Source organism: Apodemus sylvaticus, chromosome 9 (assembly GCF_947179515.1).
Source record: "Apodemus sylvaticus chromosome 9, mApoSyl1.1, whole genome shotgun sequence".
In the NCBI taxonomy this organism is placed as follows: Eukaryota; Metazoa; Chordata; class Mammalia; order Rodentia; family Muridae; genus Apodemus; species Apodemus sylvaticus.
Genome location: NC_067480.1, coordinates 108,539,960 through 108,612,048, shown reverse-complemented (window position 1 = coordinate 108,612,048; position 72,089 = coordinate 108,539,960). Strand labels below are relative to the sequence as shown.

The following is a 72,089-nucleotide window of genomic DNA, read 5'->3' as shown; positions in this document are numbered from 1 at the left end:
CCGGGTTCCTTGGCTCACGCTATGAGCCTACAGTCCATCACAGTAGGACATCATGATGGCAGGGGATTGAGCATCTGGCCACAGTTAGAAAGCAGAGAGAGAAGAATGCTGGGCTTCAGTCCGCTTTCTCCTGTTTTTGAAGTCAGGTACCCAGCCCACAGAATGGTGGTATCACCCACAATTGGGATAATCCTCTCACTTCAATTAACCTAGACTAGGAAACCTCTCAGATACTCCCAGAGGTTTGGCATTTCTGGTGATTCTAGATTCTGACAAGTTACCACTCAATCATTCCATCTAGAATGTCCATTCCAGAAGCTACTGCCATTAATGGCTGCTAAACACTTGAAATGCAACCAGCGTATCTAAATGTTTTGTTTTATTTAAGTTAAACATGGCGTTAGATAACTGCATTCAGTTGATGGGTCTGGAATCAGATTGCACACTGTAAAAGCCATGCTACAGCTGTAAGAAGAGGATGGAGGTCTTCCCTTCTTGAGCCGTAGAGCTTATGTAAGCCAAAATTGGGAGGTATGTCTTGACAACTTAGAGGGTGTGTCTGTTGGTCAGGAGAAGAGTCCTAATAAACACTTAGAAACTCAAGGCTTTTGCTGTCAGTCAGAGTTCCCAGCATGTGTTTCTCTCACAGTCCAAGAGACTACGGCATCCTATTTAACACACAAAGAACACCTCAGAGCATCAAGTCCCCAAAACAGCGTTATGTGGGAAGAGATAGTCTCTAGGACAAGCTCTTTCAAAGCTTATCAAGATTACCAAGACCTTCCTTTCCTATGTCAACCCCCAACTCGGTGAGTGAAGAATGATGTATAGGAACAGTGGAGTCAGAAGAGGTCTGTCAGAACCTCCCCTGGCTCAAGGCCCCATCCAGAGTAGCTCCATTCAAAGATACAATAGTTCTAAAGCCTTCGTCCTCACTTTTGCCTCAAAGGGAGCAGCGTGCCCCTGCCCAGCCCCTTCTGCCCTGTCCTTGTGTCTAATAAAGTGGGTCTTTCCTGATGCTGGCTTCCTATTGAATGCTCAGAGCAACTCTGTACACTTCCAGCAGGAGAGATACGTGAACGTTCTGCTCAGCATTTCTCGGTAATGCTTCAAGCTGATTATTCACCCTGAATAATAAGTGAGAGTCGGATGAAGGGGAAATAATGTTCGATGTTCAGTCCCGATGAGAATCCCAGAGGAGGTGGTGATCTTGATGGCTGGCCTCCCTGGGGTATCGCCCCATTTGCTAACTTTTGTGTGAAACAGATTAGGGGGTGTACTTAAAAGCTGGTATTGCTGCACATTCCCTGCCACCTAGAGGAACAGATCTAGCATGAGAAACCAAGCTTAAAAAACAAACAAACAAAAAACAAAAAACAAAAAAAACAAAAAAAAAACTAGAACCTTGCTCTTGGTGATGACCTGAGGAGCCACTTAGAGGAGAATCAGCAAGGTCCCAGTTGGAGGGCCCATGGAAGGATAGGTTGTAGGAGACAAGGATGTACTGGCACCTGTTTCTTACAAGAACCAGCAGGGTTCTCCCATCTTCCTCCTTGTAGCTGCAGGGTTAAGCAACATCCATCTCTTTGTGCCTCCCCTTGGCGAGGCAGCCCCTTGGAGGCAGGTTATCTACCATTACATCCACAGTAATCTCAAGTATTTGTGGAAGGAGAACTGCTTGATTTAATCTGCTCTTCTCTAGTCATTTGTCTACAGGGTGTGCCTTTTGATGTCCAGAAGGATCTAGGAGCCAAAAGGAAGGAAGGAAGTCTTCCACATATCCTTGTATTCCTCCCCCTGTGATAGTCATAGCTACTCAACAAGGGGCATCTATACTCAAGAAGCAGACTTAGAGGTAGCTACCAAGCTTTGGTGCATCATGGCTGAAGTGCAGGTTAAGAATGAGGCTCTGCCAGCCAAGAAGAGGAGAGTGATTGTACCCAAATGTCTTCGATTGGGTCACTATTGCTGTGACAAAACAACATGACCAAAGAGGCCATGGAGAGGTGCTGCCTACTGGCTTGCCCATCATAGCTTGTTGATTTCTTATAGAATCCAAGCCCACTAGTTTGGTGTGGCCACACCCACAATAGGCCACACCCCATCATTCACCATTAAAAAATGCCCTACAGGCCAGGCAATGGTGGCGCACATCATTAATACCAGCACTTGGGATGCAGAGGCAGGCGGATTTCTGAGTTCAAGGCCAGCCTGGTCTACAGACTGAGTTCCAGGACAGCCAGGGCTATACGGAGAAATCCTGTCTCGAAAATACCAAATCCCAAAAAAAAAAAAAAAAGAAAAAAAGAAAGAAAGAAAGAAAGAAAGAAATGCTGGCCTATAACCTAATCTTATGGAACCATTTTCTCAATTGAGGGTCCCTCCTCTCAGATGACTTTAATTTGTGTCAAGTTGATATAAAACCATCCAGCACACAAAAATAAAGACCTGTCCAGTCATCTTGGCCATGCCCAACAATGGGGTACTCAACAGGTTATACTTACCTGTAGCCATATTAAACACTCTTCTAGGTCCATTCAATTTTCTGTGACTAGAACTGACACTTGGTATAATAAGCATGTAAAGACCTAAACTTTAGGTCAAAGTGCTAGAAATTCTATCTAAGATCAAGTGAATCCATTGCTTTTGTCTTCTGCTTGAGTATGGCAGATGACATATCTTCAATATCCTAGAAACCTCTCACTTGTAACTATTTCTTAATGGTCCTATAGCATTCAAGAACACCTCTACCTTGAGAGAAAGTCTTTTTCACATATACCTTTAGGGTAGCATTTCTCAACCTGTGGATTGTGACCCTTCTGGGAGTCAAAAGACCTTTTCACAGGGGTTGCCTGAGACCATTGGACATATATGATATTTATATTACAATTAATAACAGTAGCAAAATTATAGTTATGAAGTAGTAACAAAAATAATTTTATGGTTGGGGGTCACCTCAGAACGAGGAAGTGTATTATAGGGTTGCAGCATTAGGAAGGCTGGGAACCACTGTGCTACAAGATACCTAAGAGCCAAACTTTCACATCTCTAAAGCTCATGTCCAGCATCACAGTAGTGAAACCCAAGACTCCAATGAAGTCCTGAGAGGGCTCAGGTTCCAGGCCATGTGCAGTGCTGCACAGGTTCTGTCTGAATATAGGTTATATGTCATGCCATTAATGAGCATTACCAGATTTTAGAATGTGTTTGAATTGTTGACATTTTAGCTTTGATCCTAAGGCAGTATTTAGAAGGTGCCTGTGAAGCATCAAGTTGGAAGCTTTCTCTTATGCATCTCTTTCTTTCAAGTAACTGAAGGCCACTTGAGATATACAGGAAGACCCAAAAATACACACACACCTTGACCTATGAAGTCATGGTGATTCATGCTGGGTACTCAAGCTGCCTGCCCACAAAGTCCCACTAGAGGATGCTGCCGTCACAGGCCTCCTGGAATTAGGCTCTAGAATGAGGACTTTTTGAGAGTCTGGAATCTATTTTTATAGCAATGATCATAGGAACCTTTTTCACATCAATTGGTTCTAAAAGCCCCTGGAAAGCTTCGCCATCCACTGCTGAGCCCGAGGAGTGGGCGTGGAGGCCCTGTGAGTCTGTGAAGTGCCGAGATGAGTCAAGGCAGAATTGAAGGGACGGGTGAATCAGAAATTGCTACAGTAAGTCAGCCTCACACTCTGCTTTTGAGGTACAATGCGGATCTGACAGTATTCAACTGCCCACGCCCAGCCTGATTTCTTTCTAATCAACCCCCGGCCTCCTGAGGGCCCCTGTTCTCACATTGAAAGTAAGCAGTTCCAGACTGCTGTGAATATTTGAGGGTAATGGGAAGGGTTCGGCTTTTCCTATTGCCTAGGGGTTTTGTTCTCAAAGTCTAAAGATCACAGGGAAAATTAAAGTCCAGTCAGGAAGCAGGAGCCCAAAATACCTGTACCCAGCCATATTCTCCTTTTTCTCACTCCAGGATCTAGCCACATCCAACCTCAGTCCATCTAACCCTTTTTTTTTAACTTTCTATATTCATTGTTTACATTCCAAAAGCTTTCCCCTTTCCCAGTCCCCCCCCCCCCATATGTCCCATAAATCCTCTTCTCTCCATCCATTCTCCTATCTTTCCTCCTCCCTTTTCTCTATCCTGGTACTCCCCTACAATGCTGGATCAAGCCTTTCCAGGATTAGGGCCCTCTTCTTCCTTCTTCATGGGAATCATTTGATATGCTAATTGTATCTTCAGTATTCAGAGCTTCAGGGCGAATTAATATCCACTTATCAATGATTGCATTCCATGTGTATTCTTTTGTGATTGTGTTACCTCGCTTAGGATGATATTTTCCAGTTCCAACCATTTGCCTAAAAAGTTCATGAATTCATTGTTTTTAATTGCTGAATAGTATTCCATTGTGTATACCACATTTTCTGTATCCATTCCTCCATTGAGGGATATCTGGGTTCTCTCCAGCTTCTGGCTATTATAAATAAGGCTGCTATGAACATAGTGGAGCATGTGTCCTTATTGCATGCTGGGGAATCCTCTGGGTATATGCCTAGGAGAGGTATAGCAGGGTCCTCCGGAAGTGTCATGTCTAGTTTTTTTAGGAACCGCCAGACTGATTTCCAAAGTGATTGTACCATCTTACAATCCCACCAGTAGTGAAGGAGTGTTTCTTTTTCTCCACATCCTCGCCAACACCTGCTGTCTTCTGAGTTTTTAACCTTAGCCATTCTGACTGGTGTGAGGTGAAATCTCAGGGTTGTTTTGATTTGCATTTCCCTAATGACTAACGATGTTGAGCATTTCTTAAGGTGCTTCTCGGCCATCCAAATTTCTTCAGGTGAAAATTCTTTGTTTAGGTCTGTACCCCATTTTTTAATAGGGTTATTTGGTTCCCTGGGGTCTAACTTCTTGAGTTCTTTGTATATATTGGATATTAGCCCTCTATTGGATGTAGGGTTGGTGAAGATCTTTTCCCAATTTGTTGGTTGCCATTTTGTCCTTTGACAGTGTCCTTTGCCTTACAGAAACTTTGTAATTTTATGAGATCCCATTTGTCAATTCTTGATGTTATAGCATAAGCTATTGGTGTTCTGTTCGGGAACTTTTCCCCTGTGAGCATGTCCTCAAGGATTTTCCCCAGTTTCTTTTCTATTAGTTTCAGTGTGTCTGATTTTATGTGGAGGTCCTTGATCCACTTGGAGTTGAGCTTAGTACAAGGAGATAAGAATGGTTCAATTCGCATTCTCCTGCATGCTGACCTTCAGTTGAACCAGCACCATTTGTTGAAAAGGCTATCTTTTTTCCACAGGATGTTTTCAGCTCCTTTGTCAAAGATCAAGTGACCATAGGTGTGGGGATTCATTTCTGGGTCTTCAATTCTATTCCATTGGTCCACTTGCCTGTCCCTGTGCCAATACCATGCAGTTTTTAACACTATTGCTCTGTAGTATTGCTTGAGGTCTGGGATACTAATTCCCCCAGAAGTTCTTTTACTATTGAGAACAGTTTTAGCTATTCTGGGTTTTTGTTATTCCAGATAAATTTGAGAATTGCTTTTTCTAACTCTGTGAAGAACTGAGTTGGGATTTTATGGAGATTGCATTGAATCTGTATATTGCTTTTGGCAAGATGGCCATTTTAACTATATTAATCCTGCCAATCCATGAGCATGGAAGATTTTTCCGTTTTCTGAGGTCTTCGATTTCCTTCTTCAGAGACCTGAAGTTCTTGTCGTATAGATCTTTCACTTGTTTTGTTAGAGTCACACCAAAATACTTTATATTGTTTGTGGCTATTGTGAAGGGTGTCATTTCCCTAACTTCTTTCTCAGCCTGCTTATCCTTTGAGTATAGGAAGGCAACTGATTTGCTTGAGTTGATTTTATAACCTGCCACTTTGCTGAAGTTGTTTATCAGCTGTAAGAGTTCTCTGGTAGAGTTTTTTGGGTCACTTAAGTATACTATCATGTCATCTGCAAATAGTGATAATTTTACTTCTTCCTTTCCAATTTGTATCCCTTTGACCTCCTTATGTTGTCTAATTGCTCTAGCTAGAACTTCAAGTACTATATTGAAAAGATATGGAGAGAGAGGGCAGCCTTGTCTAGTCCCTGATTTTAGTGGGATTCCTTCAAGTTTCTCTCCATTTAGTTTGATATTGGCTACCGGTTTGCTGTATATTGCTTTAACTATGTTTAGGTATGGGCCTTGAATTCCTGTTCTTTCCAAGGCTTTTAGCATGAAAGGATGCTGAATTTTGTCAAATGCCTTTTCAGCATCTAATGAAATGATCATATGGTTTCTTTCTTTGAGTTTGTTCATGTAGTGGATTGCATGGATGGATTTCCTTATATTGAACCATCCCTGCATCCCTGGGATGAAGCCCACTTGATCATTTTGATATGTTCTTGGATTCAGTTGGCAAGAATTTTATTGAGTATTTTTGCATTGATATTCATAAGGGAAATTGGCCTGAAGTTCTCTTTCTTTGTTGGATCTTTGTGTGGTTTTGGTATCAGTGTAATTGTGGCTTTGTAGAATGAGTTGGGTAGTGTTCCTTCTGTTTCTATTTTGTGGAACAGTTTGAAGAGTATTGGTGTTAGGTCTTCTTTGAAGGTCTGATAGAATTCTGCACTGAAGCCATCTGGTCCCATGCTTTTTTTGGTTGGGAGACTTTCTATGACCCCTTTTATTTCTTTAGGGCTTATGGGACTGTTTAGATGATCTATTTGATCCTGATTTAATTTTGGTGTTTGGTATCTGTCTAGGAAATTGTCCATTTCCTCCAGATTCTTCAGTTGAGTATAGGCTTTTGTAGTAAGATCTAATGATTTTTTGAATTTCCTCAGTTTCTATTGTTATATCTCCCTTTTCATTTCTAATTTTGTTAATTTGGATACTGTCTCTGTGCCCTTTGGTTAGTCTGGCTAATGGTTTATCTGTCTTATTGATTTTCTCAAAGAACCAGCTCCTGGTTTTGTTGATTCTTTGTATGGTTCTCTTTGTTTCTACTTGACTGATTTCAGCCCTGATTTGATGATTTCCTGCCTTCTACTCTTCCTGGGTGAAATAACTTCTTTTTGGTCCAGGGCTTTCAGGTGTGTCATTAAGCTGTTAGTGTATGCTCTCTACATTTTCTTTTTGGAGGCACTCAGGGCTATGAGTTTTCCTCTTAGCACTGCTTTCATTGTGTCTCATAGATTTGGGTATGTTGTGTCTTCATTTTCATTAAATTCTAAAAAGTCTTTGATTTCTTTCTTTATTTCTTCCTTGACCAAGGTATCATTGAGTAGAGTATTGTTCAATTTCCATGTGTATGTGGGATTTCTGTTGTTTTTATTGCTATTGAAGACCACTTTTACTCCATAGTGATCTGATAGGAGGCATGGGGTTATTTCAATCTTATATTTGTTGAGGTCTGTCTTGTGACCAATTATATGGTCGATTTTGGAGAAGGTACCATAGGTGTTGAGAAAAAGTATATTCTTTTGCTTTAGGGTGAAATGTTCTATATATATCTGTTAAATCTAATTGGTCCAAAGCTTCAATTAGTTTCTCTGTGTCCCTGTTTAGTTTCTGTTTTCCTGATTGGTCCATTGAGGAAAGTGCAGTGTTGAAGTCACCCACAATTATTGTGTTAGGTGCAATGTGTGCTTTGAGCTTTAGTAAAGTTTCTTTTATGAATGAGGGTGCCTTTGCATTTGGAGCATAGATGTTCAGGATTGAGAGTTCTTCTTGGTGTGTTTTTTCTATGGCCAGCAAGAAGTGTCCCTCAGTGTCTCTTTTGATGACTTTAGGTTGAAAGTCAATTTTATCTGATATTAGAATGGCTACTCCGGCTTGTTTCCTGAGACCATTTGCTTGTAAAATTGTCTTCCAGCCTTTTACTCTAAGGTAGTGTTTATCTTTGACACTGAGGTATGTTTCCTGTATGCAGCAAAATGTAGGATCCTGTTTACATATCCAGTCTGTTAGTCTATGTCTTTTTATTGGGGAATTAAGTCCATTGATGTTAAGAGATACTGAGGAATAGTGATTATTACTTCCAGTCATTTTTGATGTTATCTTTTATATTTGATTGGTTATCTTCTTTTGGGTTTGGTGAAAGAAGATTACTATCTTGCATTTTCCAGAGTGAAGTTTCCCACCTTGTATTGGTGTTTTTCCTCCTATTATCCTTTTTAGGGCTGGGTTCATGGTAAGATATTGGGCAAACTTGGTTTTGTCATAGAATATCTTGGTTTCTCCATCTATGGTGATTGAGAGTTTTGCTGGGTATAGTAGTTTTGGCTGGCATTTGTGTTCTCTTAGAGTCTGCATGAGATCTGCCCAGGATCTTCTAGATTTCATAGTTTCTGGTGGGAAGTCTGGTGTGATTCTGATAGGTCTTCCTTTATATGTTACTTGGCCTCTTTCTCTTACTGCCTTTAATACTCTTTCTTTGTGTAGTACATTTGGGGTTTTGATTATTATGTGATGGGATGTATTTCTGTTCTGGTCCAGTCTGTTTGGGGTTCTGTAGGCATCTTGTATATTCATGGGCATCTCTCTCTTTAGATTAGGGAAGTTTTCTTCCATAATTTTATTGAAGATATTTGCTGGCCCTTTAAGTTGTAAATCTTCTCTCTCATCTATGCCTATAATCCTTAGGTTTGGCCTTCTCATTGTGTCCTGGATTTCGTGGATGTTTTGGGTTACAAGCTTTTTGCATTTTGCATTTTCTTTGACTGTTGAGTCCATGGTTTCTATGGTATCTTTGGCATCTGAGATTCTTTCTTCTATCTCTTGCATTCTGTTGTTGATATTTACATCTATGGCCCCTGATTTCTTCCCAAGGTTTTCTATCTCCAAAGTTGTCTCCCTTTGTGATTTCTTAGTTGTTTCTACTTCTATTTTTAGATCCTGGATGTTTTTGCTCAGTTCCTTAACTAGCTTGTTTGTGTTTTCCTGTAATTCTTTAAGAGATTTTTGTGTTTCCTCTTTCATAACTTCTGCCTGTTGATCAAAGTTCTCCTGTATTTCTTTAAGTTATTTTTGCATTTCCTCATTATTGGCTACTATCTTTTTACCCATATTCTCCTGAATTTCTTTAAGTGATTTTTGTGTTTCCCTTGTAAGGGCTTTTAGCTTTTGATCATTTTTCTCCTGAATTTCTTTAAGAGATTTATTTATGTCCTTCATGTGTTCTTGTAACAGCATCATGACCAGTGATTTAAAATCCAAATCTTGTTCTTCTGGTGTGTTGGGGTGTCCAGGACTTGCTGTTAACGGAGAATTGGGTTCAGATGCTGCCATATTGCCTTGATTTCTGTTAGTAACATTCCTATATTTGCCTTTTGCCATCTAGATCTCACTGGTGTTAGTTGGTCTTGTTGTCAATGCAGGACTCACCTGTGCAAGCTGCCTCCCTGCAGCTGGCCTCTGGATGCACCGCTGGCCCTCTGCACTGCCTGGAGAAGGGGCGTGTCACCCAGGCTGCTCCTGATCCAGAGGTGGAGTCTGGAAGGCTCCGAGTGCACCGCTGGCCCTCTGCACTGCCTGTAGACTGGGCACGTGGCCCAGGCTGCTCCCAATCCAGAGGTGGAAACAGGAATGTTCTCGCCAGAGGCCTCCGGACTGCATCCTCCACTCTGCTGGGTCAGATGGACTCACCAGTGCAAGCTGCCTCCCTGCAGCCAGCCTCCGGATCCCATCTAACCCTTTTAACCTATATAACCCGTCACAGACCCACCCAGAGTTTGTTTCTATGGTGATTCATCTATGTTTCCTGTTTGCTTTTTAACATATAGATTCTATATATAACATTTCATTATATTAACATTATATATTACTGTCTTTTGTTTATTTCTCTATTTCAAGTGAGTTACTTTGATGATTTTAAATTCTAATTATTCACTAGTGATAATCAGAGAACAGAGTCACTTTGATACGTTAGCCATTTATCCTACAACCTTGCATATTCACTTATAATTGTTTGTGTCAATTTGGGGGATTATAGTTTTAACAAAGACAGACTACCTGCAACTAAAGATAACTTAGCTTTGTCTCTATCCTTATTCTGTTTTATTTTTTGACAGTAATTACTATGTCCCGTGTGCCATCTAATAAGAGCAACATACATATATGTATATATGTATACATATATGCATATATATGTATATTCTTGATGAGGTATGTATGAGCAAATTTATGTATATATATATGTATGCATGTATGTATATGTATACATATCTATAAATATAAATGTATACATATATGTGTGTGTATATATATATGTATATATATTACGAGATGCTATTTTTCTAACTGACTGTGATTTGGGACTTGTATTAGCTTGAGAAGCTACATGAAGAAGCATTCCATAGGCTTTGGTAGCTGGATGATATTTTGGAGAATCATCACCTTTCCTCTTCAAATGTTTGGTCTAACACATCAATGAAACCATATGTGCCTTCTCCTTTTGGAAATGTTTTTAGCTGTTGACTCAGCTCTGTTAACAGACATTAACCTACCAGTTTGTGTGTGTCTCCTTGGGAATTCTGACTGTTCTTATCATTTAAGAAAGCATCTCATTTAATCAGAATTAGCAAATTTGTAGTAGAGTTCTTCATGATGTCCCCATTATCATTGGGGACTAAAGGAACCAATCATGGCAGCCCAACTATCCATCTCTAATATTGGCAATGAGTGTTCTTGCTCTCTTCCTTGGCTAGTTTGACTAGAAGTTTAACAAGCTCCTAGGTAGTTAGAGGACATCGGAAAACATAGGCAGACTCCCCACAGTTCTAATTTCGTCTTTAATGTCATTGATTTCTAGTCTGATTATCTGTCTGTCTATCTATCTATCTATCTATCTATCTATCTATCTATCTATCTATCTATCTATTCTCTTCATCCTCTGTCTCTATCTGTTTTCCTCCTCCTCCTCTTACTCCTCCTCCTCTTTCTGTTCACTTCAGGTTTATACTGCTTTTGTTTCCTTCACTCCCAAAGGCAAAAATTCAGGTAACTGATTATAGATCTCATTGTAAATATAAGAATATTTAAGGATCTAGGTTTTTCTTGCTGTATTTTAATCTATAATATCTCCCAAAGGCTCACATGTTACAGCATTGTCCTCAGCTCCTGGTGCTTGTGGGAGGTGGGGGAATCTTAGGAGGGGGCCTACTGGGAGGAGCCTTGTTATGTCACAGGAGGCATTGTCTTAGGGCTCACTGCTGTGAACAGGCACCATGATCCAGGCAATTTGTAGGACAACATTTAATTGGAGCTGACTTACAGGTTCAAAGGTCCAGTCCATTATCAAGGTGGGAACATGGCAGCATCCAGGCAGGCATGGTGCAGGAGGAGTTGAGAATTCTACATCTTCATCTGAAGGCTGCTAAGAAGACTGGCTTCTGGGCAGCTAGGATGAGGGTCTTAAAGCTCACACCCACGGTGGCACTCGTACTCCAACAAGGGCACACCTACTCCAACAAGGCCATGCCCACTCCAACAAGGTCACACCTATTCCAGCAAGGTCACACCTACTCCAGCAAGGCTACACCCACTCCAGCAAGGCCACACCCACTCCAACAAGGCCACACTTTCTAAAAGTGCCAATCCCTGGGCTGAGCATATATAAACCATCATAGGTGCTCTTCGGGACTTCAAGTTCTCCTCTCTTTGTGCCACGAGAGGTGAGGACTTGTTTGTCCTCTGTGTGCTCCCACCATGATGAGCTGGGCTTCCACAGGCTCAGAGCAACAGGATGGAGTCTCCACGAGCCAACATATACACACTTCCCTTTTTAAGTTGTTTATCTCGGACATTTAGTCACAGGGATGGAAAGCTGACTAACATATCTCCCAAGCTCTGCTTTAGTTGTGTGATATAAACCTTTGCAATTACTTCCTTGACTCAGCTACATCTTTGCAGATTTTTTTTAACCTACTCTGTTACTTTTTGCTTATTTATGTATTTATTGTCGGTGGGCATGTGTGTGAGCATATATGGAGGCCAGAGGTCAACCTCAGGTGTCTGCCTCAGTTGCTCCCCACCTTCTTTGCTGAGACAGAGCCTCAAATTTTTACCTGGACTGGGCTGGTTAGGCAGCAAGCTCCTGGGAGCCTCTTGTCTCAACCTTTTCAATACAAACACATGCTAGCACACCCAGGGTTTACCCAGGGGTTGTAGAGTGGTCATGCTTCCATCCACAGCAAGGATGATGTGAGCCAGCCCCAGCTCCTGCACTGACCAACTATGTAACATAGATGTTAGAATCTTCAACAATAGGGCTGGAGAGATGGCTCAGCGGTTAAGAGCACTGACTGTTCTTTCAGAGGTCCTGAGTTCAATTCCCAGCAATCAGGTCATTGATTATAGATATCATTGTAAATATAAGAATATAAGGATCTAGGTTTTTCTTGCTGTATTTTAATCTATCCCCCAAAGGCTCACATATTACAGCGTTGTCCTCAGCCCTGGGTGCTTGTGGGAGGTGGGGGAATCTTAGGAGGGGGCCTAGTGGGAGGAGCCTTGTTATGTCACAGGAGGCATTGTCTTAGTTAGGGCTCACTGTTGTGAACAGGCAATTTGTAGGACAACATTTAATTGGAGCTGGCTTACAGGATCAGAGGTCCAGTCCATTATCATCAAGGCGGGAACATGGCAGCATCCAGGCAAGATGGTTATGGTAGCTCATAACCATCTGTAAAGAGATCTGATACATTCTTCTGGTGTGTGTCTGAAGATAGCTACAGTGTACTCACATAAATATAAATAAATAAATTTAAAAAAGAAAATAGAAGGATAAGGATCATTTATTTAAAAAAAAAGTCTTCAACTGTAAAAGTGGATAGATAGATTCCCTGCAATTCTCACAATTGTTACTTTCTGTATGCCATGATTAGGTTCCTTGTCAGCAAAGTTGTCTGATTGGAATGTCTACCATGATGAAATCCTTAGGTCGTACCTTCTTTATCATTCTTATTGTGACTTTCTATGACATCTGCTTTGTTTGAAGTAAATATAACACACTGTCTTTTATTTGACTTTCTCTGTCTTCTCAGCTACTTGAATTTACATATTTAAAGTAGACGCCCTATAGAGAACATATAGTTTGGTCTTGTTTTTTACTCCATAGGACAATCTGCCTTTTAATTGTCTTCTATATGACTCACACCGACAGGATTATTAGTGCAGCTAGATAAATAACTTCTATGTTTGTGATTGTTTTCTAGTCAATGCCCAATTCTACCAGTGAACTCTTTGATAATAAACTTGGTTACAAGAGATGGCTGGTTCCTGCTCCATATCCCCCATTGCTAGGAGTCTTAGCTACGTTTACTCTAATAGATTTAATAGATTCCTGGGAAATCTCTGCTGTCCTGGGTTTCTAACTTGTCCCAGAGACACCACCCCCAAATCCAGTTGTTTCATTCAGTGCTCTCTCCCTCCATCCTCCCCCAACCCCATCCTTCCTGTTCCTATGCCCATCCCTTTGACCCCAAGTCCCCCTCCCCACAATGTCTAATCTATTTCCCTTTCTCAGTGGGAATCAAGGTTCCTTTTGGGGGGTCTCCTGCTACTTAGCTTCTTTGGGTCTGTGGACTGTAACATGGTTATTCTTTATAGCAAATGTCCACTTATAAGTGAGTACATACCATGTGTGAATTTCTAGGTCTGTTTTACCTCACTCGGGATGATCTTTTCTAGTCTTATCTATTGGCCTGCAAATTTCATGTTGTCATTGATTTTAATGGCTAAGAAGTAAATTGTACCATTGGGTAAATGTACTACATTTCCTTTATCTATTCAATTGAGGGACATCTAGATTGTAACCAGACAAGACTTCCAATGGAGGGATTGGGACGCCAACACAGCCACAAAACCTTAGACCCACAGTTTGTCCTGCCTACAAAATATGCGGGGATAGAGGATGGAGCAGAGACTGAGGGAAAGGCTAACCAATGGCTGACTGGCTCAGCCTGAGACTCATGCCCCGAGAGGGAGCCCCACTGACGCTGTTAGTGATTCTGCTATCCTTGCAGACAGGAGCCTAGTATAACTCTCATTGGAGAGGCTACATCCAGCAACTGATAGAAACTGATTCAGGGACACACAGCCAGACATAAAGTGGAGCTTGGGGAATCCTGTGGAAGAGAGGAGGAAGGACTGAAGGAGCCAGAGAGGTGAAGAACACCACAAGAAAACTTGCAGGATCAACTAACCCAGGCCCATAGAGGCTGATAGGGACTCAACTGCCAACCAGAGAGCATATGTAGTAAGGACCTAGCCCCCCGGCACATATGTAACAGTTGTGCTGCTGCACCTGGGTCTTCATGTGGGACTCCTAACAGCAGGAGCAGGAGCTGTTTCTGATTCTGTTGTCTGCCTTTGGATTTCTGTGCCCTAACTGCAAGGTTAGGGCTCTACCTCATCTCACCTCAGTAGAAGAAGATATGTCTAATCTAACTGCAGCTTGATCGCCAAGGCGGGATGGCTGGATGATATCCATGGGGGCCTCTTTGTTGAGGTGAGGCGGGGTGTTTGCAGAGGGAGGAAGTAAGGGTGTCTCCGGTGTCACTGAACAAGAGTGAGCTCATAACTGAATTCTCTACTTCCAGCTCCCTGTGTCTTCTGTTCTCTGTCAATTTTACGAGTCTGAGTCTGTGCCTGGCTGAAGGCTGTCTTGGGGATCTGTCTCTGTCCTTATGTCTGTCCTTGACAAAGGGCTCTGCTCTGTAATTGTTGAGTAATTACACAGAAGGCAGCCAGCCCCTGGAGAAAGAGTGGAGGATAGCTTACAGAAAGCTTTAAGGCTTACCAAGGGATTAAGTCACAAATGACCCTTACAAGAGCACAAATGACCCCAACTTACCTCGAAAACAAACATTATTACAAATATCATTGCTTATCAAGCAATGTCCAGATGTTACATTCATAATTTATGATGGATTCAATAAATAATACACATACTTCATTGCGGGTCCAGGGCGCGGTGGAAGACATAATTTAAGGCTATCGCCTGTGGATCAGCTTTGGGCTATAAAAGTTGATGGCATAGACAAATCAAAAGCAAATCAATGGGTCTTTACAGGTTAAGCCAACAGGCTCGGTACACAGTGGAAGGGCAGTCTTGTGTAACCTCAAAGGCGTGTTATTAACTCTGGTTATGAGGTCCAGCAAGTGTTCCTGTCTCTTAGAATGTAAGAAATATTTTTGAAATATTGCATTGTCACAGTTGCCTGTGTTTTGTACCTCTTCTTTCTTCTCTTTCTCTGTTTTAAAAAATATATATTGTGATCAAATATATAGCATATAGGAATATACTGTTGTAATTTCTTTTACTATCTTAAAGTCTTGCCTTAGGGTTTCTATTGCTGTGACAAAGTACCAAGAGTGAGGAGATTTATGGAAGAAAGAGTTTATGGTTCTAGGAAGTTTGGGTCTGCAATGACATGGAGAGTGGGTTCAGGCATGGTGGCAGCAGCTGGAGGCTGGGGGCTGGGGGCTGGGGGCTGGGGGCTGACATCTCAAGCACTTGTGGGAATCTGGGAGCTCACTGGGAATGGGACATGGATCTTAAAAGCTTGAAGCAGATTTGCACCAGGGAGCTGGGAGTCTCCACAGACTTCTGTGCATAGCCCACCAGGAGAGAGAGAGAGAGAGAGAGAGAGAGAGAGAGAGAGAGAGAGAGAGATTAAGAGATTAAGATTGAGGGAAAAGCTGTGCTTTCACTTTTGAACTCAGAGGAGTAAGGACACAGGCTTACAGGCCCACAGGAGGAACAAACTCCAGTCAGAGACAACAATACCAACTATCATCAGAGATAATAAGATGACGAAAGGCAAGCACAAGTACCCTACCAACAGAAACCAAGGCCACATGGCAACATCAGAACCCAGTTCTTCCACCACAGCAAGTCCCGGATACCCAACACACCGGAAAAGCAAGAGTTGGATTTAAAATCATATCTCATGATGCTGATAGAGGGCTTCAAGAAAGACTTAAACAACTCCCTTAAAAAAAATACAGGAGAATGTCAGTCAACAGGTAAAAGCCCTTAAAGAGGAAACACAAAAATCCCTTAAAGAAATACAGATCATGGGTCAACAGGCAGAAGCCCTTAAAGAAGAAACACAAAAATCTCTTAAAGAATTACAGGAAAACACAAACAAACTGAACAAAACCATCCAGGATTTAAAAGTGGAAGTAGAAACAATAAAGAAAGCACAAAGTGAGACATCTCTGGAGATAGAAAATCTTGGAAAGAATTCAGGAGTCATAGATGCAAGCATCAACAACAGAATACAAGAGATAGAAGAAAGAACCTCAGGTGCTGAAGATACCATAGACAACATTGACTCAACAGTCAAAGAAAATGCAAAATGCATAAAGCTGGTAACCCAAAACATCTAGGAACTCCGGGACACAATGAGAAGGCCAAACCTAAGGATTTTAGGTATAGAGAGCAAGGATTTACATCTTAAAGGCCCAGTAAATATATTCAACAAAATTATAGAAGAAAACTTTCCTAACCTAGAGAAAGAGATGCCCACAAACATACAAGAAGCCTTCAGAACTACAAACAGACTGGACCAGAACAGAAAGTCCTCCTGGCACATAATAATCAAAACACCAAATTCACTAAACAAAGAAAGAATATTAAAAGCAGTAAGGGAAAAAGGGCAAGCAAATTATAAAGGCAGACCTATCAGAATCACACCAGACTTCACACCAGAGATGACGAAAGCTAAAAGATCCTGGGCAGACCTCATACAGACCCTAAGAGAACACAAATGCCAGCCCAGGCTACTACACCCAGCAAAACTCTCAATCATCATAGATGGAGAAATGAAGATATTCCATGATAAAACCAAATTTACACAATATCTGTCCACAAATCCAGCCTTACAAAGGATAATAGATGGAAAATGCCAACACAAGGAGGGAAACTACACCCTAGAAAAAGCAAGAAAGTAATCTTCTTTCAACAAACCCAAAAGAAGATACCCACACAAACATAAAAATAACATCAAAAATAACAGGAAGCAACAATCACTATTCCTTAATATTTCTTAACAACAATGGACTTAACTCACCAATAAAAAGACACAGACTAATGAAATATTTCTCATGTAAACCTTCAATTTTATCAGAAAATGTTTGTAATTATCCTTTTAGTTAATTTAGTAATGTTTTTATGTATACCATTTTATCTACATTATTTTTCATGATCTTCAATTTTAATATGTCTTTCTATATACTTCTCTATTTTATCAGAAATGTTTTCAATGTAAATCTTTGATTTTATCACAAATGTTTTTCATTCTACCCTCAGTTAATTTAGAAAGAGTTTTGTTTTGTTTTGTTTTGGGTTTTGGGGTTTTTTTTGTTTTGTTTTGTTTTGTTTTGTTTTGTTTTGTTTTGTTTTGTTTTGTTTTTGAGACAAGGTTTCTCTGTATAGCCCTGGCTGTCCTGGAACTCACTCTGTAGACCATGCTGGCCTCGAACTCAGAAATCCGCCTGCCTCTGCCTCCCATGGTGTTGGGATTACAGGCGTGCACCGCTGCTACCACCTGGCTAGAAAGAGTTTTTATATCTACTATTTTATATCTACCATCAAAATTTTCCATGAAATAGTCAATTTTAACATGTTTGTCTATATTTCTTGAATTTTACTAGAAATATTTTCCATGTAAATCTTCAGTTTTATCTGAATGTTTATTTTCCACCTTCAATCAACTTAGAATTATCTTTACGCCTATCATTTTATCTATATAATTGCCATGATAATCTTTAATTTTAACATGTTTTTCTATATATTTCTTCAATTATCAGAAATATTTTCCATGTAAATCTTCAAGTTTATCAGAAAATGCTTATAATTCCACTTTCAATCAACTTAGGAAAACTTTTATGCCTACCATTATTATATCTATATAAAATTTTCCATGATAATCTGCAATTCTAACATGTTTTTCTACATTTTTCTTTAATTTTATCAGAAATATTTTCCACGTAAATCTTTAATTCTATCATAAAATGTTTCTATTCCATATTTCAATTTAACAATGTTTTACATGCCTACCACTTTACTCTTTAATTTTCCATGAAAATTGTCAATTTTAACATGTTTATCTGGAATATTTTCCATGTAAATCTTTAATTTTATCATAAAGTGTTTTTACTTCCCTTTTCTTTTTTTCTCTTTCTTTCTTTCTTTTTTTGTTTTTTTGTTTTTTTGGATGTTTGGTTTTTTCAAGACAGGGTTTCTCTGTGTATCCCTGGCTGTCCTGGAACTCACTCTGTAGACCAGTCTGGCCTTGAACTCAGAAATCCGCCTGCTTCTGCCTCTGGCTTCCCTTTTCAATTAACAAAAGAAAAAAAGCTTAAAGCCTGCCCCAATGACACACTTACTCCAGTAAGGCCACACACCCTAAGCCAAATGGGGCCACGGGTGAGGGAACAAGTCCTCAAACCACATGCCTCTTGTTCTTCCGACCCTCTCGACTTGCAAGTCTGCCTTTCTGAATCCCACAGAACAAGTCCAGCAAGGCAACCAGTCCCTCAGCCTGTGTCACTTAGACCCCACAGGGTGGTCACAGGGCTCGAGAGACATACGAGTCAACTATGCCACCTTCCAGGCCCCATGACGATGACAGTCAGCCAAAGCTCTGCCTTTCTGGAGTCTCTGACCCCTTCACAGTGACATATCTCATAGGTTCTTTATATTTTTCTGCCCGTGCCCTAACACAAATAAAATCCCTTTACCAAATCATACGTGTAATGATTAATATTCAGGGCATATTTCTCTGGGGGGAATTTGTCTCCCCAGCAAGCCTTTGAGTGGTGCTAATGTATCATTTATCTCGAAGTGAATATCCTGGAGGTATTCACCAGCTAAGAGTTTTATATGGAGAGTCTGCTCCTGGTATCCTGGGCTACGTGCACTTGAATCAGAAAGACATCATAAAGGGGAACTGTTGAGCCAGTCCCCTCTGAGTCTTCTTCAGGGAAATAAGCTCCTTCCCAGAGGGAAATGGCGTGGCTTTAAGTACCTGCTCCCAGGAAGACAGACAGCTTGTGTAAGTTGTTGAGCAACTGGACAAATACACTCATTGTCTTCATGTCATCTCAGAGGCCCGAGATCATTCTGTTCTCTAAGTCAACTGAGATGTAGTAAGTCGTGTTTGTCTTAGGGTACAGACAGCATGAATGAATACCTTGGAATGAATACAGAGTAGACAGTCCGTTGGGTGGTATTTCAAAGGTCATTCCGTACATTAAATATGTAGGGATGCAATTGGAACTGAGAAATCTGCTGCCCCTGTGTAGGAACGGGCCCCTGGAAAATATTACTCCTTATTTTATAACCTTCTCAGACATTACACTTAGTCTAAAGACTGGGTGACAGCACCCCTTCTTGGCCTCTGAAGGAACAAAGGCAGTGTCAAATGACACGTCTCAAGCCACATTGTGGTGAAGCCAGCCTGTGTTTCCCTCTGAGTCTGAGACTCTTGCTACTGTGTCCTCCATGTTTGCTTTCAGATTTACTGGTGTGAGGAACCGAGGAACACACTAATTTGTGTTAATCATGTAGGGCCCCTCTCACGGTTTTTCAGTTACAGAATGTTGGATGTTTAAACTCTAATCACACGTTTTGATTTTATTTCTGTCTCCTTTGCTCAGATCTTTACTGTGTCAAATGTTTTCTGAGAGTCTCAGCATATTCTAACCTCCAATTTGTATTGTAGGGAAAAGAAATTTCAATTTTACAGGATTGACTTAACCTCTAGTGTGAAGCATCTTTTTTTTTCCAACCAAAATCACTATTGAAAACAAGGTCTCTACAGTCACCGTTTCTAACACCTGGTAAGAAGTTGCTGGAGCGTTGATTCATCAAATCCACTTCTCTGCATCTCGGTTCTACAGCTGCACCAGTGTTAATGCCTGACTTGATTTGAACTAAGGAAACGGCTTTAAAAGGTGGTACTGTTGCTTATAAACATGGCTAGAGTAAAAAACGTCTCTCCCCCCTCCACCAGATTTATCCACAGAAATGCCTAAAATTACCTCTGTAATGTGAGTGGAAGGATAAAAAGAGCAATACATGTAGAAAACTGAGAGATCCGCCACGTTACTTGGGGATTCTCAACAGCAGAGGCCAGAGAGGAAACTAGAGGCTTGTGTCCTGATGTCTTGTGTGGTCAGAACCCTCCCCAAGGTTCAACTCTATCCGCCTAACCAGACCACAATCACCTCAGCCACCTCACCTACAAATCAGCATCAGATGTGGCTAAACTTTACACAAGTACAGACCTGAGAATCTCTTCCTCTTGATTGAAAACAAACCAGAGATGGTCCCTTCTTGGGTTGTGTGGGTTGGTTTGTTTGAGTGTTGTTGACATGTTCTCATTCTCTGTATTTTTGTTTCATGATGTTCATTTTTTTGTCTGTCTGTCCCCCATCCCCACCCTGACATCTAGTAATTAAACTTCTCTGATGTTTTGGCATGCATAGGAATGTGTGATGTGTATGCATGCAAGTCAGGCGTCTTCCTGGATTATTCTCCACCTTGCTTACAGAGCCGTGGTCACTCACTAAGCCCACAGCTAACTGATCTCACTAGTCTAGACAGCCAGCTTGTCCTAGAGACAGACACCTTGCCTCTGTGTCCTGGCAGCTGGGGTGGCATGTAGGCCACATAGCCTCCGACTTTACATTGGGTGCTGGAGTTCAAACTTCCAGTGTCACTCTCAGGGTGAGCTCTTGATCCACCTAGCCACCTCCTGTTGCGGGAAATATTTAAATAAAAAAAAAATGACCCACCAGTAAAGTCAAGACACAGCCAGGTGCAGAACTATAGTCTTTTAAGTTAGGATAGAGGGCAGTGTTCAATTTTATTGGCAAAAATGTTGGACTGGGTGTTAGGTCTATGTTATATCATATAATTTACAAAATGGTAATAGTTGTGCTCAAATTTTATTTTGAGAGAACATTTATTTAAACAGAAAGGGTGATATGTCACAGGATTTTCCCTGTGCAGAAAAGATCTGTGATTGGACAGGGAAAAGGGGGGAACAGAACTAGGAGTTGGAGAGAGAGGGAGCAAGTCAGAGAGGAAGAAGAAAGACCGGTGGCCGTGGACATGAACCTACGTGGCGAGTTCCAGCCACAAGTAGCTATGATTTCACAACAAGATTAAAAATATTGGGATAAAGCTTTTATCATTACTGATTAGCTCTAAAATTATTGTATTGACATCTTGTAAACTGTGATATTATTGATACATAAATCTGATTGGTAAACTAAGCATTAAGAGTCTTGATTCTACCAGGTAATTAGGTGGTGAGGTGGCAGGTCATGGGGTGTGTGGGGTGTTGCTTGGAAGTGAGAGGTATTCGGGACCCCTGACAGAGAGATGGCACAGCGGCAGCAGGGGAGGGGGAGCAAGAGAGCTGGCAGGTCGGTTTTTTTTTTTATATTTCCTGCAACAATCTCCCAGTTCCCTCACCAATTTTTATCCTAAAACTACTAATAGTTTTGTAGATTAATCCTTAACCTACTTTACTTTAGCCTTTAGTTAATTAATTGATTAATCCCTAGAATTTATCCCTATGACTGCCCCTTCTACACCTTCCAACTCAAGGTGGGAGCATGGCAGCATCAGGCAGGATGTGAGAGTTCTACATCTTCATCTGAAGGCTGCTAGCCAAATACTGCCTTCCAGGCAGCTAGGATGAGGGTCTTAAAACTCACACCCATAGTGACCCACCCACTCCAACAAGGCCACACCCACTCCAACAGGGCCACACCTCCTAATAGTGCCACTTCCTGGGCCAAACATTCAAACCATGGCAGATTCCTAATTTTCTTTGCCTTCCTTGAAGTTCATGGAGCTTCAGGTGTATTAGATTAATATCATCAAATTTGGGGATTTTGTGGACATTATTTCTGAGCACATCTTTCGGTTCTTTTTATTCTCCTCCCCCAGTGCTCTTGTCTTCTGCTTGCTGGCGTGTTTAATAGTGAGAGTGTCTCAGCTTCCTCTCAGTCCCTGCTTACCTCTCACTGTGACTTCCCCTCCTTAAATTCCTCCAGTCGTAAAGTACATCCATTCTTTCGTCACTTCACATACTGCAAGCTGGTTCCTGCTTTCTCGTGTCACACATATCTTTCAGCCATAGCATTACAATTTGTGATTTAAGAAAGTAATCCCTATCATCTAATTGATATTATTTATTTAATAAGGTATTGCTATCTTATTTCTCTTTCATCTTTAGGCATACTTTCCTTTATATCTCTCTTATCTTTAACACTTTCTGTCTGTATGTCTGTGTGTGTATGAGTGTGTGTGTGCATCTGTGTGTACATCTGTGAGTGTGTATGCCTGCATGTGTGTATGTGCACTTGCACGTGTGTATGTGTGTATGCATGCACATGTATGTTCACGAGTGTGGGTGCATGAGTGTATGTTTACACATATGTATGTGTGTGTGTGTGACATGCATATTGGGCGACATGTATGCCTACAACTGTATCCTTAAGTATTCTGTTCTATTATTCTCCATATTCCTTTGAGACAGGCTATATCTCACTGAACCCTGAGCTAAGTCAGTGTCTAGAATGCCTTGGGATTCCCCTCTTTCTGGTTACCTCCCATGCTGGGCTTACAGGTACACAACCACACGCAGATTTTTATGTGAGGTCTGTGCATTTGACCTCAGGCTCAGATTTGCTAAGCCATCTCTCTAGCCCCACCGTATGTATCTGAGGAGATCTGAAAGAGCTCCTGTGGAATCTGTGCTTACCCTCTGCATCACCTCAGTGCCTATAAAGGCTTTGGTGTGCCTCAAAGGCAAGAGTTCTTGTCGCCTGTTTTCCTTTTCTTTTCTTTCTTTCTTTTTTTTTTAATCGAATAGCGTCTTCATTTACATTGCCAATGGTAAAACCTTTCCAGATATGCCCCCCTCCCCTAAGATCCCCAACCACTTCCCCTCCTCCTTCCCCCTGCCTCCACATATATGCCTCTCCACCCAACACACTCCCACCTCCCCCCCTCGGTTTCCCTTTGTTCCGGCCTCTGTTGAGCCTTTACCTGACCAAGGACCTTTCCTCCCACTGATACCCAACAAGGCCTTCCTCTGCCACATTTTTGGCTGGAACCATGTGTGCCCCTTGGTTGATGGTTCAGTCCCTGGGAGTCTTGGGGTGTCTGGGTGGCCAAGATCATTGTTCTTCCCCTAGGGCTGTAAACCCCTTCAGCTCCTCAGGACCATCCTCTAGCTCCTCCATTGGGGACCCCACGCCCAGTCTAATAGTTGGTTGCTAGCATCTGCCTCTGTATTTGTAAGGCTCTGGCATGGCCCCTCAGGGGACGACCATGGAATGCTCCTTTTGGTAGGTATTTCTTGTCATCCATAAAAGTGTTGGGGATTGGTGACTGTTTATAGGATGAATCCCCAGGTAGGGCAGTCCCTGGGTGGCCTTTCCTTCATTCTCTGCTCACACATTGTCTCCTTTATTGCTCCTGTGAGTATTATGTTCCCTTTCTTAGAGGAACCAAAGCACCCTCATTTAAGTCGCCTGTTTTCTTTGTGTGTGTGTGTGATCACACTTTCTTATTTCTGTACTTTCCTTATAACTGTTTGAAAGCTGGACTGTAGAGAGCTGTTGTATCAAATCAAGATACTGATATCCCAAAGTTGTTTATCTGTTCGTTCAGCGACTCATTATGGCTAGCTACTCCACTGAAATCACACGTCCTTTCATGTGTCTGCTCCAGCAAAACATCCTTTCTCCTGTGTCTGCTTCAGCTAAAGATTCTTTCACATGTCTACCTCAGCAAAAACATCCTTCTGCCTGTGTGCCCTGGCAAAACATCATTTGGCATAACTGACTTTCCAAAGAACCCAGAAGTTTCCACTTCACATAGCACTGACTTACACAGTCCTCCTGATATTATTATATGTGAGATAGAAGATGACAAATTAGGAATTAAAAGAATGACGATAGAGTTGGGAGGGTAAATGCTACTAGAAGGAAAATGTCAAGAGAAACCTACCATTTCTGGGTCTCCCCAGAGAATCTCCCCCTCACTAAGCTGAAGCTGAGATGGGTAACTCAGTGCCATGCCCCTGATCACAATGGAAGGGAACAAACCAATTCACTCTTAAACAAGTCACCCATGTGTTGAAGATCCTAAATCACGTCAGAACAGGTCATTGTTGGAAGGTGTACTGGCTGGTTTTGTGTGCCAGCTTTACACAGGCTGGAATTATCACAGAGAAAGGAGTTTCAGTTGGGAACGTGCCTCCATGAGATCCAGCTGTGGGCACTTTCTCAATTAGTGATCAAGGGGGGAGGGACCCTTGTGGGTGGTGCCATCCCTGGGCTGATATTCTTGGGTTCTATAAGAGAGCAGGCTGAGCAAGCCAGGGGAAGCAAGCCAGTAAGGAACATCCCTCCATGGCCTCTGCATCAGCTCCTGCTTCCTGACCTGCTTGAGTTCCAGTCCTGACTTCCTTTGGTGATGAACAGCAGTGTGGAAGTGTAAGCTGGATAAACCCTTTCCTCCCCAACTTGCTTCTTGGTCATGATGTTTGTGCAGGAATAAGAACCCTGACTAAGACAGGCTGTAGTCAAATCCTCCTATTCCTTCAGAGATTAGTCACAGAGAGATACAGGATGAGGGGCTCTTGGCTGTTCAACTGGCCCTCTCTCACCCAGGATCTCTTCCATAGGCACAGGTCCTTTGTTCTGTCAACACTCATATGGTAAGCTACAGAGACAAGCTTATATTTCTTAAACCACAATAGTTTTGACCCTTTCAATCTTTGTAATATGAGTCTCATTGTCAGCATGTCCCTGTATTCTAGCTGAGTGGGGGCCCAACACTATGATTTTTTATAAAAGCCACAATCCTGCCTTATTGCTCAAGTGTCAACAAAAACACAAAATCACTCTCTTGTGTTCTCCCCTCCCCCAAACATGGCTCATTCTTTGTCACCTGTTTGAGGTCAAGGTTATAGAAGGTAAAACATACCATGGCCACCTCTACTTCCAGTTCTACAGCCTCATGGCTGTATGTTAGTACCATAATACTAACTAGCATCCCAAAAATCCTTATAAGTGTCATACCCCAGAAGATGCTTCTCTCCAAGGCTGAGTGGTTAGAGCATTCTCTTGCATTCCTTTGTACCAACTTCCAGAAGACAAATACTAACAACATCAAGCAGCCCCACTGTGTCCTCCATCAAAGATTCTATTGATCGTGACTTCATCTCTTGAAGTAAATGGATGGCTTTAATATTAAATGGAAACATCAAGAGTTGGCAAAGAGATCATAGATTTGAACAAAAACAAAATTGTCCGGAAATGAAAAATTCCTACTCTCCAAAGGAGTTTCTCTCTCTCTCTCTCTCTCTCTCTCTCTCTCTCTCTCTCTCTCACACACACACACACACACACACACAAACACACAAACACACACAAACACACACATTCACACACACACACAAACACACACACAAACACACACACACACACACACACACACACACACGCTTCTTACTCAAGATAAATACATCTATAAAGACCAAGGAAGCCAGAGTTACTTAAACACGTCGAGTAGAAAAGAATGTGAAACGCTAGCTCAACTGCTGACAGCTCAGCTGTCCCCATTCTTCTGCCCATCCTATGCCCTCCTGGTCTCACATCAGACATAGCCTAGCACTGCTACTTGGCATAGCCAACTCCTGCCTCATGCTCACACAGGATACATTCTATACACACAATGAATAGGGATTGTAACTGTGTGACTTCATGTCCAACACTATGCCTCATCTTATACACTGCTGTACTTAGCCCAGGGACAATACCATCTCTGTGACCGACAGTCTCAGTTGTGAGAACTAAAGACATTGGAGCCAGTAGGACCTGGATTTGGATTATACATCTGCCATATAGAGAAAGATGACATGAGAGGGCTTAACTTCCATGTCTATTTTTCTCACCCTCCCAGAGGTAATAGTCCCAACATGACAGAGACCAGTCAACTTCTCACAAAGCTCTCCAGGTCTTCCTCCAGGCCATGTGGCCAGTTTCAATTTCTAGGCTCCTTTACAGAGGCCTTGGTCATGGGACTGAGACCCTACAACTCCCTCTCATCTTCTTTTGCCATTCCCCATTGGTGGGGACATGGGAGCTATTTATCCTGTCTTGGGAAGACAGAGCCATTGCCATGGGATATATAAGAGCTGAAAGTTCTAAGTTAATTTCCTGAAGGTCTATGGTTTATGTGCTGGATAAATCGGCATGATTCAAACATGCTACTTCAAGAACTGCAGGCTTTAAATAAATGCACTCACTATGGTGCCTGGAAGAGCCTGTTCTTAGACAATAGAACTATTGCAGGTTTCCAGACTTAGAGACCCACAATCAATTTTATGATAGCAGCTTATGTGGATGTGTGGCTGTTATTATGTGCAGCATGATCTCAGACAGCTTCTGTTCATTCTTGTGCTTAATCAGAACAGCAGCTGTATGACAGGCATCATGTTCCGAGTCCCATGAGTGAGAAAATGAGGCTCAGGAACATTAGATAAGTTTTGCAAAGGTCTCTCAGCTAATGGCTGATGACACAGCTGAGCCCCGGTTTGGATCTGAACCACTATATTAAAAAAAAGTCAACAAAACAGAAAACTATAGTGTGCCTGAAGACTGATTACTAACTTGGTGCCAGAGAAGAAGATATTTCAAAGCCCAGACATGGGGCCCCGTCAGCATGGCCTCGGACTCTCCTGAGCTAGTGGACTCAAAATTAAACAGCGATGAGGATAACTAACAAACACTGAGTGCACAGGAGGGGTCAGCAAATGGTCAAATTCTTCACAAGGATTCACACATCGGGCAATGTGGAGATAGTGAAGTATCTGCTGTGAGTCCAAGGACCTGAGGCAGATTCCCCAGAACCAAGGTAGGAAAGGTCTATGTGGTGACTCCTGCTTTTAAAATGGGGTGGGGTGGTAAAGACAACTGGGTGCTCGGGCTTGCGGCCATCTGTCTTAGCAGAGCTGGCAAATTCCAGGCCTGTGAGAGGGGCTGTCTCAAAAACCAGAGCAGGAAGCATCTTGAGGAAGGTTGCTCCAGCTTAATCACTGGTTTTCACATGCGCATGCGTGCATGTGCATGTGTGTGTGTGTGTGCATGTGTGTGTATGTGTGTGTGTGTGTGTGTACACGTGCATGCACACACACCCACACACGCCACGCACATGTGAATGATAAAGCATTTAGTTCTCAGAACAGTCCACTCAGGTAGTTTCTACTGTTGGGTTCATGGTAATGATAAGGAAACAGAAGCAAAAAAAAAAATGTGTACATTTTTTCATGACACAATAGTAAGGTATAAAGGAATTTGGACACAGCTGTTTGGTGTGTGTGAGAGAGAGAGGTAGGGAGGGAGAGAGGAAGGCAGACAGAGACAGACAGGGAGAGACAAAGGCAGAAAGAGACACAGAGAGACATGGAGAGACAGACAGAGAGACAGAGATGGGGCACATGAGTATATTGAGTGGGTGGGGTGAAGGAGGCTAGGCCAAAGGAAGGTTTGAAGACATAGTCATGCCGTCCCCTCTATTGGAACTTTCCCCGCACGGTTCCACTTTCCTGTTTTTCTTGCATTAATCTCTCTGTTGTGGCTGGAGAGATGGCTCAATGGTTAAGAGCACTTGCTGCTCTTCTAGAGGACCCCGGTTTGATTCCCAGCACCCACACAGTAGCTCCAAGCCATATGTAACCCCAGTTCCAGGAGATTTGATGCCATCTAGTGACCTCTATGAGCACTGTACAAACATGATACCCAGCTACACATGCAGGCAAAACATCCATACACATACAGTAATAAAAAAATAAAAGAAAGTAAAAACTCCATACCTTAGTCATGTTGGGCAGCACAGAAGTTCTATTAAGAAGGGATGGTTTAGACATTATTACTATCTCATTTGTCTCTAGCTAATATTTACTCATTACTATGTGCTCAAACCCTTTGCATACATTTCCTTATTTAAATTACAGAAAGCAGGCACTAAATGAGTGTTGGTATTATTGCTAGCCCCATTCCAAAGGTGAGATTAAGCTAGGGACAGTGAAGAGAGAGGTTAAGTTACTTGCACAAGATCTCAAATCAGACTTCAAACTTAGACATCCGACTTGGGGGCAGGTGGTCATGCCCTTTCACTGCAAACACTTGTGCATCAGGAACTTAAGGCAGCTGGTTAGTTACAACACATCCTCAGTCATAAGAAAAGAACATCGAGTACATACATCCTGGTGCTGAGCACACTACCCTTACACAGTCAGGATGCCCTTCCCGGGCAAGAGTGCCTCCCACAGTGGGTGGATCTTTCCACTTGATTCATTATGTTGATTTCAACATAATCAAGATAGTCCAACACAGACATGCTCAGAGGCCAGTCACTGTTGGAAGTATTTAAATCTTGGCCTGAAGCTTTTACCCCTACTTAGACTATTTAAGTTCTAGGATAAAAGGCACATACACACAACCTTTATATTTACTATAAGCCCTAAACAGTGCAATACCTGGGCCGATATGTCCCCTCCATGCTGTTAGAATCTACTTTCCCACTGATAACTGTTTTAGTCAGGGTTTTTATTCCTGCACAAACATCACGACCAAGAAGCAAGTTGGGGAAGAAAGGGTTTCTTCAGCTTACACTTCCACGTTGCAGTTCATCACTAAAGGAAGTCAAGACTGAAACTCATGCAGGTCAGGAAGCAGGAGCTGATGCAGAGGCCATGGAGGGATGTTTCTTACTGGCTTGCTTCCCCTGCCTTACTCAGCTTGCTCTCTTATAGAAGAACCCAGGACTACCAGCCCAGGGATGGCACCACCCACAAGGAGCCCTCCCTGGTTGATCACTAATTGAGAAAATGCCTTACAGCTGGATCTCATGGAGGCACTTCCTCACCTGAAGCGCCTTTCTCTGTGATAACTCCAGCCTGTGTCACGTTGACACACGAAACCAGCCGGTACAATAACCCTGAGTAATTACTTCCTATTTACTGTGTGCCACCTGGGCTGCTCTACTCCAATCGGCCAGCCCTCGCGGCCATGTTTTTATGGCTCACACAACCCAGGGCAGCTTCTCCCCCCTCACCACCCATGGCCATCTGTCTCCCTCTCCTCCTTCCATCTTCTTCCCTTCTTCATTTTCCTCTGACCTCAAGCCCACAAAACCTATGTCTCTTCTGTCCAGCTACTGGTTGTTGGCATCTTTATTTACCAATCAGAAATACCTTGGAGACAGGGTCACTTGGGTCTACAGGCAGACTCTCTTGTCTCTGGGATGACCAGTCTTGGGGGCCCAAAAATTAACATTAGATTACAAGCAGCATTAGGCCAACCCACTACATACCTCCCTGTTGATTATGGACCTTGTCAAGCTGACAACTGAAATTAAGCATCACAGATAAAAGAGTTCAGTGACCCTAAGTTCATCCTCGGGATACTGATGATGAGATTTAGTCTTAAATAGAAGAGTGTGGGCAGGGAACTAGAGACATCTGTTTAAATGGTGCTGCCCACAGTGTGTCCGTTGATCATTGTCTCAGGTCTGGATCTTCAAGGTGGCTTGAAGAAGTTATTGATGCTTGAGGTGACAAGTTGATTCTCATGAGATGATTACTCCTCTTTGTGTGATATCATCGTAGGAATGACCTCATTATAAAGCTCTGCCATTTCTTGGACTTGAGGGTTTAATATAATGATTGATGTGATTGATTGGGTGAGAATGGTCTCCACAGACTCAAATGTTTGGATGTGTGATCCCGAGTTGGTTGAACTGTTTAGGAAGGATTAGGAGGCATGCCGCTGAAGGAGGAGATGTGTCACTGGGGTTTGGAACCTTTGAGGTTCTGAAAGCTCTCACAATCCCCTTTCTTTGCTCACAAAGTTCTTTCTTTGCTCCCAGCATTGACTCCTCACTTGAGCCCACCCAGGAGCTGAAGGTGGCCTTCCTTCCATTTTGTGGAGAGCTGCAGTCGATGACTATCTGGATATTATCCATGTAGAGACTTTATCTGGGCCTAGCACTCAAACTAATTAGAAGGGGCACTTTCTTAAAGTGACTTCATAAGGAATCATTCCTCGGGGAGCAGGACAAAGATCCCTCCTTAAAGAGAAGAAGTTGCTGATTGATCTAGTTTTAAGACCGTTTGGGTGGGAGGATGCCCACTGGTGGGTAATTGCTGGACTGCTGTGGACAAAAGACTGTGTGTGGAGGCCAAGTCTGTTAGAGACACCCCACATTAAGTTCGAGATGCCTGGGACCCCTGATGACAAGGAAGAAAAACCTGCTGGGTGTACCATGTTTCAGAGCACAAGGCTATGGCCTCTTGTGGACCCTGGAATGAGTACTAGAGGCCGCAAGGCCTGCCTCTTTGGCACAAGCACCTCGTGATGTCATTTCTGCAATTATTCTTAGTATCTATCATTCTCCTTATCTATTTACTGTTCCTTTTCTTTCTTTCTTCCTTGATTAAACCAGTATTTGGTGACCTGGGAAGACCTAGTAGGAGCCTGCTTTATATCCAGAAACTAGATGTTACCAATAATGTTAAAGTAAAGGCTGTTCATGAAATCAAGAGAAATGTATGTTACAGTCACTCGCTCTAGGTGGAAATGAATGTAACCTAGACCACAGGCAGAGATAAGCACATCTACAGCTCTTTCCCCAATCTTAGTTTCAGTTCAGGACTTTTGCCAGGCAGTGGTGGGGCACTCCTTTAATCCCAGCATTTGGGAGGCAGAGGCAGGCAGATTCCTGAGTTTGAGATTAGACTGGTCTACAGAGTGAGTTCCAGAACAAAGAAAGAAAGAAAGAAAGAAAGAAAGAAAGAAAGAAAGAAAGAAAGAAAGAAAGAAAGAAAGAAAAAAGAAATAGAGAACCAGGGCTTTTTAATTATAAAACTGAGAATGGAATAACATACAGATATTTCCCAGAAAGTCAGCAGTGGGTTCCTTGGGATCAGGGACGTTCTCCATACGGTTTGGATGAGGATTTTTTTGTAGACAGACAGATGGGGTCCAAAAATTACAAAGACTGAAGGGTCAGTCAGCAGTATGACCTCATGCTTGCCCTTTTATGAAACCATATGTCTCATACATGTTTGAAAGATACTGACTTTGTAACCGCAATACTGCTGTCCCCAACCTCACTGGAGACTGGTGGTCAGGAGATATAAAAGAAAATTGTGCTTGCTGTAAAACTTTTATGTTTGAGATTTTATAGTTCCTTCACCCCGCCCCCTTTTTTGTTCTAAATCTGTATAACTCTGTGTCACAAGAAAATGTTGGCACAGGAAAACAGAGAACATTTACCCTCCCCCCTATGAACTTTGTGACCCATCTTCCTTGCATGATTTCAATAAAAGACTGGGGCTGAGTCAAGTCTAGGTGAGCACCCTGAGTCCAAGGGCTCATGCGGCAAAAACAACAGCCTGACAACATTGTCTCTCAATTATGTGTTTTCTTATTTACCTACCAGGTAACCCTAGTCCTCCACGACGCCTGATTCATGTCGAGGCTGGACCCCGGCACAAGTCCACTCTACTCCACATTGCCAGAGAAGGCTTGGCAAAAGAGCTTCCAGCTCAGATGGTACACCTCATAGACATGACTGTCCCAGCACTGGTGAATACCAGACAGAGGTCGGTGTGCTCGTCTCTTCCAATCATATCATCTCATGAACTGTGATCTACTGAGGGCTTCGGAATGTAGGCCTCAAACTCAGGACAAAGGCCTAGGAATGCTAATAAGGTCATAACCCTAAGTAAGATGTTTCAAACGAAGACTTTAATACTTGAAGAGGAGCAGGAGAAGATGGTGGCTAGTACCACGGCAGCTCTTCATGGTGCATACACATCTCCTGCACCACCCCTCCTGTGCCAGGTCTACAGAGTGCTCACAGAGAAGGAGCCTGAGATGTAAAGGCCTAAGTCCCATGGTTCCCCAGCTATCTGGACTTGTTGTTCCTTAACTTCTCAATGTTAACAATAGGGAAGTGGCTGTGTGGGGGCCAGCTGCCTTGTGAGTATAGTATGGAGCAAGTTCCTTGTGTGTACTGTGGAACAAAGAGTCTTTCAAGTAAAATTAGAGTCAACACATGGATAACAACATGAGTCCAAGCCCTTGTTCTTACACAATGAATTTCGAGAAGATGTTGCTACAATAGTGGAACCTTAAGAAGTAAAGATGAGGGGCAGGCCTTGGATCATTGAAAACCTGCCCTCTAAGGAGTTATTGGGACCCCATCTCCTCCCTCTTGTTGATTCCCATATGCCATGAGGTAGGTAAATAATCCTTTCCCTTACATGCTTTCACCACGGTGTCCTCTGAGGGCCACAGAGCCAAAGCCACATGTCAAGAAGACCACAAGGAAAGAAGCCATGACCCCAGACAAATCTTCTATGCTTTTAATTAATATACATCAGATATTTACCATAGAAGTGGAAATTGACTGATACATCAAAGCCACCCAACTAGAAAGCAAACAGAGTTAGGATCTGATATCAGGATCTTAGCTTATCCCCAACCTATGGGCTCAGTCACCAACAAGTTAGTTTGATTGTTCCATGCCCAAATCAGTAAATTCTTAGAAATCTGTACATGGAATGTACCTATTCCCATAGTTTTCCAACAAAAAATAAAGATGATACATCAGCGCTGCTTTATTTTAAACAGCTAAGCATTTTAGATAGCATGGGACAACAGAAATATAGTTAAATATACACATAAAGTAGCTTGACATTTCCTCCAAAGAGACACACTGTCTTGTGACATGGGTTTCTGCAAAACAAAAGATGTGTTCAATGTATGTTCCATCTGCCCCAGGACCAGGATGAGGGCCAAATGCAAGCTATTGTGGATATATCCTACAATTATGCACTGGTGTGACGTGTCACAGATTCCTACATTGTTTCCCCTGCAGTTGGTACTTAAGATATTGATGTTTGGTGTCTAATTAGATTATTGCAGTTGTATAAATCTTTTGGCCTCTAAGAATGCCTTACTCCTGTCTTTGCTGGATAATTCCATCTGCCAGGATGATGGCAGTTTCCTCAGGCTCCCTTGACTGCTGGGGCTCTGATGCTGGCAGTAGACATTATCCTACCTTCCTGGGACTAGATCCTCAGGAGAGAAAGTGAGCTAGAGTCACTTCTATGCATGGACTTTTTTGTTTAAAAGCCTCCTTGAGGGTACCACCTCAACATACGGGGTACTGTTTTCATCACAGTAGGAGTCAAATGGCGTGGTGGGATGGTGGAAGGGTCACTGGGACCACAGGAGGCTCTATCTTCACTTCTATCACAATTCTATCTAGAAAAAACATACTTCGAAAAATCAGTGTTGGAGAACTCTGCTATTAAGGTCACAGTACACCATGTCTGGTAGCTCTCTGATCTCAGCTCAAAATAGAGGGCACCTTTTCTCAGAAGGGTTTCCCCATCTTCACTGACCTTATCTGGAGAGTGTCTCTTAGTACAGGTGCCTGACCTTTTCTAAAGGATGACCCTACACAGAGCTTCCTGAAAGTGCTGCCAGCTTCAGCACCTAAGTTCTGCTCAGCCCTTCCTACTGTATGATAATTAGGTACTGTGTTATGGCCAATCAGCCCTTCCCACTTATATGATAATTAGGTGCTGTGTTATGACCAATCAGCCCTTCTCACCAATATGTTAATTAGGTGCTGTGTTATGACCAATCAGCCCTTCCTACCCATAACCCCCAAGGACCCTTATATACCATTCCCCTGGTATATAAATTCATGACCCCATGAAACAATAAAATGAGCTGTCTCTCTGAAGCTGAGTCCTGGAAGTTCTTTCGTCAACACTCACAGCGAAACCCTGCTTCCTGCTTCTGCTTCCTTTGCCCTCAATGGCTGGTGTGAAAGTAAAGGCTTGTAACATTTCCGGAGCTGCCTGATTGGGTTGAAAGTTCTACAGTGCTATAGCGGAGCAGCATCCTTTCTTTGAACAATAGCATGCCCACCTTCTGCCTCAATACTTCCAAGTCAGACATAGACTATTTGTGTAGAATAATAAAGATGCAAAGGAGCAAACCTTGCTGTCTACTGGAATTTGTCAGTGTATCTTCCATTCCTAGGCTGAAAAACAAAACGAGAGTCTTAAAAAAAATGAGACATACTGCTTGGGCTTTCTCTCTACTAAATACAAAGACCTTGCTTCTCTTACTGAGCTTTCACTCCCATCCTTGGAGATTTAGGTGGCAAGTTCTCCTACATCCTCTGGGGGAATAATCTATGCCCTCATTGCTCCCTGGAACCTAACACCAATTCCCTCCCTCACCTTCTCCTTTAGACTCGGCTCACGGTGTGGGGATCTATTCTCTAAACTTCTCAGGTGGAGAGACACAGTGGCAGATGGCTTCTCAGAGTTCTTTCCAGAAAACAACACGTTAGCCAATCAGGAAAATGAAAAAGACAGAAACTAGGAAGAGGTGATATGTATTCCCATGGTCAAAGAACTTAGGGAAACAAAAAAGATAGGTGGTATTTTCCATGACATTCCCCAGAGCCCTCAATGAGCCAAGTGCTCTGTGGATTGTCAGGGAAGGCTGAGAGCTATGCCTTCTAATCTTGTCTTATTTATTTATCGATCGATCGATCGATTGATTGATTGATTACAAAATACTAACACCAGGGATCCACAGCATACAGCTTGGGGGTGGCCATGGATTTAGTTAGATTCTCTCACATTTTGGATGCAAACACTGAAATGCTAAGACCTGTGCAGTTCATGAATAGAGCAAAATTGAAAATGCCATGTCCTTGGCAAGGACTTCTATGTCACTTGGGAAGAAAGATGGCACCTGAACTCCTTGGGCAGTGTGGTTTGAGGTCACACATCTTGAAATGTAATGCTTAGGATTGTGGACTCTGGTTTACCTAGTATCTGTCCATCATCAGAAGTCCCTCCCCTTTGTCCTCCAAGTTCCTAGGATAAGGACATGCCCAGTCTATATCTTGTTCTGTTTTCCATACAAGTTTGTAAGAAATGTTGACTGAGCCACACCCTTCCTGGAGGAAGGCATTGCCCATTTGGTTGGGATAACAGTGAATACAATTAGAAACAGAAACAAGGAAATCTGATATACCCGGAAAAGGAAAAATGGCCGCCCCAAGCTGGTAGTAGGATCCTGCAACACAAAACCATAAACTGTTACATAGTTACATTCTAAGTCAAAGGCTCTTCAAAATGTCCAGGAGAAGGTTTCAAAAAGGATGGCTCCAGAGCAACAGTAGAAAGATATCCAGAAAGCTTGTTATTAAGGAAAATTCTCAGAACCTGCCTGAGATTTCTTAAATCTCAGTGTGGATCCCAGCTATGCTGATTTTAACTGTATTCTAATACATTCTCAAGTCTGAGAGTCACTTAGGGTGTATGGGGTTGGCACTGGCAGAAGTGCTTTTCCTCACTCTAAGATTGTACAAAGGCATGTGAGGCCCGGAACCAGAGAGCAGGTCCCTCCTAACAGATGGCTCAATCAAGGAACTCATCCAGGAGAGAAGAAATAAAATATTACCCGCACGAGGCATTGGCCATCTTTCAATAATCTCTTTGTATCTCAGGAGAAGCCCATGGAATACCCAACTTCAATCCTTAGAGATGATATTCAGGGTCTTCTGGGAAGATCTGTTCTATCCAAATAGGGTTGGAAGGGCTGCAGATTCCAGACACCTCCCTGCCCTTTTTTCTAGAGCATTCTAGGGATCAGCATCTTCGGAAGGTTCACATACCTTATTAGGGAAGCCCACAGTCGCCATCCTGGAATGCTGGGAAGGAACAAAGTTTAAATTAACTCATCAGGAACCACACTCATAACCTCAGGACTGTCGGGTGTGATGGTGTCCTTCCTGGTGCGTTCTAAGGGCATCAGAAGGCAGCTGCACAGAGGCAGTGGGAGGGTAGCTGACTGCAGAGCCAGTTACAGGTTCTGAAAGTGAAGCTTGCACACTCAGCAGTTTGGGAGCCAAGTCTGTTTACTCTGCTTACAACTTCAAATAACCCCGACTTGGCTGGTTTAAGCAAATTCTCAGTGCCAAACCATTTTAGCATCTTCAACCTGTTTACGGTTATAACTTGGTTTAAGAATGGAGTTATAGTGGACCAGGAACCCTTTGTGCAGGCAGCAGGCTAGCTCAGCTGTGTTCTAGAGGCCGCGGAATTTCCTGAAGTCTTAGGACTTCTAGGTCTAATGCTACAAAAGTTTTAGACAAAAGACCTGATGGGCTCAAGATGGACAAAATATAGTTTTTTTCTTTATTAATTATTTTTTGGTGTTATGCAGCAAAACCTTGATTAATAATCTCTTAAATAATAGTTTGGAAAGATCAGCCATGACTGTCCTTACTAAACTTAAGGGAAAACAGTCAGATAAGGCCACAGGAAACAGATATCACCAAGGCAGATTTCAGGAAGGGACAAAATTGAAAAGTAACTCAAAAACAAAAACAAAAACAAATGAAGCGTAAGATGAGTCAAGCAAAGCCAGGAAGGGGATGGCACTGGGCCGCGGGTCCTGCCTTGGTCCTTCCGGTTACAACTGCGTGGGGTCACAGAGTGAAATGGCAAGGTTAAAGCGACCCGTGTTTTTGCCCACAGCTCTCCCCAACAAACTGGAGACTGGGAATCAAGGAGAGAACGAAAATGAGCCACACAGGGCGATGACACACGATTGCCACTGTGTGTAGGCCTTAGAACTATGGAGGCGGGAAGAAAGCAGCACTTACTGGGCGCAGCAATCCCGGAAGTCTTTTCATCCTTCGGCTGGCGAGCTTGGCGGCCAGGCGCATCAATGGATGGACCGGAGCAATCTGCAACAGAAAGTGCTGTGAGGCTCAGGGAGGCGCTGGCTGGAAGCTGATGGCAGCAGTGGAACATTTGAGAGCCCGGGGCTATGTGTGCTTTTTTTTTTTTTTTTTTTTTTTTTTTTTTTTTTTTTTTGACTCATCTCTCTTACAAATGGGTTTCATTTTCAGACTAAAATCAATTCCCGAGCCCAGGCTCGAAATGTTTATGTTTTCAATAAAAAGCTTGCTGGCCTCAATGCAGACTTCAATTCTAACACAGCACTTAGAAATCCCCCTTAGAATAAGGCGGTTGCTTTCTGGCATTAAACCCTAATGCCAGAAACCTAAAGCACTCCATCCTAACTCTGGGGAGGAAGTGCCAGGGTGGTGAGCGCCACACCCACTCGGGCGCGCTTCCTACTGTCTTGGTTGCCCCCGCCTGCACACTCCTTTCCTAGCCCTCAGGGCTCTCAGGGTGAGCTAGTTTAAAGTGGAACAACTATGGCCTCGCCCCTTCCTTGGCTCTCGCAAGCTTTGTGGTAGCTGGCCCCGCCTTATCTAATTCCATCCCTAGGCCTCGACCATGGGTGACTCTGCCTCTTGGGAGAAATCTTTTTCTGAGTATTTGACAGTTTTAAGAATCCTCCTGAACACTTGGGCACCCCTAAGTATATAAATAAGCGTCTTTCTCATGATGGAATTCCCACGGGATATTGTGATAATACATCTGATTCAAAAATAATAATAAAATCTAGATTTTAAGATTCTCCCCTTGGTTCTAAAATGCCACCCTACATGGATCCACCCTCATAATCTGCTCTTTAGGGTCGCTCAGAGTTTTAAGAAAGTTAGTTGGGTATGGTGGTACCCACCTGTGATTTTAGCAGCAGAAGTAGGAGGAGGGCCAGCCTGGACTACATAATGAGAAGTTGTGTCAAAAAAAAAAAAAAGGCATGGGGGTGGGGTGTAGCGCCATGATAGAGTGCTTGTTCAGCATGCACTGGGATTTGAGCCCCAGCGCTGAAGACACAGGTTAGAGACCATTGCTGTTACTCCCATTGTGTGTCTGACAGCGGAGGGTGAGGAGTGGACCGCCCTCTTGGGCTTCTGGCTAGGTACTGGATAATGAATACACACCATTAGCGGTCCTTGGAGGCTCCGCCCCGCAGTTACCTGGCAACAGCCAGGGATGCCTAACTCAGTATAAAGGGGCTGCTTGCCCCTCCTCACTCGCTTGCTTGCTTTCTGCCTTCCCTCTCTTCCCCTTCTCTCTCCATTCCCTCCCACCTCTCTCCAGACGTTCACGGCCAGTCTCTCTCCCCCTCTTCTCTCTCTCTCTCTCTCTCTCTCTCTCTCTCTCTCTCTCTCTCCTCTCTCTCTCTCTCTCTCTCTCTCTCTCTCTCTCTCTCTCTCTCCTTTTCTCTGTCTCTACTCCCTCAACTCCCCTCCCCTGTGGCTGGTCCCTCAGGGGGTCGGGATGCCTCAGCATAGGCAGAGTCACCCCCTTCTCCCCGCACCATACTTCACTCTACCAAACATATTCCTTCTCTTTTTTTATAAAACACAACACACATTTCTTACGTAACTTCCCTTTTCTGCAGTTCCTTCTCTAACATTTCAGACCTGTCTGTCACCCGCCGCTCTCATCTGTGCCGAGAAAGAGACCATTCTCTTGCTGTCCTTGGGCAGGGGGGGGGAACACATGTGTATGCGAGGCTGTGCATGTACACATGTTCTGATGGCCTGAAAGGGGCACAGAAGAGGATCGGTTTTACAGGAAGTTCAGAAAGTACAGACCTCAGAGTTAACTGGGTGTGTTGGCTTCCGAGTTCTGGAGTAGTGAAATAAAAACTAAATAGAAGAAGAAGGGGGTATGTATTAGTACCAAGTGTCGCTTGCCCCAGACATGACACAGAGACTGTGTTAGGCACTGTGAGGTCCTCACCCTTTTGTATGCATCCTGGTTTTCCTGGAAGAGAATTGAAAGGAAGGTTATGTGGCGTTTCACTCGAGCGCGTATCTGATGACGTTTTCGGTGTAAGCCATGCTATGAGCTTGATTGGATTTACTCAAATATTATAAAACAGTCCGGTCAAGATTGGCTGGCACGGGCTTTCAAGACATACATTGTCAGCTGGGTGTGGTAATGGCGCATGCCTGTAATCCCAGCACTTGGGAGGCAAGAAGCAGGCGGATTTCTGAGTACGAGGCCAGCCTGGTCTACAGAGTGAGTTCCAGGACAGCCAGGGCTACACAGAGAAACCCTGTCTCAGGAAAAAAAAAATAAATAACCCATACATTGTCTTCTGCTAGTTATCCCTGTTTATCCTTTCAATCGCAGGGAGGAAACCTTTTCCTGTATTTCATGAAAATCAATAATCAGTTCAACTCTTTTCCAAATGCTAACCAGCCTTCTCCATATTCCATATGTATCCTTTGTCCTTCCTTCTTTTCATAGAAAAATCAGAAGGGCTCATGTAGCCTTTCACCTGCTTTCCCCAACTGCAGGGCACACATCGTGAGGCAGGCTGTTTTGTGTGGACCGTTATCCCCTTCCCAGGAGCAGTCACTGCCAGGGCCTCAGCATCTCTTCTGAGCTGATGAATAAATCTGTCTCTATCCACAGAACCTATTAGCCTTTTCCTGTCTAAAGTCCTTCTGATGTCAGAAGGTACCCAGACAAGCAGAGCCCAAGTGTCTGCCGGTGACATCAGTTGTTGAATATAACCACTCCATGAGCTGTGTGATCACAGGTATCTCCTGCAGACACAGCCCCGGTGTGTGGGGGACAGAGAGGGAGTTTGTGAGGAACTCCAGTAACTCATCCCAAGCACAGGACAATTGGGACAACAATGAAGCCAAGAAGAGCCGTTGCCTTTCTATTCATAATTTGAAGATAATGGCGTTCTCGTTAATTGAGTGACTACTTGCTCTGTAACCAGAAATAATGGGCATGGTAGGTGCTGGGGAAATGAAAACCGTAAAAGGAAAGTCATTCTAACTAGGTCCTTGCACCTGGAAGCTCCACAATCCATTTGAATGCTGCAGCTGGTCCCTGCTTCTGTGGGAACACCACAGTACTCACATGAAGAACATGGAAGCCACTGGGGTGTGAGGTAGGGAGGTAGTGCAAAGAGGTAGAGAGCTTTGAGCTCTCACTTGGAGGCTTGGTCTAGATACCAGGGCAGTAAGAAATGTCTATAGTCATCATTCCCAAACACATGCATAGTGGCAAATTACAAACAAGATGCAAGTTTGATATCTTCACAAGGATATCACAGGAGAGAAAGTGGCACTTGGATTGCTTGTGGGAAGAAACTGTAACAAGAGGCATCTGGTGGCCGTCATTACCATGCTGTGGGCGCCACTGAAAGCACATTACGGTGTGCTCGGTCCGGATAACTGGAGCTGTTACAGCCATTACACACATGGAACAGACAGCCAACTAAGGCACAGAGTGATCGGACACTGCCAGGCTTGACCAGCCTAGTCTGAGAGCCTGGGGTGCAGCTACAGGCTCTGCGGGAAGCCAAAGGAAACACTAAGGGTTTGAAGGGTCTGGTGTGTTTGAGAGGCACTGAGACGAGGGGTGCGTCTGGAGTGCGTGATGCTGCAGAGTAGGGAAATGAATGGAGAGAAAAAGTTGCTCAAGATGAACTGTGAACTATGCAGGACCACTCTCCTCAGTTTCCAATTAATGAACATTGACTTGTATCCACTGAATTGCTAGTAACTGTGATTACTATAGTTACTGTTAGGTGTGTTCCTTTATACAAGTCCCACTGTGTTGGAGAAATGTTACGCCATAATGCATCAATCTATGACATACATGTCATGGACATATAATTAATTTTATTGTATATATAATATAATTTTAAGGATACACATGAAGTACCAATATTTTGTGGTAGTTTGTATCAAATGGAGAAACTTGATTTTTTTCCTAAAACTGTATTTTTAGACACACACATACACACATACAGAACATTCTCTAGTAGACAGCTAAAGCATCATTTACTAAAATGTTACAATGTAAACATATATATTAATGTAACCACAGGAGCTAGCATATGTTTTATTTTTACCTTAGGTTGGTTAGAACCTGTTTCCCTCAGGTTCAGAAAGTGTGCCAGTCGCTAAAAGACAAAATGAGGACAATAAACTAAATGCAAGAATAAATTCTTTAGTTAATAGAATTCTCTTACAGCAGAGTTCCATTTATGAACTCTGAATTATCTCCTCATGCAATGCAGCAAATTTCAATTCTGCTCTCAGGATGTCATAAATGAGGCCATGCAGCAATCACAGTGAGTTTCTGCTACCGATAAATACCTGATCTTAAAATAGTTTTAAGTGAACATTAACCACATGATATTTTCAAAGCTGGGAGTAAATGCAGATCTCACAGAGTTGTGTAACAGCATACCTCGGGATCCGCAATATCCAAGCTGTCGGGAGGATCAGCTACAGATGGAGAAGCTCCTGTAACAAGAGATAGTCAGAACCTCAGCTCCAGAAGAGGCCATAGCATTTGCTTCTGCACCCATGCCATAAAAACCACACAGAGGTCTTAACAGACTCCATCACAGAGCAGAGCAAGGAAGTCATTGAGAGGGCAGCACTTAAGAATGTAACAGAGCCAGGCAGTGGTGGTGCACGCCTTTAATCCCAGCACTTGGGAGGCAGAGGCAGGCAGATTTCTGAGTTCGAGGCCAGCCTGGTCTACAGAGTGAGTTCTAAGACAGCCAGGGCAACACAGAGAAACCCTGTCTCGAAAAAACCAAAAAAAAAAAAAAAAAAAAAAAAAAAAAAAAAAAAAAAAAAACCCAAAACAACAAGAACAACAACAACAACAAAAAGTAACAGAAGGTACTGCTAAGAGGAACAGGAAAGGCCAGCTACCTCTACCCAGTGCACTCAAATCTAATCTAAGATGTGCAACAACAGTATTTCAAAACTGCGCATGATGTGCTCAATGGGACTTTCTAGTTCACCTTTTAGCAAATCAAGTAAGAAAGCGAAAACACTTAAGGAGCAATTAATTTTCTACTTTGGTGGAATTTGTGAGGATCAAATATTAGATGCCAACAAAGTATGTGCATCAAGTCAGGACTTTTAAGAAACGCAGGTACCTGTTTTTGTTCCATCAGCATCTCCAGGAGCAGAGTTCTGCAGAGGATTGCTACTGACATGTAGTTGGAGCCTTCCAGCTCCCCTCTGATGTAAATGAACATGTCTTTTCATTTACACATGATATAACACTCAGAGGTTTATATGGTTGAATCCAAGAGGTAGGTCAGCACCAACAAAATAAGATTAAATAAATACATATAATGTCCTGAACTTATGTATCTTAAAATGTGGAACAGGGGCTATATGTCTCAAGAGAAATTTATTCTAAAAACAACATGTATACATACATATGTACATATACACATACATACATATGCACACACAGAGTGCAGGTTATTTGCTCTCTGCATTCTGAGTCAAGACAAAGCTAAAGCAATATTCTGGCATATTTTAACAATAATTTTCAAGCCTTGAAGAATAATACCTGACTTGAAAGGATTCTAGATTATGTAGAATTAGAGGTACATATAGTTTTCTCTAGAAAGATGGAAATTAGAATGTATATATTAAGTCCCTTCAATTATTTTGAGAGCTGTCACAAGCAGGAACTCTTCATCAAATCCTGCATACCCCTGAAGATCCAAACAAGAATACCTACTTTAAAGTTAGGACGTCACAGTTTAATATAAAGATATTTTTATGATTGTGATCCTTTGATAATGCAAGGTATGGCATACCAATCCCACGAGGTCTTATTAAGAAGTTTGTGTTGTTACAAAGATGAAGACCACAGGACCCTACTACCATCAGGAAACAAAATCAATTAGGAAAAAATAGGGAGATGGATATAAATACTCAGACAAATTATAAACCAAATTTTCAAAAGCAAATATGAACAAGATTTTCTCGGAAACCAGAGGACCAGCAACTGATTGTTGGGGGCTGGCAGTGAGCCGAAGGTTAGACAAAGTAACTGAACAGAATCTAGAAGGCAAGCCGGGAAACCACAGAGGAGACCTGACGCTCTGGATATAATGCCCAAGTGCTGCAATTACTCTTTAGGAGAAAACAAAGACATTATATTCTTCCAGTTCTAATGAGAAAGTCCAAATAGTCCCTGTTTCCAATCATGGCTCTCCATCAATAGCCTACTTTCCTGCGCTTTGTGACAAATACTCTGGAGATACTGATCTGATCAAGGACTTCAGACTCTCCCCCCTACTTCTGACTCCCTACAAACTGCCCAGAAACCAGAGATGCAGCACCGGTCAGCACCGCGGACAGCGTCCGAGGGGCAGCGTCTGAGGGCAGCTCACCTTCCGGTTTCCCTGAGCTTTCTGGGTACCTGCTTCTGTCTGCACAGTTGCTCTCCACTCTCTTCAGCTGTCCATCAGCTCTCAGTTTGGGGAACCTTAAACCCAGCTTTCCTCCCTGTGTTCTCTCTGGTGTCTCTGAAACAGACCACTAAGCAGGGTCTTTCCCCAACTCGCATAGAGACCATACCCTTCAATTTCACCACCACAAAATCAGGACACTCCCGGGGCAAGAGTTGTTTGATCTCAGCATCTGTGGATGAAGGTCTGTGGCTTCCTTCCCACTGTCCCCATCACTCCGGTTAGACACAAGTGCCATTCCTCAGAACAAGAGGATAGATGTGACGGTGGGTAAAGGAAGGAAGCTCAGCTCCCTTGAGCACTGCCCTGACAGGTAAAGATCCACCTCAATCTTCCACAGAACTCAGTCCCCTTACCTGAGGGAGGAATCTGCAGCATACAGAAGCAGTAGATGGCCAGGATTGGAGGGAACTGGGGGAGCAGATGTTTCATCTTCCAGTTCTGGCTTCTCTTTGCAGACCACAGATGTGTGCTGTTCAGAGAGGTGATGAGCATTTTCCAGAGGCAGAGATGACCCTCTGCCCTGCATCTGTCCAGCCCGGGGCAGCAGGAGCCTTTATGGGCAGAGCCCTAGAGCCCATTGGCTGAGCACCGATCATCTTTGCGCAGGAGGACCCTGGCTTTCTCATAAATGTCATGCTGGGCCCTTATTTGTAGAATAATATCTGCCGGGTGTAAGCATTGTAGAGTCATCTTTTTCAAGCCAGCAATAGAAATAAGAAGTGGAGAGTCATAATTGTTATTCTATAATGGTTTGAGACAAACTTCTGACTCAGGGAAAGCCTGTTCTTCTTTCTTTCTAAACCATAAAGCTAGACATAAATCCATAAACTCTTGCCTGTGTGCCTAAGAAGCTGTTTATTTTCTCATACTGATGAATGCCGTCCTGTGGTCTTTGGCACATCTAAGAACAAATCCTGGATATAACGTTACAGGAGGCTAAAGTTCAATGAGAATATTTCATTATTTCATTATCCCACTGTCTGATTCACAGGAAGCTCTTTTATAGAAAAAAGTAGTTCACCAACATGACTGCCTCAGTGGTGAATAAGGGTGATACCAACAGGCATGGTAATGTGGTTGAGGGAGCTCAGGGAGTCCTCAACCCTACACAGAGAGCTTCGGGCAGCTAAGGAAGGCTGAGAGTGGGAGGAATAGCCTGATCAAGGGAAGAGTACAACAATTAATTATCCAATATTAAATGAAACATAATTTATTAACATATTAAATGTCCTGAAAACATAAATACAAATAACAAATGGGCAGAGGAGGTTTCTTTATGTGTTTAATTATGTACATATAAACATGTATATACATATATGTATGTATTTACATTTAATTAAAAAGCAGCTGTGGATTTGAAAGAGGGCATGGACAGATGAATGGGAAAGAAGAGGAAATGGTCTGATTATATCGTGAACTCAGAAATAAAAGAAATAATTTGAAAAGTAATTGAGTAACCAAAATATCACTGTCTACAATCATAGGTAATTGTGATGGAACACTCCTTTAGTGTCAGCACTTGGGAGGCAAGAGACAAGTGGAACTTGTGCATTCCAGACCAGCCAGGGCTACACTGAGACCTCGTCTCAAAACCAAATAAAGCATAAATAATCATGGTTGGAAATTTACCTCTTTAAGATTATTTTTAGATTCACTTCTACAGACAAGTAATTATTTCAAAGTCAGTAATTGAAAAACAACATGGTTACTTAATAATGAAGATGAATTGATGTCACATGCTGAGTTTCTACATGCTGGGAACTGTTCCCATCACCAGGCAGGTTAGCTTTTAATTAACAGAGGAAACTCATAGTACACAGACCTTATTTTAATTTTATGAATGGGGAAACTAGAGCTAGGCATTATTGAGGAACTCACCGGAGGTCACTCAGAGTTGACTGGAGAGATGGGCAGTGGTGGTGCACACCTTTAATCCCAGCACTTGAGAGGCAGAGGCAGAGGCAGGCGGATTTCTGAGTTTGAGGCCAGCCTTGTCTACAGAGTGAGTTCCAGGACAGCCAGGGCTACACAGAGAAACCCTGTCTTGAAAAACCAAAGAAAGAAGAAGAAGAAGAAGAAAAAGAAGAAGGAGGAGGAGGAGGAGGAGGAGGAGGAGGAGGAGGAGGAGGAGGAGGAGGAGAAGGAGGAGGAGAGGGGTAGGAGGAGGAGGAGGGGGGGAGGGGGAGGAGGAAGAGGAGGAGGAGAGGGGGAGGAGGAGGAGGGGGGAGGGGGAGGAGGAGGAGGAGAAGGAGAAGGAGAAGGAGAAGGAGAAGGAGAAGGAGAAGGAGAAGGAGAAGGAGAAGAAGAAGACTGGAAGGGCAGCTGAGTCTGTGTGTGGGGGTCCACAGACAATGGGATTTGGATTGATAAATTGCTTTTTTCCAAAATGAACCTTTGGGGAGTTACATGAGATAGAAAGAAAATAAATTAATGAAATCTTCTGTTTCTTGCTGGAATGATCACACATATGTCATCAAATATTTTAGAAATATATATATTCCATTTTACCCTTCTAGGGGTTACAAGATGTCAATTGATCATTACAATATACCACAAACGTGTTAATGCTTGCTTCTCTTTGACACATTTTCTAAACTTTAAAAGTTGTTTTAAACGTTGACTGGAGAGTTCGAGCGGTAGCAGGAGTGGAGAGCAGACCCGAGAGAGCCCCGAGAGCCCGACTGCCGCTGCCGGCCCAGTCACCATCACATTCGGGAGGAACCGCAGCCATCGCCATCACCACCATCATCGCCATCAGCCCCAGTCACAATCATCACCGCAACCACGAGCAGCGAAGCCTCGACCCAGCAGCCCCCCTCCGCCCCCCGCCACCGCCCTCAGTGCTGCTGACCCCAACTCCGGCTCCATGAGCAGCAGCACGGGTAGTGGCGGCCCGGGCAGCCTCAGATCGGTGGCGCCCACTGGCAGGGACAAGAAGGTCATCATCGCGGTGAAGGTTTTGGGAACAGTACAATGGTTCAATGTGGAATGGAAACGGTGTGAACCACAGGAATGACACCAAGGAAGATGTATTTGTACACCAGATGGCCATAAAGAATAACCCCAGGAAACACCTTCACAGTGCAGGAGATGGAGAGACGGTGGAGTTTGATGTTATTTGAGGAGAAAAGGGTGCGGAGGCAGCAAATGTTACAGGCCCTGGTGGAGGTCCAGTTCAAGGCAGTAAATACGCAGCAGCCCGTAACCATTATAGACGCTATCCACGTCGTAGGGCTCCTCTACGCAATTACCAGAAAAATTATCAAGATAGTGAGAATGAGGAAAAGAATGAGGGATCAGAAAGCGCTCCTGAAGGCCTGGCCCAACAACGCAGGCCCTACCGCAGGCGAAGGTTCCCACCATACTACATGCGGAGACCCTATGCGTGTAGACCACAGTATTCCAAGCCCCGAGCAAGGAGAAGCGATGGAGGGTGCTGGCAACCAGGGCGCAGGAGAGCGGGGTAGACCAGTGAGACAGAGTATGTGTTGGGGTTGCAGACCACGACTCCACAGGGGCCCTCCTCGCCAAAGACAGCCTAGAGAGGATGGCAATGAAGAGGACAAAGAAAATCAAGGAATGAGACCCAAGGTCAGCAGCCACCCCAACACAGAAGCCCAGAGAACCCTAAACCACAAGATGGCAAAGAGACGAAAGCTGAGAATTGGTCCGTTCCCGAGGCCAGCAGGGCGGGGCTGAGTAAATGCTGGCTCACCATCTCTACAGTCATCCGGCTTGGTGATCCAACAAGAAGAAATGAATAAGAAACGAACAAAGCTTGGAGCTGAAGACCTGAAGTGCTCGCTTCTGCCTGTCGACCAGATAGCATTAAAACTATCTGCATCATCTATGCAGCATGCAGTTTTCATTATTTTTACCTAAAGATCTCTCTTTTTGGTAATGGCAAATGTGCTTTTTAAGAAAAAAAAAAAGGCCTGTGTTTTTTCAATATACCTTTAACGGGTTTTAAATTTTTTCATATCTGGTTAAGTTGAGATTTTTAAGAACTTCATTTTTAATTTGTAATAAAGTTTACAACTTGATTTTTTTTTTAAAAAAAAGTCAACAAACTGCAAGCACCTGTTAATAAAAGTCTTAAATACAAAGAAGAAGAAGAAGAAAAAGAAGAAGAAAAAGAAAAGAAAAAAGTTGACTAGATTTATCCAACTTCATTTTAAATGAATGAACTTTGTAAGAACAATTCTGATCAGTGCAGTTCTCAGATTTCATCGCAGAAGTTTATGCAGTGGCCAGCAGTCAATGCAGAGACTCACTCGTGGCTCGTCAAAATACAGAGAGTACGTATCTGCGCAATGCTCAGTCACAAGAGGGACATCCCCCTCCTCCCTGAAGGCTTAGGAACCACGGAGGGGAAAGACCGTGAGAGCCACAGGTTGGGAGGAGCACGATGAAAATGTGTCATCTGGGACCTCCGTGCTCACGTGCTGAAGTGGTCTGCACAAGGCCTGTACCAGATCAAGCCAGTCAGCATTCTAGTTCACAGCCACATGGGGGCGCTATGGAGAGCTGACCACAGAGTCCGTTTTCTTTAAGACCGTGGCTCCCAGCAGGTGTGCTCCAGTGGATGGCCCTGCACCCAGCAGTGTGTGGAAAGTGCAAGTTGGAATCGCTCGGTTATTTAAAAAGAAGCCAAACACAAAGTTGGTAAGGAGGTAGGGAGGTGTGCTGGCTATTCTTGATTGCCAACTTGGACTTGTCTAGAATTACCCAAACCCGAAATGGCTGTGCCCACCTACATGGGATTCTCTTCGTAATTAAATCGTATGAAGTGTGAAGACCCGCTTCTAATCCTGAAATGAAGACCAGCTGAGACATCCAGTCTCATGGACTGAACACTCCTTAATTCTCTGCTTTCCATTTGTAGGCAGACATTGTTGGACCACCTGGACCAGAGTTTGCAAGCTATTTTAACAAATTTAATAATTAATAATTATAAAATGATTATAATTCTATAATTATATGATATGTCATATCATATAATTATATGATAGAATTATATAATCATTCTATAATTTATATGTATTATATATAATAATTATATGATTGAATTATATATTTATATAACTATATAAAAAGTTTATATTATATTATATTATATTATATATACTATAATTATATGATACAATATATACTATATACTATATAACATAATATATAACATATAACATATAATATATAACATATGACATATGATATATGACATATGATATGTGATATATGATATGTGATATATGATATAACATATAACACATAGCATATAATATATAACATATGATATATGATATACAATATACGATATATGATATGATATATGATATATGATATATAATATACAGTATATAATATATAGTACATAACATATAACATATGATATGTAATATAAAACATATAATATGTGATATGTGATATGTTATATAGCGTATAATATATAACGTAACATGTAACATGTAACATATAACATATAATATATAATATATGACATATAATATATGACATATGATATATGACATATGACATGTGACATGTGACATATGACATATAATATATGATATATAATATATAATATAATATACAATATACAATATAATTATTAAGTTATATAAATTTAATAGATTTAATAAATCACTAAATCACATGCTTGTACTTACAAAAACACACAAGAGAGATGATAGATAGATAGATAGATAGATAGATAGATAGATAGATATTCCATAAGTTCTGTTCTCTAGAGAATCCTGACTCATACATGTGGAGCCGGCTGGAGTTACAGGGAGAAGTTGAAGTTCAATATAATCCAAATACATTGTATGAAATTCTTTAAAAATTTCGATACAGTTTTTTAAAAATAATTATGAGTGATAGTTGCTCATAAGAGATTATTTGTGTCTTTTAATGGCATATTTTCCAAATGTGTTTCCATTCATAACAGAACGGGAATTATGAAATCTCTTTTATCATAATTTTTCTCCTCCCATAATTTGGCAAGAGATAGAAACTTATATTTATTATGTAAATAAATATAATATGTTTAGAATATAATTAATACAAAAATTTTAGTATAAATTAATATAATATAATATAATATAATATATATGTAAAATTTTAGTTTAAGAATAACTTATTTTAGTTACAACCCAATCTGAGACTATGCCACTTATATCAAAATATGCTCATTGCCTAACAGAAAGTCCTGACTGAATGAACGCCAACTATAAAGAAGTACTTTTAAGTGTAAACCGCTTGCAAGCAGTTGGGAATCCGTGTGCACATAGTAGCAAACCTGGGGCAGCTCTGTTTTCTATCAGCAGGTGCTCCTTGAACATCTGGTCTGTGTCTAAAAGATACACTTTTTTTTCTTCAAATAAGTCACCACAATGAATAATTAAAAACAAACAAGTTTTTGTCCATATTAATCCTCAGACCTTTTAGAGATTTGCATATGCGTATCTGGTCCACACCAGTTCGCAGATATGCAAGACAAGATGCACATTTTCACTTGTAATGTTAGTTCAACGATACAAAGCTGTACAGAAAAATGCTGCACCTATACCGTCCCTTGTTACTCGGCTGTGGGCTGTGTGTGCCCTCCAGGATTTATATTGTGTTGAAGGTCTATGCCACAGAGAACTGGGGCCTTCAATGGGCGGTTAAGTGGAGTTATAAGAGAGATCCCTTCTAGCCTTTCAAGCATGCAGAGGAAAGGCTATGAGAGCCCACTGTGGGACAGGAGATCTTCCAGCCACAAGCAAAGGAGAGCCGCCTACCAGAAACCCACCATGCAAAGCTGTGAAAACATCGATCTCTTCTTTTGAGGGCCCCAATCTATGGTATTTTATTGTAGCAGTTCAAACAGAAGGAAGCAGACACAAAGGGATTTTCTAGTCAAATCAATAAAAGAGTAAAATCAAGATGCTAAAATGGGAAACTCTCACACTGATTTCAAATTGTGACTGTCTAGAAGAAAAAAATAGGTCAATTAGTAAATTACTGAAAGCTCATTAACATGATCAGATTTTAAAGAAAACAATTTTCAGGTGTAATTTTCTTAGGAGTACAAGTAAGCTTTAAAATAAATTAAATAGCTTGGTTTTTAAGTGTGTGTGTGTGTGTGAGAGAGAGAGAGAGAGAGAGAGACAGACAGACAGACAGACAGACAGACAGACAGACAGACAGAGACAGAGAGAGAGACAGAGATAGAGAGAGACAGAGGAGAGAGAGGGAGAGAGGGAGACAGGGAGAGAGAAATTGGATGTAAGTGCAGTACCCTAAGAGCCCAGAAGAGGGCACTGGATCTCCTGGAGCGGGAGTTACAGGTTGTTGAGAGCCACCTGATGTGGGCAGGTAGTGGGAACTGAACTCAGATCCCCTAGATGAGCAGCATGCTCTTAACCAATGAGCCATTTCTCTAGCACCCACAAATAGCTTTAAAATCAGTAACAGACCAAGGCCTAAGTGGAAAGATGAATACACAGGACACTGGCAAAACCATAAGGCTTTGCTGAAGAACATGCAAGAAAAAGTGAAAAACTGAAGCAGTGTTCACCCTAAAAGATCTGATGCTTCCAGAGGTTTAATGAATGACAAACTAATCTATAAAGGTAGCATGGTCCTAGCTAAAATTCAATATTGCTTTTCCACCAAATTCTAAAACACCTAAAATTAATTTGGGAAAGAAAATATTTATTGGAAAGGGGCAGGGAAACTGATCAGATTTTAAAGAAAACAATTTTCAGGTGTAATTTTCTTAGGGGGGAACCAACCCTTTACCAATGTCATAATGCACTCTAAAGTAGCAGTAATTGTCATATTGTTGGTAATTTTGATCTACTCATTAACAATGGGTGATATTGTGGAATAGAGCCTCTTTAAACACACCCATCAGTTTAATATGGAGAAAAGGTGGCAATCCAAGTCTTGGTAATGCCAGACTAAATGCTGTTATGGACACGTGGTCAATTATTTAGCAAAAAAAAACCAATTTTCTATTGCAAGCTATAAATTCCAGCATATTAATGAACTAAACCTAACAGGTGCTTGTGTGTGCAGCACACAAAACACAGATGACACAGACACAGACAAGTACTGTGAATGCCTCTCTATTTTCTGTACGTTATTCTGACTGATACATTCAGAACCTCTTCTGGAGTTGTGGTACAGCTCAGTGGCAAGATACTTGCCTAGCATAACAAAAATAATTTTTAAAAATCGAAACCTCAACTTTATGCCTAGAGAGCCCTCTTCCCGTGGTTCCCAAGTCCCGGAGGTCACAAGACTAAGCCAAGAGTAGTCATCTTAGATCTGCAATGTCTCCTCTCCACAGAACTCATGACTTGGCTTGATTCCCAGCCTGTGGCCATACTGCAAGGTGGTGGACACTTTAGGAAATGGACTCTAATAAAAAGAGTCCATTAGAGTTAGGCCATTGAGAGTCTATCTTTGAAGAGGAACTCAAAGGACTCCTTCCTGTCAGTTTAGATCCTGGCCTCTTGGAGGTAAACAGTTTTCTTTCACTGCACCCTCAAAGGAATGGGGCCAAGCTAGCATGAGTTAAACCTTTGAGCCAAAGTAAACCTTCCCTCGTATTTGGTTGTTGATCACGGCTATCTTACATGGGGGCGGAGGGAGAGGGAGAAAAGGTGGCCAGTCATGTGAGATCTCGGGCCACTTCCCCAGGCAGGAGATTAGAAACACAACTAAGGGGAGGGCAGTTTGGGGTTGCTGAACAAGGAGAAGGTAACTGAGCAACTGAGGCTGAGGGCAGATTTCGGGTGCTGAGCTAATAGTATTGGGAAGGGCATGCTGGTCACAGGAGATTGATTAGAAGTGCCCAGCTATTGAACCAATAAGCCAGGTTGAAAAATAAGCTACTGTGTGTGTCTTTCATCAGTGGATCCTAGGGACTCTGGGCAGAGCCGGTAGCTTGCTCTGCTTGGAGTTTAAAGAGGGATAGCAAAAACTATGTTATATTGTTGCTGTACGGAAAATTGACTAACTCGTGCCTTTCATGTACAAACAACCTAGTTACGCCACTAGGTCTCAACACCACAGAGGATGCTGTCTTCAGCATCCCAGAGGGATGCAGCAGACATGCAGGAGGCCCCACTCTTTCCTAAAGTCTGGAAAATTATTATAGTATGGTGCCCTGCGCCTCTCAACAGTTCTGCCTTGTCTTTTCTCAGAAGCCCCAAATGAAGACATTAGCTCCAGACCTACCTCCGCCTCTGCATTCTGCTTCCTGCCCATTCTGGTGTCTTTGCACATGGTCCTTTGTGGAATAGCATAGCTCTTGTGTCTAGGGCAGGACAGTGCAGATGTACCTTGGCTTAGGATAGGATTAAAAATCATCTAAGTTGAAAATGTATTTAGCATACCCAACCTCCCAGACATCCTGGCTGCACAACTGCACACTTTTCCCATAGGGACTACGAGGCTGACAGGGAGTCATGTCTACCAGTGCCCAGAATACTGCTAGCTCAGGAAAGGATCAAAACTCAAACAAAGAATTAGTTTCTATTGGACTTGGATTGCTTTCAGGTGATCATAAACTGAAAAAACAAACAAATAAACGAAAAACCAAAGTCATAAGTTTGGTATTGTTTGTAAGATAAACTTTGTTTAGATTGTTTTTTCCCTTTGTGTGTTTGTGTGTGTGTGTGTGTGTGTGTGTGTGTGTGTGTGTGTGTGTGTGTGTGTGAAAGAGAGGAGAGAGAGAGAGAGAGAGAGAGAGTCTGTGTCTATGGGTAAACATGCATGGGAACACAGGTGCCATGTATATGTGTATAAATCAATGGACAACTTGCAGGTTCTGTCCTTTATCTATGTAGATCCCAAGGTTTGGACTTTGTAAATGTTTGTAATATTAGAACTCAGAAGGCTTTCAAGGAATGGCTTTATTCTGCAGGATGTAAAACTTTTAATAAGTTTCTGCGTTCAAAGTACAACTTGCTAAGTTCCCTAGAGTACAAGTACAACTTGCTAAGGAAATTGCTAGGTCATCTTAGGTCCAAAGTAAAGTAATTAAGACAGAAAAAAGAAAAATAATTTTGCCTGGTTGGGACAGATACCTGTTGCAGGAAATATGAAAAATGATGCAAACAACACTAGGCTGGCAGGCCCCAGCGGGCTGGCTGGCAAGGTACTGGTGGGCGTGGCAAGCCGGTTCTCATCTCCTGGACATTCTGTCCAGAGCTCCAAAATCTCTCCACCCAGCTCACTAAGTTCCTACTGGCAGGTTGCTACCACGCCAACCCCACACTTCAATATTCCTACGGCCTTTGGAGGTACACTTCTTGCAAACCCACACTTTGCTGTCTACCTTACTCTCTGGAACCCAGCTGAGCCGCCCTGCAAGGGAAAACCACCACACAAACTTAGCTCAGAAACAATGGTAACTCGATCTCTGGGTGCAACAACTAAAACCTTTTCTTGTAAGCCCTATTAAATCTGATTCCTCTGATGATGAATCCTGATGAATCTACCATGATATTGGGAAACTCTAGCAGCTTCATCTTGTCCTTATGCTATCCCCAGTCCAAAAAGTCCTAACTCTCTCCTCCTTCTTCCGTTGCTCTGTCCAACCCAGAAATCCCACCTACTTCACCAGTGATTGGCTCCTTTATTCATTAAGAGCTTGGTTCACAAGAAGTTACCTGAGTATGTGACTCATTCCTCGTCTGCAGCCCCTCCCAGGAGAGCAGAATTAGCATCAAAATACAAATGACACCAGGCCCATCCACAACACTTCCCCCTTTCTGTTCTAATAAAAAGCAAAACCTTTCTCTCAAATATAAATAGAGCACAACTATGACCATTTTGTAATTTATAAAGTACAAGATAGACCTAACACCCAGTCATTTTTGTCAATAAAATAATAAATAAAATAGAACATTGTCATCTATCCTAAATTAAAAGACTTGTAATTCTACACCTGACTTACATCTTAGATTTAGATTGTATGCTATCTGAATACTATCCTCTCAAATCTGTTCTCTCAATGTAAATAGCCTGGGTTGGCTATGAGAATATAAGTGTAGGAAAAATGGGCAGGACCACATACCTGGGACACCCGTGTACCTACTGCCTGGCTAGGGGGAAAGGACCTTGCCCGGAATGCAGGGCTATTCTGGCACGGGCCCCATGTACCTGTAGAGGAAGCCTGGCCAGGTGGGGGAATCCTGGGTCCTTTCTGGTAGCTGGAGATGCTGAGGTCTGTTCCATTGCTCCTACACGGCGGGTTTTGATGAGACAGCGCATGGTTTCTAAGCTTTATTATAGAAAAATAAGAAAAGAGATAGAAGAGTAAAGAGAGAAAGAAAAGATAGAGGGATGAGAGCTGGCCATGATCACATGGAAAGAGGGGAGAAGAAGGGGGGAGAGGGAGAGCAGGGGGGCAAGAAAAGGAGACAAGAGAAAGAATTTATTTTGATACAGAATCAAAGTTTCATTGATATAAACTTCTTATATTGATACAAAAACTTTCTAAGTTACAAGGCTTGGCCCCAGTCCTTCTATAAACACCATTATAAACTGATCTGAGCTGTTTGAGCCTGTGAATTAAGGGCCAAATAGCAAATTCATGGCTCTGAGTTTATTGTTAGGGTGTTTTCAGATATTTTAATTAGAAATAGATGAGAGTAGTTAATGGACAACAGTCCAGATTACTTTACATAGATGGTAGGTTTTCAAGACCATCAGAAATCCGCAGAATGTGACATTTAATGCTATTTATTCACTTGTTGAGACAAATCTGTTGCTAACAGCTTCCCATGCGTGGATTCAGAGAAGCATCTGAGCATCTCGCCTGCAGGTGAGGCTGTGCATTGTGGTTAGGTCGCCACTGGGCAGAAACTGCCATTCTCTCCTGCAGACCTGTACTGTTGCTGAAAGGAAACAATTCTGTACCAAAATAAGAAATTATGACTTCAACTAGTAACAATTATAAAGATTTCTACCAAATGAGATTTTGGCTATGCAATCAATTCTAGCTATTTCCTCACTGTTCCAATTATGACCATTTCTAAATTCCCTACCTCCAGCCCCAAAGCCCAGGGAACTGGGACAACGACTCTTCCTAACTTCTTCAAGCTGAATATGGGCGTTGAGATATTTTTGAAGTGGGGGGGGGTAGGGAAAATGGGGAATTGGTTGGCCTTAAGAAGGCCATACCAGCAATTGTATTAGTCTCTGATATCTGTGTCTTGACTGGATCTGGCTGAAAGGCCAAGACATCAGGAGTTCAGGCAGGTCAGACAATGAGACTCACCAAGGCTGTACATTCTGTAATCTACAAATCTCAAAACAAAATTTTAGTATCATCAAGATAACTTTTTTGTTTGATTTCTTTGGAATCTTATTCTCTGGGGGTCTCCCTCTATCAGATCTGATGCATATTACTCTGGAAGGTGTATAGACACTAATCACCTTTTCTAAACAAAGACAAAACCTTTGTCTTCCAAATCAGCATATCCTTGAGCCAGTAACCAGAACCACCTTTATTTTAACCTCTCTCCCAGAAAAATAATATAACCACAAAACTCAACATCACATCCATTTTGAAAATCAAAACAATCCAAAATGAAGTAAACTAAAATACTGCACTGCTTATTCTTAGGCCCTTTTCTATTTTGCCATGCAGGATAATAACCTAGAATTCCCGTGGAGCCCACATTAGACAGAATTCGAGTATCCTTTGAGGCATACTAGAGAAATATATCTTTGTACCATCTGTAAAGCAATTAATTCAAACTGTCATTAATATCTACCCATAGGAAGCAGGTAGCTTTTACTCGTTAAGCTCTCTGCCTAGAGCAGCCATCTTGTTAGACCATCTATCCGTTGAGCTCTCTGCCTGGAGCCACAGACATTATTAATACTATCTACTGCCCCCTCTACTTGAAGTCAGTGGCTATTCTTCCCTATCCTGGCTCCTAACTGCAGGTGAAATTCCCCCATGTGATTCCGACAAAATCTGAATATAAATCTATCCTAAAAGTAAATAATCCCAATTTTATAAATTCACAGTTCAACCCATCTCTGCCCCAAGAAGTAGGCAACTACCATTCTACAGCTCTGACTCAGAGCAGCCTGCTTTCCCCACAGCAAGGAACCTCAGAGCCTTCAAGCAGTTTCGTTGTTTCAAGGTTGGTTTCAAGGTTCTGGTCTTGAGTCCATAAGGACTCATCCCAGCACTAACCAGCTACTCACTTAAAAACCAAACCAAACAAAACTAATTCTCAGACTAATAATCTTAAATTTATAGTGGATTCTTGCCCAACACATTGGTTTGCCACCTGTTGCATGAAATATTAAAAATGATGCAAACCACAATAGACTGTCAGGCCCCAGCAGGCTGGCTGGCCACGCACTGCTGGACATGGCCAGCCTGTTCTCACCTTGAGGAGACTCTCTCTGACCAGAGCTCCGAAATCTCTCCACCCAGCTGGTGTTCAAACAAAATCCATGTGACAAAAGAATTAAAGGGTGAGTTTGGGATTAGTATCTTTACTAAAGGGCATGTGGTTCATGGAAAACCGTCTCTTGTCCTGACATCCATGTAAAGACACAGAAAGCCTCTGTGACTAGAAAGACATCCACCCCTAGAAGCCTAACAGTGCCATCCCGGATGCAGAGCAGGCCTTGTCAGACAGTGTGTGAAAGATATTTCCCTTATTTATTAATTGCCTTGTCCCACGTATTTTGTTATAGGGCTGCAGACGAACTAATACATTACACACAAATCCCTCTGAACAAGAGAGGTATTTGGGAAAGTGAGTAAATCTCAAACACGTAGTGTAGATCCCAAGAAGGCTGGTTATGGTGAGGACTTGGCTATAGGGAGAAGCCCAAGAAATATAACAAGTCTTATTAGGCGTGGACCAGGAAGAGCTTCTGGCTAGTAGCTTTACACACGGACAGTTCCTTTATAAATGTGAATCTCTCTTACACAGCGATAACTTCTGCTTTAAGAGCATCCGTTGCGATTGCTGTCTCCCAGAATCATTAGCTCAAAATATTTTCTGCGCAAAAGAGGCTTATTTTAGAGCAGCATATTGTAATCTTCTGCAGTCAGATGTTTTGGGGTGGCAAATTCCCATCTGTCTGAAGAGCAGGCATCCTCAGAAAGATTCATTTCAGAATAAGTGGGGCAAATCCCACCAAGCCGTTGGTGGAAGAAGCAGCCAGCCTTCCCATTGGCTGACACTGTCTCCGCCCACCTGAATGCTCTCTCTCTCTCTCTCTCTCTCTCTCTCTTCCCTTCCCACGTGGTGCAGACTGTATCGTCTTCTAACCTCCTCATCTGCTTTCATTTTGGGATTTTTCCCGCAGGTTATTCCATATGTATTGGCTGTTATATTTTAAAATGCAAATAAGCATCAGAGCATCATCCTGCCTTTGTGTCCGTAACCACAGTTAACAAAACAGGAACTATGGTTAGTAACAACTTCTCCTCCTACTGCCCTGCAAATAATTTCCATGATATTCGGAGAGGTCCTGCTTTATAGTCAGCCATTGTCTCAAGCCAGGTGATGTTCCAGCTTTAGTGATCTCCTAGTTCCCTGAGGACTAGAATACACTCTCTTCACATTTCACCGCCTACTTCCTATGACACGGAAACAAAGGGAACTTAAAATATCCCCAAATCAAAGTGATTTTTATTCATTGTATATCATATTCTAAGTTAATCAGGCTGTATGAAACATTCTGTATTCTGTAACATTGGAAAGAACACTGAAATACTGAAATATTTTTAATACATGGACATTAAGTATCATTTCAATAAAAACCTCTAGGGTTTAGAGGTCATGTTTTTGCCCCTAAAAACAGAAAATATACAGAGACAGATCTTTGTCTATATAGTATTCTGACACGTTATCCTTGGGAATTGGCATGCTAGGGATGAAATAAAACAAAACAAAACAAAAAACAAACAGAAAAAGGAAGATAAGTTTAACACATCTGGTTCACACAGGCTAATTGCTGCCCAAATCTCAAAACGAGGACAGTGTAGTCCTATCTTTATTTAAAAAAATTTTTTTTACTAACAACTGTGAAAGATCTCAATATGTATCCGTTCCCTTGATTGCTTTTTGTTCTTTTATTGAAAATAGATGTTTTTTCCATAAGATACATTCCAGTTAAGCTTTCTCCTCCCTCCACTTCCTTCCAGTCTCTTACCATCCCCTCCACCCCCCCTCCCCCCTCTCTTGTTAGAAAACAAACAGACTTCTAAGAGATAAAAATATAAGACACTAAAAACAAACAAACTGCAACAGGACGAAAGGAAAGGAAAGGGGCGGAGCCCAAGCAAGCTCATTTGTACATTCAGTAATCCCACAAAAGCACAAAACTGAAAGCCATGATGTATATGCAAAGCCTATAATAGGGTAAAAGAAAAATAATAAGAAGCAAAAAATTAAAATCTCTAGCCTAACACTGTGAGACCAGGAAGCTCTGAGGAGGGCATCTCCCCCTTGGGTGCTGTCTACCCTTAACAGTAGTCTGTTTCCCCAGTGAGACTGCTTTGGAGGAAACTAATGTTTCATTTACAAGCATGTTATCAATTGGAGATAGCTTCTGGGTTAGGGATGTGACTTATTTCTGCCCATGGCCCCATCTGTTACAGACCGTGCAGGCCTGTGCATGCTGCCCCCGTCTCTGTGAGCTCCGGTGTGATGGTCCTGCTGCATTCAGAAGGCTTCCATCCCCTAGTGTCCTCCATTCCCTGTGGCTCATGTATTCATCCTCAGTCTTCTTTCAAGGGTTCCCTCATCCGAGGGGATGGATTTGCTGGAGACATCCCATTCAGGGCTGGCAGTTCCAAGGTCACTCATTCTGCATAGTATCTCCCTGTGGGTCCGTTTCTGTTCTGTCTAACTGCAGGGGGGGTAGCTTCACGAAAGATGGCTGAGCAAGACCTCTATGAGTGTAGCAGAATGTATCATTTTATTGCTACATTCCTTTCGAGTTCTGCAGGTCCCTGGGGTATCTAATCTCAGGTTCTCAGACACCCAAGCAGCTTCCTGTAGGGTTCCATCTCATGGAGTGGGCCTTAAATCAGGTATCGGTTGGTCACCCCCACAAGCTTCCTGCCACCATTGCAATGACATGTCTTGTATTTCCATTTCCAGTTATTGTGACTGGAATGAACAGCAATGAATGTGGTTGAGTACGTGTCCTTGTGGTAGGACATTCTAGGTGTACGAAGCATCCTTTGGGTCAGGTGGTAAAGCTAGAGCTTGATGCAGATCAATCCCCGTCTTCCTGAGGAACCCCCACACTGATATCTACAGTGGCCATACAAGTCTGACATCCCACCAGCAATGGGTGAGTGTTCCTTATTCGACACCCACACCGGCATTAGCTGGCGGTTGTTTTATTGATCTTGGCCATTGTGACAAATATAGGATGGAATCTCAGTGTAGTTTTGGTGTGCACTTTCCTTATGACTAAGGATGTTGGACAGTTCTTTAAGTGTTTCTCAGCTATTTGACTTTCCTCTTTTGAAAATTCTCTGCTTAGACCTGCACCTCGTTGTTTAAATGAGCTATTTGTTTTCTTGATGTCCAATATTTTTAAAAAATTCTTTATATATTTTAGATATTAGCTCTCTATCAGATATGAAATTGGCAAAAAATATTTTCCCGTCCTGTAGGCTGCCACATTGTTCACGTTGACAGTGTACACTGCTATTTAGAAGCTTCTGTTTCATGAGGTACCATTTATTGACTGTTGTTCTTACTGCCTGTGCTAATAGTCTGTTCAGAATGTCGTCTCCTGTGCCAGTTACTTCAAGGCTGCTCCCCAATTTCTCTTCTATCATGTTCAGTATATCTGGTTTTATTTTGAGGTGCTTGATCCATTTGGAGATAAGTTTTGTGCATGGTGCTAAATATGGATTATTTTGGACTCTTCTACATGGAGAAATTCAGTTTGACCAGCACCATTTGTTGAAGATACTGTCTTTTTTTCCAGTGTGTATTTCTGGCTTCTTAATTTAAAAAACGAGGTGTCCATAGGTATTTGGATTTATGCCTTGATTTTCAATTTGATTCCATTGATTAATGTGTATATTTTTATGTCAATAAAATGTGATTGTTCTTACTGTAGCTCTGTGGTAGATTTGAGGTCAGGGATGGTGATCCTGAAGTAGTTCTGCATTTATTTGGGATTATTTTAGTAGTCCTGAGTTTTTGTTTGTTGGTTGGTTTCCATATGAAGCTAAAAATTGTCCTTTGAAGATCTGTAAAGAATTGTATTGGAATTTTGCTGGGAGATTTCATTGAATATGTAGATTGCTTTTTTTGCAATAATTTTTTTGTAGAATGCTAGAATGGCCATTTTTACTATGTTAATTCCATGAACTTGGGAGATCTTTCAATGTTATGGTTTCTTCAGTTTATTTCTCTAGTGTCTTAAAGTTCTTATCATACAAATGTTTCACTTGCTTGGTTAGAGTTAACCCAAGATATTTTATATTTTTTGAGAGTGTTAGTTCCTTGGTTTCTTTCTTAGTCCATCCATTTGTTATTTGCATATAGGAAGCTACTGATTTGGTGAGTTAATTTTGTATCCAGTGACTTGGCTGAAGTTGTTTTCAATTTCAATATAGGAGTTTCCCGGTGTAGTTTTAAAATCACTTAACTATACTATCACCATCTATCTATCTGCAAGTAAAGATGCTTTGACATCTTTCCTCCAATTTGTATCCCATTGATCTCCGTTGATTGTCTTTTTTTAAAGATGTATTTATTTTATTATTTATATGAGTACACTGTAGCTGTCTTCAGACACACCAGAAGAGGGTGTCAGATCCCATTGCAGATGGTTGGGAGCCACCATGTGGTTGGCTGGGATTTGAACTCAGGACCTTTGGAAGAGCAGTCGGTGCTCTTAAACACTGAGCCATCTCTCCAGCCCTCCTTTGGTTGTCTTATTGCTCTAGCTAGCACTTCAAGTACTGTATTGACTAGGTTTGGAGAGAGTGGTTTTATTTATGGTTTCTATTACTGTGAAGAAACACCATGACCACAGACACTTTTGTAAAGAGAAGCATTTAATTGGGGCTGGCTTACAGGTTGGAGATTTAGTCCATTACCTCAATGGGGGAAACATGGCAGCACAGTATATGAGGTGCTAGAGATAGAGCTGAGAGTTCTACATCTTGATCCACAGGCAACGGGAGGAGACTGGAGCCACACTGGGCATAGCCTGAACATAGGCGACCTCAAAGTCTGCCTCCACAGTGTCACACTTCCTCCAACAAGGCCACACCTCCTAATAGTGCCACTCCCTATGGGCCAAGCTTTCAAATACATGAGTCTATCGGGGACCATTTCTATCAAACCACCCCAGCAGCCTTGTCTGGTTCCAGATTTGGTGGGGTTGCTTTGAGTTTCTGGTAAGTTGATGTTTGCTGTGGGCTTTCTGTAAACTGCTCTTATCATATTGACACGTGGCCATTATATCTCCTATCTCTCTAGGACTTTTATCATGGATGGCTATTGGATTTTGTCCAAGGCCTATTATGAGATGTTCATGTGGTTTTTGTCTTTCAGTTTGTTTATATGGTGCATTACATTTATCTATTTACATATATCTAACCATCCCTACATTTCTGGGATGAAGCTTATTTGATTACTGTAGGGATTCATATTTTTTTGATGTGTTCTTGGATTATGTTTGCAAGTATTTTATAGAAAAAAAATTTCATCTATGATAATAATGGAAATTGGTCTGTAATTTTCTTTCATTTTTTTTGTATCTCTATGTAGTTGAAGTATCAAGTAGCTGTACCCTCCTAAAATGCATCGAACAGAACAATGTTCCTTTTGCTTCTGTTTTGTGGAATAATCTAAGGCACATTGGCATTGGCTTTTCTTGAAAGCCTGGTAGCCATCTGGTGCTGGGCTTCTGTTGTTGTGGTTGTTGTTGTTGTTGTTGTTGGGAGATTCTTAATAACTGTTTGTATTTCAATGGGAGGTATAGATCTGTTTAAATTGCACATCTGATATTGATTTAACGTGAGTCAGTGGTATGAGTCAAGAAAATTATTCATTTCTTTTAGATTTTTCCACGTTTTTTAAGTATGTCCTTAGGATTTCCTCCATATCTGTTATAGGCCCAATCTTCATCTCTAATTTGTTTAATTTAGATATTCTCTCTCCACCACCTCTTAGTTAATTTGGAAAATAGTTTGTCAATCGTATTAATTTTCTCAAAGAATCAACTCTTTGTTTCATTGATTCTTTATGTTGTTTTTGTTGTTTCTTTCCTAACGATTTTGGGGCCAAGTTTGATTGTTTCTTGCCATCTACTGTTTTGGGTATGATTTCTTCTTTTTGTTCTAGAGCTTTCAGGTGTGCTGTTATATGAGTCTGAGACCTCTCCCAATTTCTTTCCTTTCTTTTAATTAATTAATTAGTTAATAAATTAATTCACTTTATATCCCAATACCAGACCCCGACTCTTCCCAGTACCCTTCATGCAGATCCTCTCTCATTCCCTTTCCCTTATCTTCTGAGAATGGGGATCCCCCCTCTGTGTATCCCCACATACACATCGAGTCACTGCAGGATTAGTGAATCCTTTCCCACTGAGGCCAGACAAGGTGGCCCAGCTAGAGAATGGGACCCTCAGGCAGGCAACAGAGTCAGGGACAGCCCACTCTCCAATTGTTAGGGGACCCTCAGGAAGACCAAGCTGTTCGTCTGCTACATATATCCAACCTGTGCTCACTCTTTGGTTGGTGGATCAGTCTCTGGGAGTCCCCAAGGGTTCAGGTTAGTTGATTCTGTTGGTCTTCCTGTGGAGTCCCTGTCTTGTTTGGGTCCCTCAATCTTTCCCCCAAACCTTCCACAAGACTCCTCAAACTCCATCTAGTGTTTGGCTGTGAGTCTCTGCATCTCTTTCCATTGGCTCCATTGGAGCCTCTCAGAGGATAGCTATGGTAGACTCCTGTCTGCAAGCATAACAGAATATTATTAGTAGGATGAGGGATTGGTTCTTGCCCATGGGTTGGGTCTCAGTTTGGGCCAGTCATTGGTTGGCCAGTCCCTTCATCTGTGCTCTATCTCTGTCCCTGAAATCTTGTAGGCAGGACAAATTTTGGGTAGAATGTTTAGTGGTTGGGTTGCTGTCTGTATCCCTCCACTAGGAGTCCTGCATGGCTATTGGAGGTAGGCAACCATATTGCCCACTGCTAAGAGACTCAGCTAGAGTTGCCCCCACAGATATACTGGGGCCTTCCACCATCCCAGGTTTCTGGCATGTCCTAGAGATTGTCCCCAACCTCTGACTTCTGTTCTTTCTCCCCTGCTCTCCCTACACATGATGCCTTTCCTGTTCCCTTCCCCATCCCCATCCCCTCTTCTACCCTTCCCCTCCATCCATCCACCTCTGGTGTCTATTTTATTTCCCCTTCTGAGAGAGTTTCAACAATTCTCACTTGGACCCTCCTTATTATTTGTCTTCTGAGGGTCTGTGGATTATAATGTGGTTATCCTGTCCTTTATGGCTAATATCCACTTATAAGTGATTACATACTATGCATGTCCTTTTGGATCTGGGTTACCACACTCAGGATAATATTTTCTAGTTCAATCCATTTTCCTGCAAAATCTGCAATGTCCTTGTTTTTAATAGCTGAGTGGAATTCCATTGTGTCAACAAACCACATTTTCTTTATCCATTCTTCAGTTGAGGGTCATCTAGGTTGTTTCTAGTTTCTGGATATTATGAATAAAGCTGCTATAAACATAGATGAGCAAGTGCTGCTGTGGTAAGTGGGCTATCTTTTGGGTATACACCCAGGAGTAATATAGCTGGGTCATGAGGTAGCGCTATTCCCAATTTTCTGAGAAACCTGCAAGCTGATTTCCAGAGTAGTTGCACAAGTTTCCCCTCCACTCACAATGCACAGGCCTTCCCTTGATCTACGTCCTTCTCAGCACATGCTGCCCCTTGAGTTTTTGATCTCAGCCATTCTGATGGATGCCAGGTTCAATCTCAGAGTCCTCTTGGTTTCCATTTCGCTGATGAAGGACATCGAACATTTCTTTAAGTGTTTAGCAGCTATTTGAGATTCCTCTGTTGATAATTCTGTTGAGCTCTGTACCCCCATTTTTATTGGGTTATTTGGATTGTTGGTGACTAAGTTCTTTATATATTTTGGATATCAGCCCTCTGTCAGATGTAGGGTTGGTGAAGCTCTTTTCCATATCTGTAGGCTGTGATTTTGTCCTATTGACAGTGTCCTAAAGAAGCTTTTCAGTTTCAAGAGGTCCCATTTATTAATTGTTGATTATGGTGCCTGAGCCATTGGTATTCTGTTAAGGAAGTTGTCTCCTGTATCAATAAGGTCAAGGCTATTCCTCACTTTCAGTTCTTTTAGATTTAGTGTAACTAGCTTTATGTTGAGATCTTTGATCCACTGGACTTGTGTTTTATGCAGGTTGATATATATGGATTTATATTCTTCCACATGCAGACATCCAGTTAGACCAGTGCCATTTGTTGAAGATGCTCTCCCTTTTCCATTGTATGGTTTTGGCTTCTTTGTCAAAACTCAACTATCTGTAGGTATAGGTTCATTTCTGGGTCTGAGATTTGATTCCATTGAACAACCTGTCTGTTTCTACATCAATACCATACAGTTTTTATTACTATTGCTTTGTAGTACAGCTTGAAGTCAGGGATGGTAATACCTCCAGAAGTCCTTTTCTTATTCAGGATTGTTTCAGTAATGTTCCTTCTAGCACCTTCTATAGGGCTGTATTTGAAAAGAGATACAATTTAAATTTGGTTTTATTTTGGAATGACTTTCTCCACCTATTGTGATTGAAAGTTGTGTATAGTAGCCTGGGATGGCATGTTTTGTCATCCCATTAGAGTTTATAGAACATCTCCTCAGTTCCTTCTGGCTTTGAGTCCCCATTGAAAAGTCAGGTATCAGTCTAATGTCAGCCTTCAGATGTTACTTGATCTTTTCCCCCTTGCAGATTTTAATACTCTTTTTGCTCTGTATGTTTAGCATTTTGATTATATGGTGAGGGGACTTTCTTTTCTAGTCCAGTCTATTTGGTGTTCTCCATGCTTCTTATACCTTGATAGGCACCTCCTTCTTTAGGAAGGGCAGTGAAATTTTCTTCTATGATTTCATTGAAAATATTTTCTGTGCCTTTGACCTGTGCTTCCTCTCCTTCCTCTATTCCTCTTATTCTTAGATTCATTCTTTTCATTGTATCCGGATTCCCTGAATGTTTTGTTCCTGGAAGTTTTTAGATTTAACATTTTCTCTGGCTGATGCATTCATTTCTTCTACAATTATTGCCAACACCTGAGATTCTTCCTTCTACCTCTTGTATTCTGTTTGTGAGCCTTGCCTCTGAGTTTCTAAATTTTTCATTTCCTGATTTACCTCAGCTTCTCTTTTTGATTCTCTTTCCACTTTCAGGTCTTGAATTGTTTTGCTTATTTCCTTCCATGTTTGTAGGCATAGATTTCTTGAATGGGTTTATTCATTTCCTCTTTAAGGACCTTTATCCTATCATAAAGGCTACTGTAGGGACCTTGTTTGTGCTTCAGTGATGTTGTATTTTTCAGGGTCTACATCAGTAGGGTTGCTGGGATCTAATGGGGGCATAATGGTTGTTATTGATGGTTTTTAAGCTAGTGTCCAGGCATCTGAGTTTGGGAAGATTCCAGGTGCTGACATTCTGTCTTCTTGTTGTCAAGTGGATGGTTTGTTGCTTGGTTTCTGTTGTCTTCTCTGTTCATAGGAGGCTGTGATGGCTGTGTGTTGCCTGGTAGGGAAAGCTCCTGAGATTCTTCCAGGTGTGGTCACTGGGGATTCCAAGCACAAAGTTCTCTGCATTGGGAACTGGTACATAGGAATGGGAATGAGCTAGAAGAAGGGTTGAGGGAGTCCACAGGAAGGAGGAAAGCAGCGTGTTCTATCAGGGTCTGCTTGGTTCCCTGGGCCTGGAGAGTCCACTCTAACGCTTACACAAGCACATACGACTTCTGCCTTGGGTCAGCTTTATTCAATGCTTACAGTTTTCCAGGGCAGTCATCTTAAATGGAGATCTACTATATACTGGGGTGGAACTCCTCCAGCCGTCTCTCTGCGCCACTGCTGACAGTCCCACACCATTGACACCTACAATATGCTGGAGAAGCCATTGAAACTTAGTCTCTACCTTCAGGGCTCCATGCACACACTTCTCAGGAGCTCCGTGCAGGAAATTTAACCCTGCTGCATACTGTCTGGCCTCAGTGATTTCAGGAACCCCTCCCTCTTGCATTTGCATAACTGCAACATCAGCACTACATGAACAAAGCCAATTTCTCGTGCCAGGGTACAACCAAACCCACCTACAGGCAACTGTATGCTTGTGGCTGAGAATGAAGAAACATTCCATCTGTAGCTGTTGCCATGGGAGAACTCCTGTAACATCATCCTCCATCCAGGCTCCCTTAATCCTTCTGAGTTTGCACTGTCATACCTTGGAACTCTCAATAGGTGATCTCACTCTCAAGTACCTTTCCTGTTGTCAAGTGACAGGTCTGAAGTTTCTCTGTAAAGTTGCTGATGTCTTAACAATCAAGGTCATAATGTCTCCTCAACTTAGCCAAATTCAAGTTTCCTTCCTTACCAAACCACACATTTTGGTTATCTTTCTGTTCCATATTTATGCTCCCCTCCCTCTCTTCCACCCTATCATAAGCACTCAGGTGCACACACACACACACAGGCATATGAATACATACATACATGCCCACATCCACATGCATGTGCATGCACACACATACACATACATGCATGTATGTCCACACACATGTGCACACATGCATATACATGCTCATACACATATACATGTTCACACATATGCACACACATGCATATACATGCTCATATGCACATATACACGGGCACTCACATGAGCACATGCATGCACACACATACTTGCTCACACATATACATGTGTATGTACACACACACACTGTAACTCTGGTTAAATGAAGTAGTAGTTATATATCACAGCCTAAAAATACTCTGTCTTGGAATTTCTCCCATCACACAAATAAACCCATCACTTTTGAACTCAGCTTTTTCCCAGTTTTCAGAACACAAGCAGGTACAGTTAGATGCTTTGACAGAATGGATGGAATTAGAAAATATCATCCTGAGTGAGGTAACCCAATCACAAAAGGACACACATGGTATGCACTCACTGATAAGTGGATATTAGCCCAGAAGCTCAGGATAACCAAGATACAATTCGCAGACCAAATGAAGCTCAAAAAGAAGGAAGACCAAAGTGTGGATACTTTGATCCTTCTTAGAAGGGGGAACAAAACACCCATGGGAGGAGATACAGAGATAAAGTATGGAGCAGAGACTGAAGGAAAGTCCATCCAGAGATTGCCTCACCTGGGGATCCACCCCTTATACTGTCACCAATCCCAGACACTAATGTGGATGCCAACAAACACTTGTTGACAGGAACCTGATATAGCTGTTTCCAGAGAGGCTCTGCCAGTGCCTAACAAATCAGAGGTGGGTGCTCTCAGCCAACCATTGGACTGAGCACAAGGTCCCCAATGGAGGAGCTAGAGAAAGGACCCAAGGAGCTAAAGGAGCTGTCATCCTCATAGGAGGAACAACATTATGAATTAACCAGTACCCCAGAGCTCCCAGGGACTAAACTACCAACCAAAGAGTACACATGGAGGGACCCATGACTCCAGCTGCATATGTAGCAGAGGATGGCCTTGTTGGACATCAAAAGGAGGAGAGGCCCTTGGCCCTGAGAAGCCTGGATGCCCCAGTGTAGGGGAATACTAGGACAGGGAAACAGGGGTGAGTGGGTTGGTGAGCACGGGGGACGGGGGTGGGATAGGATGTTTTTGGAGGGGGAAACCAGAAAGGGGACAGTATTTGCAATGTAAATAAAGAAAATATCTAATAAAAATTTTTTTTAAAGAAAGAAAGAACATGAATGGCCCCTGGTTCGATTCCTTGTTTCCCTCTGAAGGCCATGAGCAGAAGCTCTTGCTGTCAGGATTTCTATAGGCTTTCTGGTCTCCTGAGCTCCCACCTAAACAGTTGAGCAAGCCCTGCTTACAGAATCAGTGCCTCACTGGGTTATAGGTTTAAACTGGGCTATAGGAATGTTTGCATTCCTCCCAAGAGTCAATTTCAAAGGCCTTAGATCCTCAGGGCCAGGCAGTCACACAATGGGCACAGGTCTCTGCCAAATTTTTATTAGTTATCTTTCTCAGCGTTGTGACTAGACCCTTCCAAAATCAATGCAAGGTATATTTTGCCCATGGTTTGAAGGTCTACAGTACATTGTGGATGGAAAGGAAGGGCAGTCAGTGGTGACTTTCCCATTTTGTACCCTTTATTCAGTGTTGACCTTTGAACTTGGGGTGATGCCACCTATATTCACAGCAGGTCTTAATCTTTAATCAATCTTCTTTTGAAACATACTCACAGACACACCCAAAGTTACATCACATTAGTTCCTAAGCATTTCTTCTATTTTCTTTTAGATCTATTTATTTTTCATTTATTTATTATTTATTACTTATTTATTTTATATATTATTTATTTATGCACATGAGTGTTTTACAACTATAAATATATGTGCACCCTGAGTGTGCATTGCCTATGGAGTCCAGAAGAGGGTGTCAGATTCCCTGGAAGTGAAACTACAGATACTGTGGCCCATCATGTGTGTGCTGAGACCCAAATCTGGGTACTCTGCAAAAACAGCAGCTATTCTCAATAGCAGAGCCATCTCTCCGGCTCCACTAGACATTTCTTAATCCCATCAGGTTGAAAATCAGAACCCATCGTCGTAGCTGCCATCACAAAACATTTAAAGCTGCGACTTATAAAGCTAAGCAGTTGGTGCGGGCAGAGTTCTAAGGTGCACGGGCAGGGTGCTGGCGTCTGTTCAGCTCTGGCAAGAACTGCACGATGAATGTCATGGTGGAAGTGTCAGGAGGAAGAGATCAGAGATCCCAGTTTTGTCTGCTTGTCACAATACCACCTCGGGAAATAACAGAGCCCTTCGAAGAGCAGTGCCTCTAGGGATCACTAAACATCTTTTCTTTTCTTTTCTTTTCTTTTCTTTTCTTTTCTTTTCTTTTCTTTTCTTTTCTTTTCTTTTCTTTTCTTTTCTTTTCTTTTCTTTTCTTTTCTTTCTTTTTGACAGGGACTCTTTACATAGCCCTGGCTGTCCTGGAATTAACTACGAGAACCAGGCTGGCCAGAGATCTTCCTGTCTGCCTCCCAAGTACCGGGATTAAAGATGTACACCACCACCACCCACCCCCTGGCTAAGCCTCGGGTCTTAAGGGTTCTACCCAGCCGCATAGTAGGCAAATGTGGACACCCCAGAGCGCATGTGCAAACTCATAGCCTCCGGTCTGGAGAAAGCAATTGGGCACCTCTGAATGCCCAACATTTTATATGATTTTTTTTCTAGCAGTTTTTTCTATGAAGAGTTTCCTGTACTGGGACAAGGGTTCTCTGAGTGAAGCCTCCAGAAATCCTGCTGGTGAGACTTCTGGACGGGCCTGAAAATGGTAGGTTCTCGTTCCCAACTCTAGTTCTTGGAACAATGCCTTGGTGCAGAGAGCAGCAACCTGCTTTGTGAGCAGCACTGTCGAGGACTCTTCTGTGAGCCAGGCTTTAGAAACCTTGTCTGTAAGGTTTTAGACCCGGGCTTAATAATCCCAGTCTGAGCAGAGTCAGGCAATTTCTCTTGTTACCGCAACAGCTCATTTTCTCTTCTGTTTGGAGACCTGCCTTCTGTTGGTGTTGTTGTGAGCCTAGGCTCCCATCCCACTGTCAATTTAGGAATGCTCAGGACACAACTGGCCTTTTTATTGCACTTCTTGATAAATTCTTACAACGTCTTGTGCCAAAAGAAGTTAAATCGCAGAACAGTCCTCTGAAGGAGAGGGAGATAGATAACTTGGGCCATGTCCGATCTCCGCTGTAACCTGGCTCCGGTTCCTGTCACCCTTGGAGCCGAGCAGTTGCCGCGCCACTTTAAATACTCTCATGTCCCCTTGCCTGGAGAATGAGATGTTTCAGGAAGGTGTTTATGACTGGACTTGTCATTTCTAGAAGCAGTCTGCAAACAACACCCTCGAGCGCCATTCTGTTCCGATTCCTATGCATTCTGACTTTCTGTCTGATGATGGACTGTGATAATGCTGGCAGCGCGCTCACTCTTAGATGTCATAGGCTCAGGTTTTTGTTTGTTTGTTTGTTTGTTGTTTGTTTCATTTCAGGGCCATACTGTAAAAGCATTTAACCTACACTCTTATAGAATCTTTTTGGATTCCATGTTTTCGTTACCTACCCTGAATAGGATATGCTCCCAGAATGCACTGAGGCATTCAAAATACTCACAGCAGAGGAAGCAATCACTTCTCAGAATATAAAATCGAATGGGATCAGTCCGTTTATTCCTCTATTTTTCAAGCTAGTAATTTTCTTTGTACATTGCTTGCACACCAGCTCATAGACTGACTCAATTTCCTTTTGGCTGGAAGCTATTTCATTCTTGTGATATATATATACAAGCTATATATTACCCAGCTAGACGGCCAGTCATGACCATATTCATCAGAAACTGAACCCCCAAATTTTAAGATCCTTTTATGCCATTAATCATTTGAAGCATGTGTTTGAAAAGACGCAACCGTCTTATGAATCTTTAAAGAATAGAATGTGTCCTCAAATGGAAAGCAGATTGTGTTTTAACACCTAGCTTAAGCTTTGGTTGATTTTGTTATTGGATATCCAAAAATCCATAAACCAAGGGGAAAATTCGAGGTTTCCTGTGTTTCTGGATGATTGTATTTAAGTTATCATATTCACAGGGAGCCCTAAGCCTGTACGGGTTTTTGAGTCAGGAAAGTGGGCCCCTAACAGGCAAAAAGGGAAATTTAGGGTAATGAGGGCTTGGGCCCAAGGACTGACAGTGGCAAGTTCCTAGGACTTGGAGTAAGTACTGAATAAACCGGCAGCCCAGGAAAGCCACTGGGTCTCTGGCACGCATTCTAAAAAATACATACATACATACATACATACATACATACATACATACATACATAAGTGAGAAAACAAGGCAATTTGCTTTATATATGCAAAGGTGGCTCAAAATTTGAAGATTATTCAGACAGGGCAATCCACCACACACACAGGCTGAAGAAGAACATCTATAAATTTGAGCAATTAGTATATTAAAATGTTTAACCAAACTAAATACTAATTGTGACAAAACAATTTTTAAAAAAACTCAGAATAATAGGAAAAATGGAAACTTTTCCAACATACAATCTTCTACAGCAGACCCACAGCCAACCCTACGCCGAGTAAGGAAAGTCAGGACAGCTTTCCTCTGGGACCCGGAGCATCCAGGGGCGTCTGTTTACTACTCTTGTTTGAGACGGTGTTATAAGTTTTACCAGAGCAGAAGGGCAACAATCAGAACTAAAAGGCACACATACAGATTGAAGATGGAAAAATGAAACTGTCTCCATGTTCAGATGACATTCTTGCTTGCCTAGAAAACCTTTTAGATGTTTATTGAATGTTTAACTTTATATGAATGTGTGAGCGCCTACATGTATGTATGCACACTGGGCATGCTTGGTACCCATGACGGCCAGCAGAGGGCGTCACA

General features: G+C 42.3%; 1 protein-coding gene and 1 pseudogene across 2 annotated transcripts; one reads left to right on the top strand and one right to left on the bottom strand.

Annotated features, from left to right (window-relative positions):
* Nucleotides 1–34,147: 34,147 nt before the first annotated feature.
* Nms (neuromedin S) lies at nucleotides 34,148–43,788 on the bottom strand. 2 transcript variants are annotated; one of them, XM_052193794.1, is made up of 9 exons: nucleotides 43,713–43,788; nucleotides 41,316–41,371; nucleotides 40,975–41,025; nucleotides 38,835–38,858; nucleotides 38,687–38,740; nucleotides 36,830–36,913; nucleotides 35,837–35,872; nucleotides 35,194–35,235; nucleotides 34,148–34,183 (listed from the first exon to the last, which is right to left on the bottom strand). In XM_052193794.1, exons 1-9 carry the CDS (start codon nucleotides 43,786–43,788, stop codon nucleotides 34,148–34,150), a joined length of 459 nt encoding a protein of 152 aa, XP_052049754.1. The 2 variants fall into 2 exon arrangements, with proteins under 2 accessions (XP_052049754.1, XP_052049755.1); XM_052193795.1 differs by lacking the exon at nucleotides 38,835–38,858.
* Nucleotides 43,789–44,384: 596 nt separating this feature from the next.
* LOC127692018 (Y-box-binding protein 1-like) lies at nucleotides 44,385–47,123 on the top strand (annotated as a pseudogene).
* The last annotated feature ends 24,966 nt before the right edge of the window (nucleotides 47,124–72,089 follow it).

Bases quoted from the DNA above. Each gene is read 5' to 3' on its own strand.
- Nms (XM_052193794.1), bottom strand. From the start codon at position 43,788: ATGAAACATCTGCTCCCCCAGTTCCCTCCAATCCTGGCCATCTACTGC. The intron at 41,372-43,712 runs GTAAGGGGACTG...CTCTTGTTACAG, and splicing joins GCTGCAGATTCCTCCCTCAG to GAGCTTCTCCATCTGTAGCT. The intron at 38,859-40,974 runs GTAAAAATAAAA...ATTCTCTTCCAG, and splicing joins CAGGTTCTAACCAACCTAAG to GAAAACCAGGATGCATACAA.